A 60363-nucleotide genomic window follows, 5' to 3' on the forward strand; every position below is an offset into this window, starting at 1 on the left:
AAGCTTTTAAAGAGGAAAAAAAGAAAAACATTCAAAGAACTCAAAGAATTAGAGGAAAACAGAACCAAAGAGATGAAGGAATGGAAGAAGGAATTTAAAATGGAAATGGAAACAATAAAGAAAGCACTAAAAGAAACAACCCTAGAGGTAGAAAACCTAAAAAACAAGAGGAGTCACATATGCAAGCATCTCCAACAGACTATAAGAGATGAAAGAGAGAATCTCAGGGGCTGAAGACAACATTGAAAAGATAGACAAAACAGTCAGAAAAGATGTAAAAACCAAAAAGCTCCTAACCCAAAATGTCCAGGAGATGCAGGACACAATGAGAAAACCAAACCTAAGGATAATAAAAATAGAAGAGTGTGAAAAAAATTTACTAAGAGGCACAGTAAATATCTTCAACAAACTCATAGAAGAAAAATTCCCTACCCTTAAGAATGAGATGACCATGAGCATAAAACAAGCCTACCAAACTCCAAATTGGTTTGACCACAAAAGGAATTCCTCCCAACACATAATAGTCAAAACTCTAAGTGCCCAAAGCAAAGAAAGAATACTAAAGGCAGTAAGGGAAAAAGGTCATGTAACATACCAAGGCAGACCAATCAGATTCACACCCAATTTCTCAGCAGAGACTATGAAAGGTGAAAGATTCTGGATAGACGTCAGGCAGACCCTAAGATCCTCACCAATGGACAGATCAGGAAAACAGAAACTAAACAAGGACACTGCAAAACTAGCAGAGACTTTGAACCAACTAGAATTAATAGATATATACAGAACATACTATCCTAAAGTAAAAGAATACACCTTCTTCTCACCACCCCATGGCACCTTCTCAAAAATTGACCACATAATTGGACACAGAACGAGCCTTCATCGATATAAGAAGATTGAAATACTCCCATGCATCCTCTCAGATCACCATGGTCTATGGCCGGTCTTTAACAACAACAAAGACAACAAAATGCCCACATACACATGGAAACTAAACAACACTCTGTTAAAGGATAGCAGGGTCAAAGAAGAAATAAAGAAAGAAATTAAGGATTTTCTAGAATTCAACGAAAACGAAAACACAACATACACAAACCTATGGGATGCAATGAAAGCAGTATTGAGAGGAAAACTCATTGCCCTAAGTGCTTCCAAGAAGAAACTGGAGAGAGCTCACATCAGCAACCTGACAGCACAGCTAAAAGCACTAGAACAAAAGAAAGCAGATATACCCAAAAAGAGTAGACGGCAAGAAATAATCAAAATTAGGGCAGAAATAGACCAAATAGAAACAAAAAAAACCATTGAAAAAATCAACAAAACAAAGAGTTGGTTCTTTGAGAAAATCAACAAGATTGATAAACCACTAGCCAGACTAACTAAAGGGCAAAGAGAAAGTATCCAAATTAACAAAATCAGAAAGGAAAGTGGTGACATAACAACTGAAACTAAGGAAATTCAAGAAATCATCAGATCCTACTACAAAAACTTATACTCCACAAAATTGGAAAATCTGGAGGAAATGGACGAATTCCTAGACAGATACAAGGTCCCAAAGTTGAACCAGGACCAAGTAAACCATCTAAATAACCCTATAACACCTAAAGAAATAGAAGAAGTCATCAAAAGACCTCCCAACCAAAAAAAGCCCAGGTCCAGACGGGTTCAGTGCAGAATTTTATCAGACATTTATTGGGGATATAACACCAATATTCGCCAAGCTATTCCAAAAGATAGAATCAGATGGAATATTACCCAACTCATTTTTTGAGGCTACAATAACCCTCGTACCTAAGCCACACAAAGACCCTACAAGGAAAGAGAACTTCAGACCAATCTCACTTATGAACATTGATGCAAAAATACTCAACAAAATCCTTGCAAACCGAATCCAAGAACACAACAAAACCATCATTCATCATGACCAAGTAGGCTTCATCCCTGGGATGCAGGGATGGTTTAACATAAGGAAATCCATCAATGTAATCCACCATATAAACAAACTCAAAGACCAAAATCACATGGTCATCTCACTAGATGCTGAGAAAGCATTCGACAAAATCCAAAACCCCTTCATGCTAAAAGTCCTGGAAAGAACAGGAATCCAAGGTCCATATTTAAACATAATAAAAGCAATATACAGCAAACCAACAGCCAACATCAAACTTAATGGCGAGAAACTTGAAGCAATCCCACTAAAATCAGGGACTCGACAAGGCTGCCCACTCTCTCCCTACCTATTCAACATAGTACTGGAAGTCCTGGCTGGAGCAATTAGACAGCAAAAGGAGATCAAGGGGATACAAATCGGAAAGGAAGAGATAAAAACATCACTCTTTGCCGATGACATGATAGTGTACTTGAGTGACCCCAAAAATTCCACCAGAGAACTCCTACAGTGGATAAACAAGTTCAGCAAAGTGGCCGGATACAAAATTAACTCAAACAAATCAGTAGCCTTCCTATACTCAAAGGACAAACATGTGGAGAAAGAAATTAGGGAAAAGGTACCCTTCACAATAGTTACAAAAACTATGAAATACCTTGGTGTGACTCTAACTAAGGAAGTAAAGGACCTGTATGACAAGAACTTCAAACCTCTAAAGAAGGAAATTGAGGAGGATCTCAGAAAATGGAAAGATCTCCCATGCTCATGGATTGGAAAGATCAACATCTTAAAAATGACCATCCTACCAAAAGCAATCTACAGATTCAATGCAATCCCCATCAAAATTCCAACCCAGTTCTTCATGGAATTGGAAAGATCAATGTGCAATTTCATATGGAATAACAAAAGACCTAGAATAGCGAAATCCATCCTCAACAACAAAAAAACATCTGCGGGAATCACTATCCCTGACCTCAAGCTATATTACAAGGCAATTGTGCTGAAAACTGCATGGTACTGGTACAGAAATAGGCAAGTGGATCAATGGAATAGAATAGAAGATCCAGAAATGAGCCCTCATGTATATGGTCACCTGATTTTTGACAAAGGAGCAGTAAACATTCAATGGAAAAAGGACAGCCTATTCAACAAATGGTGCTGGTCCAACTGGCACTCAACATGCAAAAGAATGAAAATAGACCCGTTCTTATCTCCTTGTACAAAGCTCAAGTGTAAGTGGATTAAAGATCTCCACATTAAACCAGATACACTGGAACTATTAGATGAGAAAGTAGGGAAAACCTTAGAACACATAGGCACAGGAGAAAATTTCCTAAACAAAACACCAATGGCTCAAGCTCTAAGGTCAAAGATTAACAAATGGGACTTAATGAGATTGCAAAGTTTCTGTAAGGCTAAGGACATCGTCAAGAAAACAAAACGGCAACCAACAGAATGGGAAAAGATCTTTACCAACACCACATCAGATAGAGGCCTAATATCTAAGGTGTACAAGGAACTCAAAAAGCTCGACACCAGAGAATCAAATAACCCTATTAAAAAATGGGGTACAGAGCTAAACAAATCATTTTCAGTTGAGGAACACCGAATGGCCGAGAAACATCTGAGGAAGTGCTCGACATCCTTAGCCATCAGGGAAATGCAAATCAAAACAACCCTAAGATTCCACCTCACACCAGTCAGATTGGCCAAGATCCAAAACTCAGATGACAGCAGATGCTGGTGAGGCTGCGGAGAAATAGGAACACTTCTTCACTGTTGGTGGGGTTGCAAGCTAATACAACCACTCTGGAAATCTGTCTGGCGATACCTCAGAAAATTGGATATAGTACTACCTGAAGACCCAGCTATTCCACTTCTGGGCATATACTCCAGAGACACTTTAATACACAACAAAGATATATGCACCACAATGTTCATAGCGGCTCTATTTATAATAGCCAGAAGCTGGAAGGAACCCAGATGTCCTTCAGAAGACGAATGGATACAAAAATTGTGGTACATATACACAATGGAATACTACTCAGCCACCAGAAACAATGACTTAACCAAATTCTTAAGAAAATGGCTGCATCTAGAGAAGATCATCCTGAGTGAGATAACCCAGTCACAAAAGAACAGACATAATATGCACTCACTGATAGTGGGATGCTAATCCCAGAGACTTGCACTCCCCCAGAAACAACTCACAGACTGTATGAAGTCCAAGAAATAAAGAAAACAAAAACTATACATATATTCACAAAACAAGAGGACTTTGACTATTTCCATGTTGCGTTTTGTTTTGCATGTACTTTACGCTTATTGCAACTAGTACGTTTTCAATGCATACTGTCAAGCCCTTGAAAAAAATCAAGTACTGACTAAAAAACATATTCACATGGTTTTATGTAAAATTTATTTTAATGTCTGAAAAAGCTGTACTGACAAAAATGTATAATTTTAAGCAAAAAATGTTTAAAATCTTTAAAAAAATAATAAGCTGTTAGTCTTTTGTGTAGATGGAAATATCTCAAGAAACACTTCTTGTTATGATTAATAATTTGAGTCTTATTTGTAACAGATAAGAGACCAATGTATTTTCCATGTATTTTCATGTTAAAAAAAAAATAAATCTTGTTTTGAAGACAAAAAAAAAAAATATTTCCCTGATTAAATAGTACAACTTCCTTATTACACACAGACAAAAATTGGAAGCCTGTAACCACTAAATCTGCCACCTCACCCTGTCAGTTTGCAAGAGTAGCAACTTATCCTCTTGTTTTGTTGAATGAGTCTTTCACTCCTAGGCTCCAAATCACATTCTAACATTGAAGAACTCTCGAGTGTGGTTAACTATGTTACTTCACACTGTCGAGGCAGCAGTTGCTCAAGATGCAGCTTTATAAGTGACCAGACAAGAACAGTGTTTGGCAAGAGATGCTGTGAGCTTTAGGGCATTTGCCAGAGAAGCAGAGGAAGGTGGGAGAGTTTGTCTTGGAAAATAAGATCATGCTTCAATTGAAGACACTTCCATTTCTGCTCTTCATCCACACACAGCTTGCCAAGGCCTTTCCAGTGCCTCCTGAAGACCTGGAAGAGAAAAATATAAAAACTGCTGAGGTAAATGAGCTGTCGATCACAGGTGATTTGCTGATGGCCACAGAATTTAGAAGGTAGTTTTTGTTTTCTTTTTTAGTCCAGGAGGCCAGAAAGAGATTCTCTGAATGGCTTTGTTGAGGCTCAGCATCACCTTCTAGGGCTTTGAAGACTCCAAGGGGGCAAGAACTGTCTCTGGAAAATGCAGCTGTGGAAGCAGCTGGGAGCTTTAAAGCTAGAAACATGACTGTCAGGCCAGGTGCAGCTGGGGTCCTCCCAGAGAGAATTTATTTATAAAATGAACTTAGTTCCTTGCCTAATGTTTTTCTCTTCCAGTAAGCCTGTCACCCAGTTGTTCCACGCTGTATAGATAAGTACTAGACTGATAGAATACTTGCTGGTATCCCAACACTAAAAATATGGTGGGGGCTTCAGGGAGGTCCATTTATGTCCTGCCAACTGCTTCCTGTAAGGAAATTTTCTGCAACCAAAAATACTATCATATATAGAAGATAGAATGAAAATAGACTGTTAGATTTTGGAAGCATCACAAAGGCAAAGCTGATCACATCTCTCTTGTTTTGTAGGATAAAAAAGGCCAGGGTTTTTATGCAAGAGAATGTGATCACAATTTTTTGTTCATAATTTTCTTTATAGTTAAATTTCCAGAAAGCATCATTCTTGCTCTTCTTCTCCTGGCCATTTTTGTCACTGGCACAGAAGCCTTTAAGTTCATACTGAGAGAGGGCTGGGTTTACTCTGCAGACACTGCTCTTCTAAGCCTCACAATAACTGTGAGGAAAAGCTTGTTTTTTCCATGTTGGAGACAAAGGTCAGTGCTGTTATTTGCCCAAAGACATCACATCCCAAAGTGCAAGCTCTGCTCTCTGTAGCCACATACAGTGCACAGTATGCACACATAGGTTATGGGTGGCAAGGTAAAGAGACATTACCATTGGTTGACATGTCAACACTTGTGAATGAGACTGGCTTCCCAGATCTTACCTTGGTGAATGAAATGCTGCTGCTGCCCCAAACATTTTAAATGATGTTCTCATTTGAGAGCCACTGCAGTAAGCCAGAACCTGAACTGTCACTTTCCCCTTGGTTCTTGGTGCCTCCATTTTTCTGTGAGGGTGATTAAACCCTCTCTCCATTTAATAAACAATGGTCTTTCAGGAGAGAAGTCCTCATTTTTACATTACTTCATCGAATATAAAAACAATAGTAACCAAAAACCAGTGCTAATTAAATGATGATGATGACGATAATGTCACACTGATAACTGTATAGAAGCAGCTTGTGTGTAACTTGGATTCATTCCCACCCTGTTGAAAGACTTCTATTTTTATGCAAAAATTCATTACATTTCACTAAATGCAGAGAATGTTCTACAGGCATTGTTCTTTTAAAAACCAATCTACAAAGTATTTTAATTAAATGCATTTATTTCATGAGTATGGGAGGGAATTGCTTGTTACAGTGCTCATGTGGTGGTCAGAAAACAACTTATAAGAGTCAGCTTTCCCCTTCTACCATATGGGTGGTGAGGATCAATCTTGGCCTGCCAGGTTTGACCCACTGAGCGAACACACTATCCCAACCCACAATTTCTGTTATTGTCCCTTGTCTGTTAGGTCCTGGTTTACACTCTGTGGCAATTTAGAAAGAATTGCAAAATGTCCAGAGCAATTTCACATCAAGTGCCCTAATGTGTTTGTTTTATCAGAATTATCTACGAAAATTCTACCACTTACCAAGCAATCAATTTCGATCTTCAAGGAATGCCACAGTGATCACAGAGAAGCTTAAGGAGATGCAGCACTTTTTCGGCTTGGCCGAGACAGGGAAGCCAGATGCAGCTACCATGGAGATAATGAAAAGGCCTCGCTGTGGAGTGCCTGACTCTGGTGATTTCATGCTAACTCCAGGAAGCCCCAAGTGGACACACACTAACCTGACCTACAGGTGACATTCCTAGACTCTGGAGGTTCATCTACCCAGCTAATGACTGACAGTCTGTGAGACTTCAGAAATGGTTGCAGAACTAGGAAGACACTATAGGCAATGTACAAACACCCTGCCCTTTCTGAATGGGAATGAGTGGAGTGTGAGCTGGAGGCTGAGAAAGCAGAGAGCCCTGATTTCAACTCTAAAACTTACCATGTTGTTTCTCTTCAGTGATCTAAAATGACCATGGTGACACGAGACTGTCTCTTCTAGTCACTCACCTTTAAGTCCAAAATAAGTTTAATCATTGCTAAAGAGAATCTAGCCCTCTTCTGTATATCTTTGTAACAGGAGTGATAGCGTTCAGTTTCTGTGTAGTCTAAAGTTTAACCTGCCAACTCGCTTCCAGGATATTTAATTTCTTCAGCTACTTATGAGGGAGACCTTACTGTATCATCATCTTATGAACAGGGACTCTGAGGCTTAAAGACAAGTAGTTACTTGTCCAGACTCCAGTCTGTCTCCAGCCCTGAGATGTGCACCCCTCCTGATACTCTTTCAAAGTAGTGGTGCATTCCATATGTGACTTACTCCAAAATGGTGTATGTAGTTCAAAGGGGTTGCTAATAATAGCAAACTATTCTTGCTCCTTCTCACTTTCAAAGGATGACAAACTATATCTCACAGCTGTCAATGGCAGAAGTGAAAACAGAAATTGAGAAAGCTTTTCAAATCTGGAGTATGGTATCACCCCTGACCTTCACTGAGACCCTACAGGGAGAAGCAGACATCAACATTGCTTTTGTCTCCAGAGGTAGGTTCAAAACAAATTTGCTTTTTCTACTTAACCTGAGACATTAGGCAAAGGTTTAACCACAAGCCATCTCATTTCAGATCATGGTGACAATTCTCCATTTGATGGACCCAATGGAATTCTTGCCCACGCCTATCAACCAGGCCTGGGTATTGGAGGAGATGTTCATTTTGATTCAGAAGAAACATGGACTCGAAATAATAACAGTAAGTGGGTCACTGTTAGCTTCACATGAAGTTTCTAAATTCATCTTTCCCACCATAGAGTCAGCATGTGTATTTACAAATACACATACACTCATATTACTGTAGAACTTAAACTCACAAATCTTTTATACCTTTTGCTACTTACAGATAAATCACCTTAAGAGTTTTTTATTTTTGTTTTGTTGTTGTTGTTGTTTTAATCAAAATCTAATGCTGGCCTTATTTTTCACTGCAGTGCCTAAATCTATGTGCACTGTGATGGGAGAAAAGAAATGAAGTAACTGGTGAACTTCCTTAGCTGTTTAGGGTGCTGGAAAGACCGGAGTTAAAGTCCTTTTTGATGCATCTTCACATGGCAGCCTCAAGTCAGACCATTCACATTCCAATATATTTTCACTCAAGATTAACTTCCTAACACAAGATTTCTGATAGAAGCACTTACATTTTATCAGGCAGGAAAGTGAACACTGAAAACTACACCCAAACCCTGCCTGGGTTCCAGTTGCTCAAACAAGGTTGGGTTGAGAAAGGCCACGTTCATTTAGTTACATCTAGTCTTTGTCAACGTGTACTCTCCATTGCCAGGTTGAGGCAGAGACTACTTAGCTCCTAAAGCATGAAGTTTTCTGACCCCAGTCTCTTAGTCTCACTAGCCCTAAGTTTAATGTTTGACAAGGCCTGTTCTTCACATCTTTTGAGAAATTGAAGTACTGGGGTTCATTTGAAAAGGTAGCCTATTCAAAGAGCATACACATTCTTGATTCAAGTAGCCTAACTTCTGAGGGCCCTTTTCTCAGCAATGTGTATCTGTGCAATAAGACACCTTGCAGGAGCTTCCTGACAGGAAGAGCTGGGTTGCCTGAGGAGATGAGAGGTTCTGTGTTCAATCAGCCTTATGTCTGAGCTGCTGCACTGAGAATCAGGCTCTTCTCTGACTCTTCCATGGAGACTCTGCCAATGAGTGTGAGGTCAGTCAGGATGTGAGAGCACAAGAGAAACAGGATTCTTTTATCCTGAGATCCATAGCTCTGCCACCATTTCACCAAGTTGCCACATTCATAAAATGGAGTTGGAATAAAGACAGACTTTATAAGTCTCTGAAATATGATAAAAAGCTTGTGTCTTCTACCTTGATGCCTCCTAATCACTGTCCTTTAGATGCCTGAAGATAAAAGGAAAAAAACAAATATATGATTTTTTTCCTGTGGAAGTTTTGGCCTCTAGATCATATCCTTTGAGATCATATTTTTACCACCTGTGGAGCCAGATAGAGCATTCACCATCTATTCTTGCATTTCAGATTACAACCTGTTTCTTGTGGCTGCTCATGAATTTGGACATTCCTTGGGTCTCTCTCACTCCACTGACCCTGGTGCCTTGATGTACCCAAACTATGCTTACAGAGAACCCAGCACCTTTTCACTACCTCAAGATGATATCAATGGCATTCAGACAATCTATGGTAAGGTCACATAGACAACATGGTAGAGCGTAATAGGACTTGAGAATTGGCCTCATCAAGTCCAGCATGCAAGTATCTCTCCTTTGGAGTCTCTGGGTTTTATCTGGAAAGGAAGCTCAAATAAATTTCTTGAAGTTGCCGGTAATAACTATGGTGTTGGCAAAAGAGGGGCTGAGCCTCTGATGTGATTTTGCTACATCTTGGTGTTTAATTTATTAGAGATCTACTTCTGCCCTAAAGTAGAGTTTAGAGTATAGGCCTCTGGGCTTGTATCTGTAATATTAGCATTCAGGAGTCTGAAGTTGGAGAACCAGGAATCTAAGTGTGCTTAAATTATGTGGCGAGAGTTGGTCTCAAGGAAAGAAGGAGGGAAAGAAAGTAGAGATGGAGAAAATAAAAGGAGAAAGGAAGGAAGGAAAAAAGAAAGGAAAGAAGAGAGAGATAGAAGGAAAGAGAGAAGGAAGGAAGGAAGGAAAGGAAGAAAAGGAAGGAAGGAAGGAAGGAAGGAAGGAAGGAAGGAAGGAAGGAGAGGAGAGGAGAGGAGAAAAGCACAGAAAGACTTGGGAAAATGTACACAGGTTTTTTCCTACCGTTATCTCTAAATGGTGGGGCATTCCTCCTCCATTTTCATGCTTTCCAATTTCGTGTTTTCTGAAAAAACATGGTTATCCCTTTTCATAGAACAACTCTCCTTCCAGAATCATGTGAAAGAATCTACAAAAAAATACTTTACATAGATTCCTAAGCAGGCATGTTTAAGGCCTGTCAAAAATGTTCAGTGAAGTATAATTTGTGGTGGAGGAAGGTGGAGGACCAACAGGAGTTCTGACTCCTCCCTCTTGTCCTCCTGCTACTTTAAAGTACTGACAGAAGCCCAGTGAGGAGAAAGAGCTTTCTCCTCTTGGGGTGGGGTTGCTCTATAAATCAAGAGTATGAGGTATCATGTTAGGGAATCTCCTCACAGTAAAATTGCTAAGAATAAGGAACCTCACTCAAATCCCCAACTCCCCAACATATGCCAGCAACCACTTTCTTTGCTGGCCAATGTTTCCAGTTCTGTTGATGCTCTAGCATTTCTAAATTACAAGTACAATCCTTTGTTTCATGATAATATAATGCATAAAAATATAAATTATTGTGTATTTATTTAATATTTTGAGACATTTTTTCACTCTGTTTCCAGACTAGTTTCAAATCTACAATCCTCCTGTCTCAGTGTTCACAGTGCTGGGATTTCAAAGCCTGTGCTGCTATGTCCAGCTAAAATGTCAATTTTTATTTTTAAAACTGAGTAAGATTTATGCTATAGGATATAAGACTATTATGAGATCTATCATTGCATTTGGATGTTGTTAAGGAACAAGGAAGTGGATTCTCGGTGACCAAAAGGCAGAAAGGGGAATCAGGAGAAAGAAGGATGGCTTAGAAGTTAAAAAGAAGCATCAGATTCAGATGCATTTCCAGCTTAAGTAGACATCATCATTACTCCTGTGAATAGACCAAGCCTTTAAAAGTATCATATTTACAGAGTCTACTGTGTCTTGTGGAGTTGGCTAGTGACTTTTTGTTCATGAAAAGACCCTCTGCCTTCCTACAGCATCATGGCACTTCTGCTTACTAAATCATTTCAATTCCCAGGACCTTCAAACAACCCCATCCAACCTACTGGACCAAGCACACCCACAGCCTGTGACCCCCACCTGAGATTTGATGCTGTCACCACACTCCGTGGGGAGATCTACTTCTTTACAGACAAGTATAAAAATGAGCTGTCCTGCCTTTGTACAAGTCTGTTAGTCGGACCTTAAAACTGGCTTCTAATGAAACAGCTTTCCTTTTGACTCAACACACAGGCATATTTTTGGAATTCTTAGTGTTTTCTGGTTGTCATGAAACATCAGGAGAGTGGGGGGACTAAAGCATCAAACATCCACAAGCATCCCTGCTATGGTTAAAGTCTTTCAGCATTAGAACTATTAATCGCTGAAAGACCCTAATCGAGTTAGGTTTGTCGGGGTAAGAAGAGGGTGTGATGCCAACTGGGATCTAAACTGTCAAGGACTCATCAGATGAATACCACTACCAAAACTTTGGTCCTACAGGAATCATGCATGTTACACATTTATGTATTGCAGAAACCATGCAAGGGTCATTTCGAGCCAAGAATCACAGAAAGTAACAGCTCTGTCTGTTCCTGTCCATGTCCTTCTCCATCTCCCCACTTCCCTCTGTATATCTGTCTCTGTACATGTCCTTGTGTTCCTTTAGGTATTTCTGGAGACGACATCCTCAGCTGAGAACAGTTGACCTCAATTTCATATCTCTGTTCTGGCCATTCATACCCAATGGCCTTCAGGCTGCTTATGAAGATTTTGATAGAGACCTAGTTTTCCTATTTAAAGGTAACGTCCTATTGTCTCCTTCTCCTTCTGTTCTTCCTAATGGTCAGGACAGGGAATGTCTTTGTTCCACAGCACTTTCAGAATGGACTAGCCAGGAAGAGCATGCTGCTAGCCAGCCCTAAGTCCCACCATGGTCACCAACAACTGAGTAAATTTGCACAAGGTGACCCTTCATTTAGATCTTAATATTGTCCTAAGCAAATGCAACTGCATGAGACAGTCTTCAATATTTCTCTGCCCTCATCCTAGATATGATCTTGTAAGATACCACAAGGCTGTAATTTAGTTTCTGTATAGAAGTCACATCAGTGAAGACCTCTAGTTTGGAAACCATGAACATTAGGCTATAACATTTAATGTTTTTCAGATTCAGAGAAGAACTATTAGGACTACGACTGCATCCAGAGCTCCACTATGATGCCCTTGTCTTTCTCAGATTATCTACTCCATTCTCATTACTTTGGGATAACAAAGTGCTGTATATTATATTGTAAAAAATGCAGAACTTTGTTAAGGATTTTCTCTGAATTGTTTGCAGGCAGACAGTACTGGGCTATTAGTGGCTATGACCTGCAACAAGGTTACCCCAGAGATATATCCAACTATGGATTCCCAAGGAGTGTCCAAACCATTGATGCAGCTGTTTCCTATAGTGGGAAGACATATTTCTTTGTAAACAACCAATGCTGGAGGTGATGTGAATAAGGTTTTTCCATTAAAACTGAAATATGTGTTTTTCTGCTCTATGTACAAAATGTCAACATAGACATCTACATGTTTTGACAGCTTAGTGAGAATTCAGTCTTTATCAGAGGCTAATGTTGCCACCAGTTTTTAATTTCTTGATTTTTTTATCACATAAGATGCTTACACAAATGTGCTGAGGATTCTATATCATGAGCTGTTTCACACTCTCATAATGCTCTTGGGCAAAATATGGAGAAGTAAGTTGATTGTTACTATGAGTTCACTTATGATATTCCCAAATGAGTATTTTCCATATCATTTACAGAATTTGGTACACAAAAGAAACTTATTAAAATATGAAAGCAAGAGAAGAATTATCTGTAGGGAGTAAGAAGACAGGTGGGTGGACTAAAAGGGAGGAAAGGGGAAACATGAATATAAATAAACAATGTATCTATGTGGGAAAGTGTCATAATGAAGCTCATTACATGCCAAGAAAAATATTAATAAATGCATTTATTTTCATTATATACACATGTACACAATATACATAATTATGCTTATTTTACTAGTTAAGCAAATTATTTAGAAAATATAGGCTCTAGTTCTGGGAAATAACCCCTTCATTAACAATGAGAATGCTGTTTTAGAATCAATAGCATTTCTATGTTTCTAAACAAAATACCCTTAGGTAGAGCATTCCTAAGCTCAGCCAATAGGACACAGTGAAGACTCAGTGTGAACATGTGTAAGAGAGTACTTTATGACTTATACAAATTTTTTTAAAATGCCATATTGTATTTTGTTTTTAAACCATGTGATATTTTGTTCTCTTTAGATATGACAATCAAAGAAAATCCATGGACCCAGATTTCCCCAAAAGTATAGCAAGCATGTTCCCAGGAGTAAACTGCAGAATTGATGCAGTTGTCCTACAGGATTGTAAGTGGGGGAAAAAATTGTTTAAAATTTTAAAATAGTAGATTTCCTTTTCTATAGCACATTTGGTTTGTTTGGTGAGATCTTGGTGAGAGCTGAGATCTATGTGTTAACTTAAATACATGACTTTTTCTTACAGCCTTCTTTGTCTTCTTCAATGGACCACAATATTTTGCATTCAGTCTTGTCAGTCACAGAGTCACTAGAGTTGCAAGAAGCAACTTATGGCTTAACTGTTCATAGAGCTGAACGAAGTCGAATGTCCTCCCATCCACCCTATGAATACAAAAGGGAAGCTTGGTCTGTATACTCATCACACGTGTCCTGCTCAGACAGACTTGGCTCAATCATAACTAATGCTGCAGCCCTTCACAAAGAACCAGTGTTTGCAATCTTCCATTTCAGGCCACGGCTGACTTCTGCACATTCCGTCCCTGGTTAGTGACCACACCACAGAGAGAGTAAGCCATTAGTCACCTTAATCTTCACTATTTCATTAGCTGCTCTTATGCCTTCTAAAGTTCCTGTTTTATTACTTGCTTATCTAGCTTCAAACATTCCTATATCTCTTCAAACAGAAAATCCAGCATCGAATTTGTATTATGCATGAGGATTATAAACACATAGAGATTATCTGTACAGAAAATTTGCTGTTATTTCCTCCCTTGGAAAAATATAAAAATGTATGTATTGTGGGTTGAATTATACCCTTCCACGTGCTGTGGGGGTAGAGGATGTACAGTGAAATTTTAACCCCAGCTGTTTATCTGGAACCAGAGTCTTTGAAGATATAATGAATTATACATAAATGACAAGATAATGTTAAACAGGATTAGGATGAGCACTAAGCCCTTATGTATGTTCTTATATAAGGGAACAAGGGATGTGATGTCACTCAGAGATAAAGAGTTGACGAGCATGTTTTACTCTGGGGAGTGTTGGGGAGAATATGCAGAGACACAGGCATAGGAGAGTGCAAGCGAAGAGAACCAGAGACTGTAGAGACCATCGCTAGGGCTATTTGCCAATAACTTCCCAACCAGAGGCAGGTGGAGAAGATTCCAGAACTGAGAAACTTGCTGATGTGGGTTTTCTGGCTTTTGTGAAAAAATAAAGTTGTTATTCTACTCTACTGAATTTGTATTCTTTGTTAGAGAAGCAGCAGAAAGATGACACAGTATATCCCTTAAAACCACTGGGTGGTGTTGCTGCGAAGAAGAGTACTTAACTAGCATGTGTGAGGTCCTGGATAGTGGAATTAAAAAAAAAAAAAAAAAAAACTCAACAGTAACCAAAATAAAAAATGCCACCGTGAAGTTCAGGATGCATTGGTACCTCGTCCCAAGTACTTATGTAGTAGCTTTGTCTGGTCTCAGTGGAAAAGGATGAGCCTACTGCTGTACAGACCTGATGCCCAGAGTAGGGGGGAGACACCTGGGTGGGGATGCTCTCTCAGAGGCAAATGGAAGGGAGACAAGGAGAGGGCAACATTTGACATGTAAATAAATAAAATAATAATTTAAAAAAGGAAACAGGAAAGAAAAGAAACAAACACAAAGTCAAGTCAAAGGTCCTCTGTGGACCCTGAGGCACTTCCCAGCACAGTACCAGGAGAGGCCACCTCCTCGCTGCCCTCCTGGATCTCTCCTTTGAGATTTCAAACTGGTGAGTGCAGAAAACCAGAGCTACCTATCTCACTGTCAGTCACAATTAACCTCAAATGACACATTTCTAAAACTTCCTGCTATGACAGTTTTTAAATGCAAGACACTTCTGTGAGCTGCTCTTGTGAAGTTGCTTTACATTTTGAGGTAAGAGCTTAGTTCCTGCTGTTTTGTTCACCATACTTCAGAGCCACGGGCATTGTCTAACTATCACATGTATGTAAGCATAAAGGGCATTGTCTAACTATCAAATGTATGTAAGCACAGACACAATAAGCCAAACTTAGATTTCAAGGAACAATATTTCTCTACTTTTTTTTAGCTTATTCAAAAGTAATGCCTAAGTAAAGACCCTGATGCAATTATTTTGAGAGGGCAGCATGATTCCAGGTGCACTCTCTGCAGGAAGGAGAAGCAGGGAGAGCAGATAGTGCTAAGTGAATGTCAACAAGGCTTCTGCTATGGAGATCTGGCTTGTGCTTCCACCTATTGAGAACCCCACAGGCCACTCTACAATGGAGGTGGGAAAATTCTTCGCCATTTCTCAGGCCCTAATGGGAGATAATTATTTCTGGGGTGTTTAATTCCTAAACTTCTAAGCCATAACTCCCTGCCATCTCAAGCACAGACATTCATGGTTTCTCACAAGTAAGCAAATTGCATAAATCAGAGGTGTGCTGAGGGGAGTAGCGTAAGGCGTCAAAAAAATGTGTTCTACCAGACATGCATCTAGGAGATGGGATGTAGGGACCTGAGGGGTTCTGCTCCGGAGAAACTTAGCCAGCTAGGAAAAGCAAGTCTACAGATGCTGAGCCTGCAGAATCCTCAGTGTGGCTGCCCCAACATTCTCTGCTTCTTTTGCAAGCCAGTTTCAGTGTTGTCATTGTACATAACCAAGACTTTACAGCCTTCCTGCATACAGGTGTGGCATGTACCTAAATCTCACCCAAAATTTGTAAGCTAACTATTGGATGAGGTTCCTCAAAGGATATTAAGAACTGTATTTCTCTTCCTTCCTTGTTTTATGCTGCCTGCAATGTAGGTGCAATGGCTATCTCTTGAGAAACTACATAGCCCCAGATGATATGAGGTGATTGATTCTAGAAGCTACAGACCAAACCTCAGCTGCCCTTGCATAACAAAAACGTCCATGTTAGTTTTATTAACTATCTGCTATTGTGCATTTTCCTGTTGTGTTCAATGAAATCTCATCACAACCCATAGAACCCTGGGACACACCCTGCCTCTTGTAAGGAAGGTCTTCAGTTCCCCAGACTCCTCCTTGGGTATTAACAGCTTCCAGATGCATTTCTTTTCCAGAAGTTCCAAACAGATTACACAACACAGAGTCATCAAACATTTGAGAGTTGGCAATGTGATAAACAGAGATCAAACAAGAAAATCTGAGAAACCAGAGAGAATTCTGGTAGAAAAGAAAAACAGTCCATATAAGAATTGTTTAACATACGGAGGAGAGAGGAGTTATAAACTGCTCAGGATATAAAAAACAAATCATTTCTAAAATAATGATTAACATCATCACCTTAAAATAAACATTACAAAAAGCATTCAAATAAACAATACTATAATGAGCAATAATAACAAACAAATACTCAGATTTAACTAGCCAGTTCTCATAAGAATTAAAGATATAATTTATAATAGCCAGAAGCTGGAAGGAACCCAGATGTCCTTCAGAAGACGAATGGATACAAAAATTGTGGTACATATACACAATGGAATACTACTCAGCCACCAGAAACAATGACTTAACCAAATTCTTAAGAAAATGGCTGCATCTAGAGAAGATCATCCTGAGTGAGATAACCCAGTCACAAAAGAACAGACATAATATGCACTCACTGATAGTGGGATGCTAACCCCAGAGGCTTGCACTCCCCCAGAAACAACTCACAGACTGTATGAAGTCCAAGAAATAAAGAAAACAAAAAATATACATATATTCACAAAACAAGAAGACTTTGACTATTTCCATGTTGCGTTTTGTTTTGCATGTACTTTACGCTTATTGCAACTAGTACGTTTTCAATGCATACTGTCAAGCCCTTGAAAAAAATCAAGTACTGACTAAAAAACATATTCACATAGTTTTATGTAAAATTTATTTTAATGTCTGAAAAAACAGTACTGACAAAAATGTATAATTTTAAGCAAAAAATGTTTAAAATCTTTACATTTATCTTTGTTTTGCAAAATAAAGTCGTTTAAAAAAAGAATTAAAGATATAGAGGTTAGGAGGTTGTTCAGTGGGTAGAACACTTGCCATTGGAGGCTAGAACTTAAGTTAGGATCTCCAGAACTGATAGAGATATCAGTATAGTATATACTGATATACTATAGTATCGCAGTACAGTACTTATTTAACCTAAACTAATACTGATTCCATCATGTCTTTCCATCACACTCCCAAGATATGCTAGTGTTTCCTGCCAAATAAAATTATTTCAAATTTGTAACAGCATATGTTTGAAGACTACCAGTTTTGAGAAGAGTAGAATAATTTGGGGGCTTGCTATTGTGAGCTCTGTTTATGCTAGATAAACAATCACCAACTCTGGTTGCAAAATCCAAGTTTATTTAAGGGGAAAACGAAATCATGAGACACTTTGTGGCAAGTGTGCTTTGCTGTTATTAATTAAGTGATTACTTCATGCCACATCTCACTGTCAGCTTTCTAAGTGTCATGCAAGCAGAAACAAGCTTTAACTGAATAGACAGGAATGAAGCCTCTTCTGCCTCTGATGGTTAATTTTATAACACTTTCCTCTGCATTTTCTCCAGACAGAAAGGACAAAAATGAGGAGAAGAATCACCTGGCTCAGGTAGGATCTCAATGCATGCTAACAGCAACAAGCAATAAAACATGCCTTTTACAACTTCTTTCAGGACCTTCCAAGACAACACATTCCTGCAGAGTCCCAGGGTTTCTCAGAAGAATCAGATCCTTTCCATGTGTCTAATTTTAAGGTTAAATAGAGTAAGTTTGCAAAATAGATAAACATCTCTGATGTCTCCTGGAATTTCAAGAGCATATCAAGATGGAAGGAACAGTACAAATATGTAAACCTTCTCTGCACCTAACAAGCCAAGTGGCTGCCCTTAGTTATTGTATGGGTATGTGGTTTGGCTAATTCTAGTCACTCATAAAACAACTGATCCCTGAGATCAAAGAGGAGAAGGGGGAACTCCTTCCTTTGCCCTCGGCATCTTGCCTTTCTCATCCCCTTTCAATTTATTTCCTTCTTATCCTTCCTGCTGCCAAAGGAGACTTCAGGCGACTTTGCTTTATTTGAGGAAATTTGCTCTCCTGTAGCCTGTTTCCTTGTTTTTCCTGTCAGGTGTATCTCAACCAGTATTACTCGATTGAAATAGAAGGGAGTCATCTTGTCCAAAACAAGAACAGGAATCTCTTGGATGGAAAACTTCGAGAAATGCAGGAATTTTTTGGATTGACAGTGACTGGAAAACTGGATTCAGACACTTTTGAGATTATGAAGATGCTCAGACACTCTTGAGATCATAAAGATGCCCAAGTGTGGGGTGCCGGATGTGGGGCAATATGGCTACACACTCCCTGGGTGGAGAAAATTCAACCTTACTTACAGGTACTGTTTCTGCCAACTTACATGACTTACATGAACTAACCCAAATAATTAATCTCCAAAAAGCAACCACAATGATGGCTTATCTAACTGACACATCCGAAGTACATAGCACTTTGTGAGTTCTGTGTCCCACCCACACATTAGACCTATGCTGTGGGCAGCATTACAGCTGCCGTCTCAACCACAAAGAAACTAAATTGAAAGGCTAGTGCCTGTAGCTAGGGCTGAAGAGGAAACTGTCTCCAGAAGATAGGTTCCAATCTCTAGGCTTTTTTTCTCCCATGTGAGCTCAAGACACTGCCATCTGCTACATTGCCCTGGAGGCATAATGAGGTGTGTAGAAAGTTGGGAAGGGTGTGAGTGTTGGTAAGGGTGAAAGTGTGCATGTGTGCAGCCAAGCATGCATGCATGTGTAGGAAGGTGTTTGAGATGTGTGCATGTACGTGTGCATGTACGTGTGCATGTAGTGTGCATGTGCGTGTGTTTTAGAGCTACCAAATCTCATATCTTAGGTGGGTTCCAGTATAATGATATATACTCAGTTATTTATGGATAAGAATCTACTAGAGATTTAATGAAAAAAAGTAAGCTAAGGGGTTAAGGAAATGACTCATCAGTTAAGAAATTTTGCTGAGGACCCAAGTTTGATTACCAGTACACACATGACAGCTTGAAACCTTATGACACTCCAGTTCAGAAGAAATGCATGCTCTCTTCTGACTTCTGCAGGTCCCCACAGACATGTAGTTTATATACAAATACTCAGAGGCACAGACATTGGTGGAAACTAACTAGACATAAGCCTGAGAGTGAGCCAACAAGTAGTGTTCTTCCACCGTGCCTCAGTCCTTACTAATGAACTGTGAGCTGGAAGTGTAAACCAAACAAACCCTTTCCTCTTGTAAGTTGCATTTGTCTGAAGTGTTATTGCAGCATCAGAAAGGAAATTCCAAGTTGGGATAGGTAAAACTGTCTCATTTAAATAAAGCTGGAGAACAGCACAAAGCTACAAGTCACTACAGTCGGTGACTAAATAACTACCATAGCCACAGTTCCTGTGATGTTGTCTTTTTTTTTTTCAGAATAATGAACTACACTCCTGATATGACACGAGCTGATGTGGATGAGGCTACTCAGAAAGCTCTACAAGTTTGGAGCAAGGTCACTCCACTGATGTTCACCAGGATATCCAAGGGGGTCGCAGATGTAATGAGAGGTTTCAGGACAGGAGGTAAGGCTTGCAGTGAGGAAGTGGGGGAAGTGACTTCTAAGATCACAGGAAGCTGACCTCTCTCCCCTTCAACTGTTTCTCAGTACATGGCTGGTGTCCTCATCACTTTGATGGTCCTCTGGGAGTACTCGGCCATGCCTTTCCTCCTGGTCTGGGTCTAGGTGGTGACACCCACTTTGATGAAGATGAAACATGGACAGCCAAGGATGGGAAAGGTGAGACTAGTTTTCACTGTAAGAAAATTGTATAAATCTAAAAACAGTCATCTGTACAGTTATCTGCCTTTCACATCCAAATTCCCCAATTTCTCACATAGTATTCTATATCATCAGATCACACTACCAGGGTGACTTACAACCATTAACAATGGTTGTGTTCCCATAGTCTTCATCTGGAGTTCTCACATGTTAGTAATCCTGGTTTAAGAACAGTGTTTTCCATTTGCTCATGCACTACTTAACACAGTTAACACAGCGCTACTAATTTCCACAGTCCTGCTGGTCCACGATGTACACAAAGCTGTGCAACGTGTGTTATGTGAACCCCAGAGATTTGCTCAAAAGTTCCATCCTTGCAGCCTCTGCAATCCTGTGTGTTTCTTTAACCCCCACATTCAGTTGAAGGCTGCACACTGAATCAATGGCTGTAGTCATCCAGAGCTAGAACACTGGGTTAAAGCCTGGAGTTAAGGAATATTTTGTGGGTTTATCTCCCATAAAGATCAATTTGAAAGCATAGAATTTCTCAACTAACCACCTCCCCCAATCTGCAAATTATTAGACCCTAGTTCTTATATTTGATCTAGTCCTTTAAGGCAACTAAGTTGATGTTATTTCTTTGATGGACGTAACAGCATTGAACATGTTTGTGTGTGTGTGTGTGTGTGTGTGTGTGTGTGAGTATGTGTGTGTGTGTGTGTGTGAGTGTGTGTGTGTGTGTGTGAGTGTGTGTGTGTGTGTGAGTGTGTGTGTGTGTGTGAGAGTGTGTGTGTGTGTGTGTGTGTGTGTGTGTGTGTGTGTGTGTGTGTGTGATGTATATATTTTGCTTGCATGTATGCCTGTGTACCACATGTATGCTTGATGATTTCAGAGGCCAGAAGAGCACAGCAGATCCCCTGGAATAAGAGTTTGCAAGTCCTAGGAATTTAACTCATATCCTCTGGAACATCAGCTGGTGCCCATAAGTGTTTAACCAATCTCTCCAGCTTCAGTGAACTGTTACTTTTTAAACAAAACACCCAACTTTCACTATAGTAATGCTGTGTTTATTAAGCAGAGAGAAGACTCAGTAACCCTTGTCTCTCACTACCCTTTGCTCCTGTCACTAATTCAACAATTTGGGGAGGAGATCTGGCCTCCATGATCCCAGGGCACTATATAGGTCACGGCCTTCCTTATCCCAGGAAGTATATAGGTCATGGCCTTCCTATGGGCAGCACACAACGCTGCAGATCATTCCTGACTCCATGAGTCCAAACACTCTGCTTGCGTGTCAGTTTTAGTTTCTATAGACACACCCTGATCACTCTATCCACTGGAGCACAAGAAGCTCTTTTTCTCCCAAGTACTACTGAGACAGATCTAGAGGTCAGTGCTGGCTAAGCCTCAGGCAACAGTGGGAATCTGAGATGAGCTGTGACCAATGCCACGTGAGTTAGCATTACGGACTGGGGTGAAGGAGAAACACTGCACTCAAATCTGAGAGGTGGGGTGAACACTTCTCTGTGTATCATCCACTGAGGGATAAGCACCATTTTCTTGGTTTCCATCATGGTACAAAGCCTGCATGTGTGTGCTCAATCAATTGTAAAAAGTAGCCTAAGCACTTGCCAGAATCAGGATTGGCAAGCTTTTTTTTAACATGATTCTCTTTCATATCCAGAAGCAGAAATGGAAGATTTCTCCATCTGACTATCCTTAGCCAATTAGTGTTAACTGCTCCTCCGTGCATTGCTTCAAGCCCTCTACTGAAAAGGGTGTGTGAGATGAACTCTTTAAGAGGACAGAGTTGTAATCTAAGTTTATCAAGGCTGGGTTTTCCAAGAAATAAGATCAATATAGCCTTAAAATAAGCTCTGCATAGGTGAGCAGTTCAAAAATAGTTTCCATCTGTCCCTGTTGATGTCTGTCCATTGTATTATACAGCTTTGGAGTGGAAGAGAGCTGTAGAGAGCATACCCTGACTGAGCAATAAAAATGAATCCACTGAGCTGGAGATACATCTCAGCTGAAAGAGTATTTTCTGGTGTGCATAAGGTTCAATCTCCAGTATGGAATGAACTGGGTGTGATAGTGATGCCTGTAATCCCAGCACCTGGGAAGTCAATGCTGAAGGATCAGGAGGTGAAGATAATCCTTGGTTATACAGTGGATTGGAGGCCAAAGAGAGTGTACTGGCTGGTTTTATGTCAACTTCACACAAGCTGGAGTTATCACAGAGAAAGGAGCCTCAGTAGAGGAAATGCCTCCATGAGATCCAGCTGTAAGGCATTTTCTCAACCAGTGATCAAGGGGGGAGGGCCCAGCCCATTGTGGGTGGTGCCATCCCTGGGCTGGTAGACCTGGGTTCTATAGTAAAGAAAGCTGAGCAAGCCAGGGAAAGCAAGCCAGTAAGTAACATCTCTCCATGGCCTCTGCATCAGCTCCTGCTTCTTGACCTGCTTGAAGGTCTTGACTTACTTTGGTGATAAACACCATGTGAAAGTATAAGCTGAATAAACCCTTTCCTCCCCAACTTGCTTCTCTGTGCAAGAATAGAAACCCTGACTAAGATACAGAGATACATGAGGCCCTGTCTCAACAGGAAAACATAAAAGGGATGGAAGTCTTAAGACAGGTATAAAAAAGAACTTAGTGCACATAAGAGATGAAGGTGTTATGAAGTGGCTGGCCCAGGGTAAATGAGAGAAAACTCAAGGCTGGGAAGAAAGGTCAGAGGGCTGTGTGACGGCACTTATTTCTGAGTGTGTAGTCTCAAGCCATCTCCCTCCTGGGTTAAATTTCTTCACCAACACACAGTCATGTTTTCTGCTTTTATCAAGGATTCAATTTGTTTATCGTGGCTGCTCATGAATTTGGTCACTCTCTGGGGCTCTCCCATTCCAATGATCAAACAGCCTTGATGTTCCCCAATTATGTCTCCCTGGATCCTAACAAATACCCACTTTCTCAGGATGATATTGATGGGATCCAGTCCATCTACGGTGAGTAGCATTGTGGAGCTGCATGTATGGTAACTAAACAGAAAGCTTCTCAGAGAGGAAACTGAGAGGGTTGATTCCTGAAATATTGTTGTGAAGCAAACATGTACTTAGGTAAGACGCTGGTGAGGACATAGTTCCTGTACCTTCTGAATAATCTTTTCTTTTCTCACTAAAGGAAGTCCACCTAAAGTACCCACCAAACCAAACAGAAACACTGAATCCCATGTGTGTGACCCCAACTTGACTTTTGATGCTATCACTACCTTCCACAGGGAAGTCATGTTCTTTAAAAGCAGGTAAACCTATTCCCTTGCCACCCAACTTGTTATGAAGATTTTGTTTAAAGGAACTCGGAATAAACAGGGGCTCCTGGTCTCTGTGAGAGCATGTGCCATTCACATTTTTAAATGCACATGCAATATAAATGTTTTACTAGAACCACACATCTCATATTTGCTTGGCAAATTAGTTTTAAATATTTAAAGCAAATATATCTGGGTAGTACTGGTGCATGCCTTTATTTCCCAAACTTGGGACCCAGAGGCAGGCAGATCTCTGAGTCTGAGGACAGCCTGGTCTATGGGGTAAATCCCAAGACAGCCAGGGCTACACAGAGAAATCCTGTCTCAAAAAACAAAACAAAACAAAACCTTACAGCAGATTTAAATTACCAGAGAGTATGATATAAAGTCTATTTTCAATAACTTTTTGATCAAATGAACACTAATCTGAAAAGTGTTTTAAAGTCAATTTATAGCAGATTTCAGGAGCCTAGTGTTAAACTTTGGGGAATTTTTCACATCAGTTCACATCTTGTTGAAACTATCTATGTTGGAAGTATTTATACCCTGGAAATCCTCCATATACTAAAATTTAGAATTTCTACCCACCTAAAAAGGCAGATTCTGGGCATGTATCAGTACATCAGCAAGAAACTCTTCCTCAAGAAGGCATCCAAGTACAACCTGCAACCTCCACACATAGGCACACACGTGCATTCACATGTGTGCCTCCACATATGTGAACATGTATGTACCACACACCACAAACCTAAAACTGAAACCTGTTGGTGGACGCAGAAGCTATGAAGGGTTTTGTGTTTGACACAGGGACTTATGGAGGATCTACTCAGATATGACTGGTGCTGAGTTTGAGTTTGTTGATTCCTTCTGGCCATCCCTGCCAGCTGATCTTCAGGCTGCCTGTGAAAGCCCCAGAGATGAAGTCTTTGTTTTTAAAGGTAAATTTGTCAGTCACATTTCCTCTTCCTCCTCTTTTCTAAAAAGACAATGAGTATTTCTGTAAAATACAGTCTTAATCATGCATTTTGGGACAGGGTTTCTCCCCTAATTTAGGTTCCCCCTCATAAGTGACAATCAGATAGGTTTCTTTCTATGGTTGTGACAATTTCTATCATCCAAAATTCACTAAACTTTTGTAATGAAAAACTATAAAAGCTGAGAGCTGGTCAGCAGTCAAGAGAACTGGCTACTCTTTCTGAGGACCTGGGTTTTCCCAGCACCCACATGGAGGTTAACAATAGTGCTAGGGAATTTGATGCTCTCTTTTAGCCTTCATGGACACCAGTCACATACATAATATACAAACACACATGTAGACAAAATATCCATTCACAAAAATAAATCATTTTTTAAAACTATACAAGTCCATTCTTTTTTTCAAACAACCTATCTCACTTTTATGTTCCCTTTTATAGGAGTGTTACACTTAGCAAATAAAAATAAATAGGGCAAGAAAAGAAGCACAATTGAGGCATGAGGTTACTGGACTAAGTGCTGAGAGAAACTGAGTTTCCAATTATTTTCAAACTTCACAAGTCATCTCTTTCTCCCTGTAAGACACAGAGCAGAAGATATCTGATGATAGACCTTTCTCTCTCTAGATGAGCATTTCTGGGTGATAAGGGGGGATTCTGTCTTAACTGATTACCCCAAATCCATCCACACACTCGGGTTTCCAAGACAAGTGAAGAAAATTGATGCAGCCATCTGTGATCATAATACAAGGAAAACCTTCTTTTTTGTTGGCATCTGGTGCTGGAGGTAACTCTGTTGTTTGATTAGAGAGAAATATATCCATGACAGCATTACCCCAATATAGACAAAACAAAACAAATCTACAAACTCAGAGTGAACTGTGTTAAAGGCAATATCCAGTATATGACACTTATCAAACTAAGATGTTTGAATGAATCTAATAAACTCTGTCCAGCTTAAATAAAAACAATAAAAATAATAAGAATATTGATACCGACCAAATTGTCAATGGCAGAAGCATAGCCAGTCAGAATCTAGAAGAGGTACAAGGTGAGCTTCCACTTGATTTAACAGTTCTTCAGGAAGTACTCTGACAGATACTGTGGCCCTTTTCCTTGGAGATGGTAAGTAGAGGCTGGGGGGGTGGTTCAGTCAATAAACCATGTATCTTACAATTGTAAGAACATAAATTCATTCCCAGAAATACGTCAAAAGTTGGATGCAGTGGCATCTGAGCACACACACACACACACACACACACACACACACACACACACACACACGGTAACATGATCTCTACCATGGCCCTATTTATCATTTGCCCAATTAGATGTTTTTCTCTACCAGGCCTGCTCAGTTCCCATAATGACTCTAAACTGGGTAGTAGAGAGATTAAGCTCACCAAACAGATATCGAAAAGAAAAAAGTCTTTGAAATCTTTGCACACAGGTATGATGAGATTGCACAAGCAATGGACAAAGGATTCCCACAGAGGACAGTGAAGCACTTCCCAGGAATTGGCCTCCGTGTGGATGCTGTTTTCCAACGTAACGGTGAGTGCCAATGCCTCCACTATAATAAAAGACAGCACAAAGAGCTAGTATTTGATTTTAGCAGAGTGTTACCATTCTCAAGTACATAGACTGGTTGATAGACATTACCCCTGTAGACATTATCAAGCTGAGCCAAAAAGTTCGGAACTGAACTCTGAGATGCTATTTTACTCTATGCAGAAAGTACTAAAATTAATTTAAGTTATCCTGATCTAAGATCTAAAAGAGCCCCAAATATGTGAAAGAAAACTAAACTCACAAGATGAATGATTTCTAAACGTATACATAGACATATACATACATACATACATATATATTATATACATTCATAACTTATACATATATAGTTTAAGATAGCTAGCTTGGAGTTCATTTATGAAAAACTATGCTTCAAGTATTTTAGGCAGTGAGATTATGATGAGACCCAGGAAATTTTTAAAAATTGTTTAGCAATTGGTTTTTTGGTTGGTTGGTTGGTTGGTTGGTTGGTTGGTTGGTTGGTTGGTGGTTGGTTGATTGGGGTTTGCTTAGTTTAAAGTTCTTAGCTATACTGTGAGTTGAGCTGAGAGTTCTTCTTGTACTATGCAAATGTTCTGTCACTGTGCTATATCCCTCAGCCCAGAATCTTAGGCAACTTAATACACAATGTCCAGATACAAGATTTTCAAACACAATGGCCTGGGCCATCAAATAACTCATAGTCTAAAACAATTGTTTAAGGACCATTGAGAGGGTTTAGTGGGTAAAGGTCTCAGCAGTACATGCTAATGACCAAAATTTACATGGAGATGGAGATAAACCAAATCCACAAAGTTGTTCTCTAACCACCACACACATACCATGGCATGGCACGCATGCACACACACACACACACATAATGATAATTTTTAAAAACATTTGAATGCTGAATTAATTATCTCCATGATCTCTAAACAGAATTCAAAAAACCTGAAATAGATACATATGTTACACATCTATAGAAATAAGGGTAGTGAATTCAAGGACAAACTCAAATGGCTCTTCTTTCCCCCTCATTGTGATACCTTGTTGAAATCGAACATGAGAGCCAAGGACTTCCTACCGCACTCAGAGACCTTTTGATACTTGTGTTGGCTTTTTCCTAAGTGATTCCCATGGAGTGCGTTGAAAGCAAACTACAGTATCTACAGTATCATTTTTCTTCACAGTGATATTGATTCTATGATCATAAAATCATGATGCAGGGGAAAAGTTTGTGTTGTACAAGATAACTCACCACACCTCTTTCCTTCTAGGCTTCTTCTATTTTTTCTATGGGTCGAGGCAATTTGAGTATGACATCAAGGTGAAAAATATCATCCAAGTTACGAAAACTAACACTTATTTCCTGTGTAGTGAACCCTTAAACTCATCATTCAATGTCAGTGTCAAAGGAAAAGTACATTCAGTTGGTACAGTGATATTACATCATAAAAGTATAAGCTTGCTTATTTTCAGTACTGTTCATGTGCTGACAAAAATATAGTTAACAATAAATGCTACAAATAAATCAAAACAAATCTTTTAACCTGAACTCTGCCTCAAAAAGACTCAAGAGTGGTAAAGATGACTGAAGGGTTAAGAGCACTGGCTGCTCTTTCGGAGGACCCAGGGTTTTTTCTCAGCGCCCACAGGGTAGTCCACAACTGTCTATAACTCCAAGCCCAGGGAAATATGATGCCCTCTCTGGCTTCTGAGGGCACTGCACACACATAGTACACAGATATTCATTCATGCAAGCAAGCAGCTATATGCTTAAAATGAAATGAAAATAAGTAAAATAGTTAAGTCACATTTTTAAACAGCAAATTCTTAATTCTACTATTTTTCAGCTGGGTAACCAGTTACCAACCAGTTAGAGTATCTGATTCTTCTAACAGTAGGGTTTTATATAAGAAAAAAATCTCTCACTTATTTTAAGTCTAATTAATGCTTTGCAAACATGAAAAAGTAAAACATGTCTTAAAACTAAACACTAAAGCCAAGTTTTAATCCAATCATTAGGACTGCATTGTATTTGGTCCTCTGGAGCCCAGTTAAGAAGCCCAGTAAACTGCATCCCTCATCCCATAAGCACTTTGGACTCATTAATTAAATAAGCCATTTCACCTCCCAGAAGTAGGCTGAAGAGCCTAGGTAAGATAGAAAGTATGTTACACTTAAAGCAAGTGTCTAACAATTAAGGGACTAGAATAGGAAAGAGATGTTCCTTCTAGATGTCCAAACGTTGCCCAATGTATTTAATTATTCTTATATAATAATAAATTGAGCTTTGTGCACATGATCTCATATATAAGAAATACATATGCTCAAGACATGTGGGCATCACCTGAACCTGCAGATAAAAAGTTCATTTCCCTTGGTCCTACAAAGCATGACTGAGTTAGTGAGCTCATGCAATCAGGCTGTATTCTCCTGTCCTCGAGGTAAAATACTTAGTTCTGAGTACATTTTCTCATCCAGAAGTTAGGAGATTATCAGCCAAAGTTGTTTCTGTTGGGCTGATATACTGAGAATGTATCAAATAAAAAAAAATAGGTATAGAGAACTCAACACGTTCTTTGTCCCATGTGAGCAGGTATGAAAAGAAGCCTGAAGAAGACTGTGCTGACAGTAGTTGTTTTCTCAGAAGATCTGAGCAAGTCAAACAAATCAAAAATTAATTAATAAAGGACATATTTAAATTTTCTCTACCTTGAAAGCAAAGAGAGAAACTTATTGTAACCTTTCCACTGTTTAGCATGAGTAAACTCTTCAGATACTGGCTGTGGATAGAAGGCACTGGGGAAAAACCTAAGCACTATATTTAGCATGCTAGTCAAAACGTCTTAAACTTTAGTTCTCTGTCTACTTATCACACAATGATCTATCCAAAGTTATAGAGAAACAAGAATCAACTTGCTACTGATTCAAATGACTCTGAGTCTAACCTATACAAAATGAATTTTTAAAAAAACACTACAAACAAGATACAACAATGAGCCTTCACATGTGAGGACAGCTCACAGAGCAAAGTGTCCTATTTGGCCTCAATTTGTGATTCTCTTAGGGTTTATGGCTTCCTTATCCAGAAAGCCAGATTTGATTTAAACCTTCTGATCTGCTCATTTTTGGCTCACTTTTTTCTGCTTACAATATTAAATTTAATCAATAAAGTAGGGAGTGCATTTATTTTCAGAATTGTCTTGCACTTTTCATTTCTGGCCAAAACAAGACCACATATCTATACCTACAATCACAATCATCAGAAACTCAAATACACAATCATCAAAACCAAGACAATATATGTCTCCACCAGAGCACAGTAGCCTACTACAGCCCTGAGAACCATGATATAGTCAAAGCAAAAGGCAAAAACTTCAAAATAGCTAGTATATGTCCAAGGACCTTAAAATCATATATAAATAAAGACCTTAATGAGTTCTGTAAAAACACAAACAAATAGTGGAATAAAAAAACAGAAAAAAATAATGACAGAAAGTAGAAATAGGTCACTTAAAAAATGATGTAAAACTAGAAATGAAAGATTTGAAAAATCAAACAAAAACCTCAGAGATAAGCCTCAGCAACAGAGGAGAGACTCTTGGGTAATGAAAACAATGTAGGAAAAATTGGATACTTCAGTTAAATATAAAATACATCCAGGCACAAAACATCCAGGAGATATGGGGCACTACGAAAATACCAAAAATATGATAATGGGAATAGAGGACGGAAAAGAAACCTAGATCAAAGGAACAGAAAATATGTTTGATAAAATCACAGAAAAAAATCTCCATAACCTAAATTAAGAGATAATGACCAGAGTACAAGAAGTTTATGAACATACTAAACCAGAAAGAAAGTTCCCTGACCACATAAGAATCAAAATGCTAAATGTACAGAGCAAAGAAAGAATATTAAGAGTTTAAGTGAGAAAGACCGAACAACATATAAAGGCAGACCTGTTAGAACTGCACCTGACTTCTTAGTGGAAACTCTAAAAGCCAGAAGGCCTGGAGAGATATTCTATAATCTCTAAGACCATAGATGCCAGTCTAGAATCCTATACCCAGAAAAACTTTGAATCACAATTAATGAAGAAAAAAAACCACTCCAGAATAAAAACAGTTTAATCAGTGCCTAATCTATCTATGACTTCATCTCTACAAAAGGAGCTAATAGAAAAACTTCAACCCAATCATGTTGACCATATCCTAGAAACCAAAAAAATATAAGTTGTTTGAGACCAGCAAATCAAATGGTTGGGAAGCCCACACCATTATAAGAAAATAAAAGGAATCAATAGATACTGCTCCTTGATGACTCTCAATATCAACACCTTCAATTCCTCAGTAAAAAGACACAGACTAGCATACTGCATTCAAACAAATCTATCCTCCTGCTGCCTCCAAGAAACATACATTAACATCAAAGATAGACAGCACCTCATGGTAAAAGGATGGAAAAAGATATTCCAAGCAAATTAACCCAAGAAGCAAGCTGGTATACCCATTTTAATAGATGAAAAAATAGACTTCTGACCATAGCTAATCAGAAGAGATAGGGAAGGATACTTCATACTCATCAAAAGAAAACTCCACTAAGGACATTTCAATTCTTAACATCTATGCACCAAGCATAAGAGCACCCAAGTTCATAAAGGAGACTCTACTACAACTTAAATCAGATACTGACCTCACACACTGATAGTAGAAGACTTCAATACCAGACTCTCACTAATAGGCAGGTATAATGCTGGTCTAACTGATGCTATAAGCCAAATGGACCTAAAAGATAGGTCCCTGGAATAACAGGAGACCCCACTCACCAAGCTTCTTTCTACAAAAACAAAAAACAAAACAAAACACCTAACTATTATATGAGAAAGTAGGGAAAACCTTAGAACACATAGGCACAGGGGAAAATTTCCTGAACAGAACACCAATGGCTCATGCTTTAAGGTCAAAGATTGACAAATGGGACTTAATGAGATTGCACAGTTTCTGTAAGGCTAAGGACATTGTCATGAAAACAAAACGACAGCCAACAGAATGGGAAAAGATCTTTACCAACTCCACATCAGATAGAGGCCTAATATCCAAGGTATACAAAGAACTCAAAAACCTAGACACCAGAGAATCAAACAACCCTATTAAAAAATGGTGTACAGAGCTAAATAAAAAGTTCTCAATTGAGGAATATCAAATGGCTGAAAAGCATCTAAGGAAGTGCTCAACATCCTTAGCCATCAGGGAAATGCAAATCAAAACAACCCTGAGATTCCACCTCACACCAGTCAGATTGGCCAAGATCCAAAACTCAGATGACAGCAGATGCTGGCAAGAATGCGGAGAAAGAGGAACACTTCTCCACTGTTGGTGGGTTGTAAACTGGTACAACCTGTCTGGAAATCAGTCTGGCGATTCCTCAGAAAACTGGACATAGTACTACCTTAAGATCCAGTTATTCCACTTCTGGGCATATACCCCAGAGACAGGCCAATATACAACAAAGACACATGCACCACAATGTTCATAGCAGCCCTATTTATAATAACCAGAAGCTGGAAAGAACCCAGATGTCCTTCAGTAGATGAATGGATACAAAAATTATGGTGCATTTACACAATGGAGTATTACTCAGCTATCAGAAACAATGACTTAACGGAATTCTTAAAAAAAAAAAAATGGATGCATCTAGAGAATATCATCCTGAGTGAGATAACACAGTCACAAAAGAACAGACATAATATGCAGTCACTGATAATGGGATACTAACCCCAAAACACTCTGAATACCCCATAAACATCTCACAGACTGTGTGAAGTTCAAGAAAAAAAAAAAACAGAAAAGAAAAAAACATTATGTTCAATCCTTACACACCAAGAAAAATTTGACTAATTATGGGTTACATCCTGTTTTACATGTACTTTATGCTCATTGTAACTAGTAAGACCTTAATGCACACTATCAAACCTTTGCAAAAAAAAAAAAAAAAAAAAAAAGCCAAGCACTGACAAAAATGTATTCATATACTTTTATGCAAAAATGTTTAAAATTTGTACATTTATCTTTGTTTTTAAAATAAAGTTGTTCAAAAAAAAACTGACTTTTTTGTTTGCTGGTGGACTTGCAGCGCAACCCAGCAGGCTCTGTTGCAATGTCTTCTAGGCTCTTTTGCAACATGTTTCACAGTGTTCTGATTTCACTGTTGCTATGGTTTCTTTTCTCAATGTGTGTAAAGAAAAGAGAAATATACTGCATTTCCAATTAAGCAATCCTCTAATGTTGCAAAGGACAAGCAGTGGCAACCCAGATGATGCTGACCCTGACACCAAGGTCCACTCATGAAGACATTCCTGCAGAAGGCAATCAACAAAGAGGTTCTGAAGAACCCACGAGCTATGGAACTCAGCTCTCCAACCGTGACAAGCCAGTGTTACCTACAGTCAATACAGCTATGCTTGCCCACATTCACAGAGCCTCACAGGACCCACAATTAGCTTTTCCTTATAGAAGTAAATGGGAGGGTTGCTCACCCCTGCCCAAGAGTTCAGTTGTACAGCCTCTTATGCCAGTGTTTTCAGCAGCTGCACCTGGCTTCTGGGGTCACAGAGTATACAGGGGATGGAAAGATAAGAACGGGAGCAGGAACACTAACACCATCCAAGGCTCTTCTTCATCCATGCTCTGGCAGAACTTCTTAGTGATGCCTCTGTTTGTAGTCATCCATACTCTTCTAAATAATTCCTCACCCACACCCCTGTAAGTCTTAAGCTGGTTTGCAATGCTGACATGAATGGAGTTCTTTAATGGTTCTCAGCCTGTGAGTCATGACCTATTGGGGCCTAGCATATCAGATATTTAAATTATGGTTCATAACAATAGCAAAACTATAGTTATAAAGTTGCAACAAACTAATTTTATGGTTAGGGGTCACTACAACGTGAGGAACAGTATTAAAGGGTCCCAGCATTAAGAAGGTTGAGAACCACTGCTTTAGTCTAACATTAACTCTCCCTGGAGTGAACAAACAGTTCTCCACACCTCAGAAACAGTAAAACAGCACTACAGAAGCTTCACCCTGCTCTCACAGAGCAAATGACTGAGAGCTGTGCTATGGGTTTCTGAGCGGAACCACACTGTGGAAATATTAAACTGTGCTTTTTACATTGTATTTCACTAACTTCTTTGCATGTCTGTGATCTTGTGTGGTTTTTAACCTTTCAAAGAAAGGAAGAAAACACAGAAGTTCTTCATCCACCTGGTGACAGAGAAAAAAACTAAGCTGTATGTTCACCAATGGCAAAGATGAGGCTTGTCTTTGCATTCTTTGTTTGCTGGGACATCTTCTCTTGACCACAAATCCTTCCTATATGACAATCTCTGCCTTCAATTTATACTTTTCTTTCTGTTGCAGGTTATTTGTTTTAGCTTCTATTGCACACTCACATGTGCGCGCACGCTCACACACACACACACACACACACACACACACACACACACACACACACCTTATAGGAGATGTATCTTTGGCTTCTCTATAGTTAGAACAGTATCTGTCCTAGTTATCTCTGAGAAAAAAGCCTCCATTGAGAATTGGCCTGCAAGCATGTCTGTGAGACATTGCTCAGATTACTCCACTGTGCATGGCACCACCCTTAGGCAGGTCATTAAGAACAAAGCTAGCTGAGCTTGTGAGTGAGCCAGCAAGCCATGTTCCTTCACCATTTGCTTCAATGTCCTGCTTTCCCCTGAATTCCCTCGATGACTTGGAAGTGTTAGCCAAATAAACCCTCCCTTCCCCAACTTGCTTCTTGTCAGGGTGTTTACTGCAACACGTGTTGAAGTGAAACAAAGAAGTAAATCATGGCTTGCATGTGTCTTCAATATCCCTTGTGTTTGTTCAGATAAGCACAAGCCTACACAGTATAAATGATGGTTGAGAACTTTAAGGTAATAAACAACTGCTTTATGTAGTCTAAAAAAGAGGATACTGTGTTGTCCCGCGCAACCGTCTCGCCTGCAAGAACGACGCGGCACACGAAATAGGATTCTTCTGCGGTATAGCTTTAATGTTCTCGAGAGGCAGAGCATAAGCTTACATCAAGTAGAAGCGAAGACCCCAAACTATCTAGCCCGTCCCCTTATATAGGAATCAGTCCTTGCCTTGGACGTGGAGCCCCCTGATTGGTTGAAACTCATCAGGTCATATGACGCCACGGGAGAGGCAGAGCTCAAGGAGTGGAAAGTTACCCAGCGCGTGCACACATGACTTGTTTACTGCTAACTCCAGCCAGATGTCAGAGCCATCTTGTAATGGAGAATGTGCAGGCAGCGCCCCACACTGTGTACATATAAATTTTAATACCTAAGGCATAACTGCCTCACAGGGTACTCTAAGGATTATGAAACATCGAAAGCTGGAAGTTGGTACCAGACAGCAGAGCCTGGCTGTGCAGGCTTCCTGTTTCATGTGGAAGCTGAAGTCTAGTGCTGCCGTCTAGCGGTCCTAGGAAGAACCAAGACTCTCCCTCCCTGACTGCTGTTGAGCCAGCTAAAGTGGTTGACCCTAGAAAGTGCAGGGATTGACCTGGGGTTGCCTAGCCCTCTTCTTAATCCACAGTTTAGAAGCTGGTGGCTTTCACCTCACTAAGGTGAATAGGGTGCATCTTTCCAAATTTAACTGTTTTAAAGTTGAGATTCTGAATCACCAATGCAGCAAGAATCAACAGAAAAGAAGGACTTAATTGTTTTGCAATTAAGTCGAAATCTTGGGAGGGTGGGGTCTGACAGATGTCTAGTAAATTCCCGAGCACTGTTTGCCCCCTAACTCCTTTTCTCTGCTCAATTCTGAAATGGCTGTGAGTGTGTGTGTGTGTGTGTGTGTGTGTGTGTGTGTGTATGTGTGTGTGTCCAAGTTACCTAGAGAGTTGTTTTAAATAAGCACAGCTGTCCACATGACGACAGTTTCTGATTCTCATGCAGTAAGGCTTGCTTCAAAGCCAGACAACATATGCATCTATAAACCCAATACAAAACTTCTTTTTCTACACACACACACACACACACACACACACACACGCACACACATGCACACACATATGTATGTATGTATATCCTTTATTTCCATATTTATATCTCCATATATATGTATAGGCATATATACTTGTATATATACATACACATACATGTGTATATATGTATGTGTATATACTCTTTAAGAGAAGCAACTTACATCATTGGCAATGATGTAAAAAACAAAGTTTTTAGGGGCTCTGAGACTTTTCCAAAACACACCATTCTTAGGATTTGAGGCCCTAAAGACACATAAATGGCTGAAGTCAGACTCAGAGACTTTCCAGTTATCCCAAGACTATGAGATCCTGCCTGTGCCTGAAAAATAAAAACAATGGCCCAGAGTAATTCTCAGAAAAACCACAGAATATACTGACTGATAGCCACTTGACCCACTAGATAGGGTCCTGACGAATGTCATAATTAGCTAATGTTCTAATCACCCAATTCTGAGAAACAAAACAAGGACAAAACCCCTCAAAGTTTTGAAATATATAAACAAGGTTCTGAAAATGTTAAAACAAAGTTTCAGTGGACAGGTCAAGCAATACTGACCAAGCTGAGTTAAGACAAAACAAAAATGACTGCTTTAAGAACAGCTCTCCATCCTCCCCCACCCTGTACTGAATTCCAAAGAAAACTACAAATTGTCAACAACCTTACTGCCAAAGTCTCTCCCCCCTTTCCTCCCCTGTTCCGCTTGAGCAACCCCATGTACATGGAATTATAAACCTCTTGTTATTACAGAGGTCTATCGTCTAATTGTGTTCTGTGGGTCAAGCTCCTGAGCTAAGACTCCTCGGGTCTTACAACAGCAAAATGCCCTTGAACAAGATATTAGGACCCCAGCTTTTCTATCCCCTTCTCCCCATCCCCTCTCTCTCTTATTTTCCTCCCCAGCTGCCATGATGTGAGCAGATTTACAGCTGCAGGCTCTCTCCTTATTACACATCTAAAAGCCATGGACCATGGCCTCTGGAACTTAAAGCCAGAATATGCCTTACCACTCCCTTAGTTGAGTTTCTTCCCCCCATTGTTATTACTGCTATTGCTGTTGTTTGGAAACAGAGTCTCACCATGAAGCCTTGGCTAGCCCTAAACTTAAAATTCTCCTCACTCAGTCTTTCAAGTGCTAACCTTGTAAGCTTGTATCAACTGACAAATTGACTTTCTAAGGTCACAGTGAAGAGCCCTAAGTTCTGAGTGTTGTTGGCTTGGAGGTCAGACTTTGCAAACACTCTGATTGGTGCCATTTTATTCCATCAATTTTGTCCCCTTTGTCCCTGACTCCATTGTAGCTACTATGGTAAAGCTCAGAGAAGACAGAGGAGAAGCAATAGCTGAGTCAGCTGCTCTTGGCTCTGACTCTGGATGGGGAGGCCCCAGTCCTTTGGCTGTTTTTGGATATCATTCCATAAATTTTACTTCAGAATCTAGATGAAGGTAACCAGTTTATACCCATTTAGTCTCCTATGCGAAGTTCTCTGGCTTTCTGCCATGTATTTATGAAGTTGAAGCCTGCTTCACATTCACTTTGCTCCTTTACAAATAGCACCCGAACCCCACAGACAACAGTTGTTAGGGGTCCAGTTTTGGATGTGCCGAGACTATGGAGCCCTGGATGAATGAGCAAAGAGCACTGTGAAGTATCCTGCTCAGAAAGGGCCATTGGCTACCGGGCCCTTAGATTTGGGCTCTGGCTGAAGTTTGTGAGTCCTCATTAAATCAGTTTGATACATATCTTGGAAAAAAAGTTTATTACAATAGTCCAAGGATAGGGAGCATCTTCTCACCACAGTGCCTAGGGTTGGCTAGCTGGAAGTGCGACAGCACGCACCTGTTAGTGAGACAATTCCAAGTTTATGCTTCTTACAGAAGGGCTGTCATTGATCTATTTCTCTGTTTCAGATTTGGGGTCTGGTGAAGGATGACATTGTTAGTTTCTTGTTGTGTGACCAAACACCTGAACAAGTAACCTTCAGGGAGAGGGGGAAATGAGCTTATTTCCAGAACCTGAGTGGGATCAGGGGCTCTAAAAGGATGGTCCTCCTTAGATCATCCAGACTACACTTGGAGTAATAAGATCTGAACTGGGATTAGGTTACTGCACTAAAATAGCAAAAGAAGACCTGTGAAAGCATCTTAAACTTTTTTTTCCTGCCTGAGTCACAAACCCCATAGATCATCATGTAAAAGGATAACTTGGTAAAATAAAACTTAAATTTTTACATGGAAAGCAAACCTATAAAGACAAAACATTAAGGAAACTTCTTACGGAAAAAGATTTTTCTTTCCTTAATGTTGAAAAGGTCTTTTAAGATCAGCACGAGGATGACCGCAGGCCAATAAAATCAGTGGTCACATGACAGAAGCCTGTTTTTCATGACCAGTAGAAAGGGCCAGTTTCATTCAGAGTTCAAGAATCAAGATAAAAAGCACGACGATTCTTTTAATTCTCAAAGAACTTCTCATGGCTTTAGAGGTTTGGGGGTTTTGATTTTTAGTGCTAAGGAAATGAGCACAGGTCACTGGGTATATAAAGTGTACACTCTACAACTCAGCCATGCCCCAACAACTCATTTGTTTTTACTGAAGAGGAGAACAGGAGAAAGGTTAAAGGCATTTCCTGCTCTGTTAACATAGATATGAAGTGTGGTGATGTAGTTGGTGGACAATTAAAAGAAATGTGCCTTTTGCTTCACTTCCTGTTCATCCCAGAAACTTATGCTGCAGATACACTTGAGCACATATGCACAAATTGGCTACTATGGATAATCACAAGGCTTGGTGCAAGCACCTTTACCTGTGGGCTATTTCTGCACTGTAACTTTTATCGAGAGCTTGAGGACAATTGTGCTGCAGTTTAAAAGAAAACCCACCTAGGGATGTGAGTTTTCATCTCCATGAAGGAGCAGGAAATGCTCCTTTGAGTCTGCCATGGAGGTTCAGCAAACAGGTACCCAGAAAGCAACCAAGAACAGGCATTTCAAAGAGGGGAATTGGGGGGAAAGTGCTCAGGCTTAGGCCAGTGCTGAGTGAGGTAAGGGATGGAGAAAGAAAAGGGGGAAGGTGAAGAAGGGAGGAGAAAAGAGAGAGGGCAGAAAAAGTTAAGCTTTTGTGAGTCAGATCTTTGTGAGTAGGCTTTGTGGTAGGTTTACAAAGGCAACTTAGGGTAGAGGATTTATTTGGGATTAAAGACTCTATGGTAGCAGGAGTTTGAGGCAGCGAATCACATTGCAGATGAAGCCAGGAAACAGAGAGGGATGTGTGCTGGTCTTCAGAACAGGTGTTTCAGCACTGTGCTGTAATTGGCCTGAAACCAAGTCTGCAGTAGGGTGATGCACACATGTAGGCTGGGTCTTCCCATTTCAATTACCCAGTCTAGAAACCCTGTTCCAGACATGCCTCATGGCTCATCTGATACCCTGTTGTGTTGACAATCATTATTAACCTACATATCCTTATATATCTATAGAGAGTCTTAAAGAACAGACTAAAAGGGACAATGGTGGTCCCTGGAGGGCAGGAGGGGTGTGTAGACCTAGAGCAGAGGACATTTCTAAAGATTGAAGAGGTCTGAACTAATAACGGCAGAGAGAAAAGACATGAACAAAGACATGAACCAAACTAGAACAATGTAGAGTGTATGCCATTATACTGATAATTAACACTCAATAGAAGCCACTTGTTGCCACTGTCTTCTTCCTCATAGATTTCTATATACTTGTGAAAAAAAAAAGGTTTAAGGTAATAGTGAACTGATATTACATTCTCTTTCTGCTGAAAACAAGCTCACAAAATAGTTTAGATACGTTACAACCTCACCAAATTTGAGGAAATAATATGTACTGGCTGGTTTTGTGTCAACTTAACACAAGCTGGAGTTATCACAGAGAAAGGAGCCTCAGTTGAGGAAATGCCTCCATGAGATCCAGCTGTAAGGCATTTTCTCAACTAGTGATCAAGGGGGGAGGGCCCAGCCCATTGTGGGTGGTGCCATCCCTGGGCTGGTAGACCTGGGTTCTATAAGAAAGCAAGCTGAGCAAACCAGGGGAAGCAAGCCAGTAAGTAACATCCCTCCATGGCCTCTGCATCAGCTCCTGCTTCCTGACCTGCTTGAGTTCCAGTCCTGACTTCCTTTGGTGATGAACAGCTATGTGGAAGTGTAAGCTGAATAAACCCTTCCCTCCCCAACTTTCTTCTTGGTCATGATGTTTGTGCAGGAATAGAAACCCTAAGACAGAATACATAGTAGAGATGTCTTAGATCACCTGTAAATTGCTAAGAGGTTTTGGCCAGCACACATTACTACCAGAAAGGTGAGGTGTCACATACCAATGTAAGAGAGGGAAAGAGGAGAAAACTAGGAAGAACACTCAGTCAAGCAACAAAATGCAAAACTTTATGAGACATGGTACGGGATGACTCTACCCTTTCATTCCCTAACCATGACAGATGTGTGTCTCCTAGCTAAAGCATTTCTTCATGTGAAGATCTAATTGTGAGAAAATTCTGGGCAGATAGAGATCACTGCTCCAGCCAGATGGTACCTGGGCTCTGCTGATCTCAGAGTGTTAAATCAGTACCCAAGAGGGATTCCTTTCTGTCTTCCCATAAAGTCCTATGGAAACAGTTCCAGTCCTAGGCATGCAAGGGAGGGAAGCAAGGGAGAAGGAAAGAGGAGTAGATAGAGGAGGAGAGAGGGACTGAAGAAAATCTTTCCTTGTATGTTATTGTGGGGCCTACCATTGTTCTGTTGTTGTTAGCCTACCATGCCTTTTGGGTTTCTCGACACCGTCTCTTCACGAGGGAAACAGTATAGATATGCACAGGTATAAGGCTCTGTAGAGAACGCAGACAGCATGGAGGGTGGCTTATATGGGAGCCTCAACACTAAAAAAGATGTATGAACTTGTCAAAATAATACAGAAGGGAGTATTAAGTAAGAAAAATAAATTCAAGTAAATTTAACACTTCTTAGAGAGTTTTAAACAATGGGATAGGCTAAATAGAAAAGTACTGATAAATCCAGAGGCAGACATGGTGGCACAGGTTTACAACCTGTTGGCAGTAGAGGAAGAATAATTTCAGCAACGTTGGAACAGTGTGAAAGGAGCAAATATCCAGAGCCAGAGAGATGGTCCAAAGCCAAGAGCAGGTGCTGGTCTTGCAGAGGATCTGAGTTCATGTCCCAGTGTCCACACGGGGCATCTCAAAGTGTCTGTTTATGGAGATAAGATGCCTTCTTCCAGCCTCCAAGAACACCAGCATTCATGTGCAAGACCAGCATTTGGACACATATTTACACATGATTAAAATTAAAGTACATTTTTAACAATGTATTTATGTATGAGTACATAGTTGCTGTCTTCAGACACACCAGAAGAGGGCATCAGATCCCATTACAGATGGTTGTGAGCCACCATGTAGTTGCTGGGAATTAAACTCAGGACCTCTGAAAAGACAGTCAGTGCTCCTAACCATTGGTCCATCTCTCAAGCTCCTAAAGTACATTTTTAAAAAGAACAAATATTCAAATTATTAGAGTCCATGTAGATATGGGAGCCAAAAAGGTAGAAAGCTGCTAATTCAAATAGCAGAAACTTCCTGAGTGTAAATAGTTACAAATGTTCAAAGTTAACTATTCAAACTTAGCTTTTTTTAAAGATAGATTTATTTATTTATTTGACAACACTGTGGCTATCTTCAGACACACCAGAAAAGGGCATTGGACACTCTTACAGATGGTTATAAGCCACTATGTGCTTGCTGGGAATTGAACTCAGGACCTCTGAAACCACAGAGCCCATCTCTCTAGCTCAATTCAAATTCAGTTTAAACAAGTCCATCCAAAAGCATTTATAATAAAGCTCTCCACGTTTCGTTATAAGGTTATCAAGCCATCTTACTGTAGCCAAAACTCCACAGGCCAGAGTGAATGCTGGGAGATAGCTGCACTGAGGAACCTTAAGCTGAGAGCGACTTTCTTTCTCGGTGTAGTTCCTCACTGCGCCACTAGATGACACTCACACCCCGGGCATTTGAGCTAAAGGCGGGAAATTAAAATCTCCAAGCCAGAGCTTCCCCAAGCATTCAGGAATCCTGCAAAGGTTGTTTACTTAGTAACTCGGAAATTCGGAAATCCTTCATGCCAGCCATTCAAGGCTGTGGTGTAAGGGATTGTTCAGAAGAACAATAGGAACTTTTTCTTCAAATGGTCCTATCTTCCTGAACTTTTTTTCCCCTAGGTGATTGCATAACTAAGTCTTCTATGCCTTCAGCTACCTGCCTCAGGATGTAAGTTCAGGAAATCTGAGTCCACCTTCCCTACTCATCCTGTACGCCTACCTCAGGAACTACTCACATTGGTTGCTTTCCGTAACGGTTTGTGAAAATTTCTAGTTGGACTTAAAAGTTAGGGTGGTCTAAGCCTTTGGGGATTCTGGAGGCTTGCACCTGAGGTCCGTTATTATGCTCACTTTATGCTTACACAATTACCTTATTTTCTGTCTTACTTTCCTCGCTGGTAAATGGAACTGGGGTTAGCATCTGCAGAGTGTCCCACAGAATCCTACACTGAAACCAAAAGCAATCAGTAAAGCAACTCAAAGGCCGACAGACCAAGTGCCAAATAGGGCATCCATGTGAGAAGGTGGGAAACAGGAACCTTCTGTCGGAACCAGACACAATAAGGTCCTGGCACGTAGACACTATTTGGTGTGATAACCATACATTACCCTGCGGTCAGCACTTAGGCAGGTCGGCAGCCGCAGGATCCTCTAAGTGTGTGCCAGGCTCCTGCACAAGCATGTTTTCCTGTTCCGACACGTACTTAGGGCAGATGGAGGGTTGTGGTAAGAGAGCTTTTATGCACGCTTGCTTGGATCAAGTTGTGGTGCCCCTATAAACAAGATTTTCATTTGGCCCATTTGAAGAATTGCTTTTAATTTATTATAACTACTGACTCTTCTTCTGAGGCTCGTTTGTTCTTCCCACCGTTAAAAAGAAAGGGGTTTCTAGAACAATTGGGCTTTCTCCAAAAACACTAAAAGGAGTATCATGGGACCTTCCTCCATGGGCTAGATCAGCCCTAAATAAACCTAATGAGCCACACAGAAGAAAGAGCCCAGAGCTACCCTGAGAGGCAGCTGGTTTAGGCTAAGAGTATGCCCTGTGATTGCAGAGGACCTGAGTTCAGTTCTTAGCACCCATGTTGGAAAGCTTCCAACTACCTGTAATTCTAGCTTCTCTTCTGGGCTCTGAGCTCACATGTGCACACATACTCCTCGACACCAAACACACACACAGAGAGAGAGAGAGAGAGAGAGAGAGAGAGAGAGAGAGAGTTTGAAATAAAATTAGTCTTCTTCAAAGTAAAATAAGTCCCTGCTTATGAAATGTGACTTTGACTGACCTCCAAAAGGCATAGAATTGAGATGGTTCCAACCACTAACTGAGAAGAATAACTCCCTGTTCCTATGTGCCTGAACGCTGGGGGCTTGGGATGCCAGACAGAGGCAGACACATGGGGCATTTCAATGAGCTCCAGCAAAAAGGAAATAAAAACAAAAAAACTGGCTATTAAGTGTAATGAGCCTCCTTGATCAACACCAGCTCACTTTTGCCCATGGCTGATTGAAGGACATTTTGTGTGACTACAACCGGGAAGAAACTCTGGATACTTGCATCTTGCTTCGAGAGGGTTGGCCCAATGTGCCTTCCTGCTTGCTGAATTTTCTCTCTTTTTGGCTGCAGTGGATAGTCGTCATTCATCCTCATGAGGAACTGTGGCATCTACATCAGGTGTGAGAATCTTCTGTGCTATTTTATGGACAATAATCTACAATAGCCATTCTCAGCTTTGAGTGAATACATTCATTAAATACAGAAAAAGCAACAGGTAAAATAATAAAAAGTGAGCAGCAGACAACAAAGCATCATCAAACCAGCAAAGCAGGCTGCAGGATCCCCCACTGAGAGAGCAAATAAAAGGGAACACTATCTACAGGAGCTGTTGGTATCCCCCAGGAGTCAGCTGGAGAGCCCAGCTGAGAGAGGATGGGGAGAAAAGCATTCAGATGAGACTTACAGCAAAAGAACAAGAACAAAGCAAAAATCAAGGTGTTCAGAACACCCACACCAAACGCACACAAAGAGCTCCCACAGAAACTGGCTTCGAAGTAGAGACAGTTGAGTTTCTGACAGAGCTTTCTTTCAAGGAAAGTTTTCAATTTCTTTCAAAATTCCAGAATTCCATTCCCACTGTGACGTTTTATGTGCCCTGGGATAAACAGAAGAAATTTCTAGAAAATGGGGTGATTAGTCACCCACTTGGTCTCAAGGCCATGGTATTTTAATCCTTTAAATTGTTTTACAGCTGTTTGTTTAATTGTGTGAGTGTACCACTATACAGTCCACAGGATGGTCCACAGCTCTTCAGGCTTTGCCGCGAACACCTTTATGCTGAGTTGTTTCACTAGTTCTGAGCACATGCGCTCTGCTTTCAGGGTTCTACTTTATTGTACATCTATTTGATATAACACTAAAGGCTGGTAGTAAAATGCCTTTAATCCCAGTACAAGGGAGTCAGGGACAGATGGATCTCTGAGTTCAAGGCCAGCCTGGTCTTCAGAGTGAGTTCCAGGACAAGCAGAACTACACAAAGAAGCCCTGTCTTGAAATATCAAAAATAAAAAAAAAAAATAAACAAAATTTGTCACATGCTCCATGGCATCCATCTCCATTTCAAAAAGCCTGGCTTTGGAGAGATCGTTACGATTACAAACCAGGGAAAGTACAAAGGAAGAAACGACCGTGGTAATGAAAAACCCTGTTCCCCATTCCAAGACAGCTACTTCTGACATTCAGGTGCCTGTCTTTAAAATGAAATCCTTACTTTGAGAAAAAATAAGACAAGTGTAGTATATTGTGATAGGTTCTACATGCAGAAAAGTCAGGAAGAGGAAGAGAATTGAAATTTACAGTTTCAATAGAAGTAAGGAGCTGAGCCCTAACTTTAACTAGAAGGCCTGGAGTGAGAGAGACGGAAAATGAGATATAATAACCATGTTTCCATGTTAAAATATACCTTTCAAGCAAAGATTCAAGTGTCTTAAAGATAGAATGGCAAAGATGCCATCCAGAAGGCTGAAGAAAGGCTGTCTGCATACTTGTTCATCTTGGTTCCCAGTTAATATTAGGTTAGGAATCCATATACCCTTTACTTATATTCCAAGAGTATCAGCAAAATAGGTGCTGGAAATTTATGTTCCAGTTATATATACACACAGAATCTTCACAGAGATACTGAACAGTTTCATAAGAAAAATAATTCTTCTTCCATCGATACCAAACTCCACTAACAGAGTTAGGTAGGTTACATGGACTACAAAAAAAAACAAAAAAAAAAAGGTGAATATTACACACACACATACATACACACACAAACACACACACACACACACAGAGAGAGAGAGAGAGAGAGAGAGAGAGAGAGAGAGAGATGGAGGGAGAGAGAGAGAACAAGAGACAGACAGATAGAAACAGAGAAAAACAGACTGACAAACACAAATATACAATATACACAGACATATGAACACACATGTGCACACAGACACACACAGACACACATATATACTTACAAACACACACACACACACACACACCTCTAGAAGAGTTAGAACTACGAGGACTAGACATTTCTGAAAAAGCTACCAAGAAAGAAACAAAAGCACCAGCCCAACCAAAAGATCTTTTCTCTACAACATGTCCCACCTGCAAAACCCTTTGTAATGTGTTAGTGGAGTTTGGTATCAATGGGAGCTCAGTTGTGTTTCTCACGAGACTGTTCTGCATCTATGAAAAGCCTCTGTGTAAATAAATGGAGCACAGATGCCCAGCACCTGTTTGGAATATATGCCCTTGGAATATAATGGTATGGAATAGAAGAGCAATGGAGGCACAAATTTTGTGGGAGTCACCAACAAATGTCTGACTTAAGGCCTGCTCCATAAGGTGCAACCCATGTCTGACTCTGCTTGAGTGACCAAAACCCAGGAACTAGATGGCCCAGAGACCTAGGATAAAACTAAATATTACTGATCTTAAAAGAAAAAAGTAACAATAAAATGACTACTAATGCTATACTCACAGTGTATATACACTATATCCTCATAGATCAGTGCTTTGCTCAGTCATCATCAGAAAGGCCTTCTCCTGCAGATGGGAACACACAGAGACCAAGGTGAAGACCACATTATGAGGTGGAGGGAGAGACCATGGGACACACAGTTCTAAATGGGGTGTTTCCGTCAAATCTCTTTGCCCAGTGCTCAGGGAGACAATGAGGGTGAGGAACATTAGGAAAAGAAAGCTCTAAAGCAACTGGGCAAATCAGTTTAGTATGTTAGCTGGTCTCCTGAGTGTGTGAATGATTCTAGTACCCGCTGTCTCTGATTCTAGTACCCGCTGTTGACTTTTTCCTTTTCTGTTGGCTTGATTTGCCCAATTCTGACGTGATTGTTTTTATTTTATTTTGTTATATTTGTTTTGCTGTCATCTCCTTAGAAACCTGTTCTTTTCTAATAAGAGACAAAAAGAGAGTAGATCCAGATGAGAAAGGATGTGGGAAGGAACCAGAAAGAGTAGCGAGAGGGGCTGGGAAGCTGTCTTCAGATTATATGGTATGAGAAAAGAACCTATTCTTAATAAAAAGGGAAAAAAAACACAAAAAGAACTTCCTGCCAAACAACATCCCACAAGGTACTAAACTATTGAAATCTCACTGGAAGTGAGAAACACTGAAACAGCACCAAGCTTGGGCAACAGCAATAAACTGAGAACTTGTCCTGTAAGAAATCCAAAATTCAGTTCAAGTTCTACCACATAGCAGCTGGTAGTGAACAGCTTGTCCCATCTTCAATCTAATTGCCTTTCAATAAAGTGGCTAATGAAGTTCCTCTTGAAAGGTTAAAGTCTGTTCTTTGAGTACCTGCATACTTAATAAATGGTAAACAGAGTGTTGCTCTGCTGTTAAAGGAAGATTGTGAAAGTACATTGCAGTGTGTACTTATCAAGACAGGACTAAGCCATGAGTTCTTGCAACTCAACTGCTGATCCCTGGAAAAACCTGTCCCTACAGAGATGCCCTTTAGTGCTCCACAGTGACACTAAGGGACCTACTGTATGCCCCAGCTCAACTCCTTTCACCCTAAAATGACTCCTTCCCTGAATTATGCTTCATAGAATGTAGTTTAGGACCCCTTGTTGTTTTGTCTGACAGGATGTCTGCCAGCAAGTTAATTTGTTAGTAGTTAATTCTTTTTTGTTTCAGTTTTATTATGTGTGAGGTTTTATTCTGTTTTGTAGTACTTTGAATGATTGATTCAGTGTCTCAACTATAACCCAGCCTCTTCTTACACAGTGTTGGGTCTCTGTTTCTTCTTGATTCAGACACTAGTTATGACCCATTCAAAGCACACAGGTCACATGGGGATAGGCTGTGGTCTATGCTGAGAATGGGGAATCACCTGATTTCCTACAGAAAGTCTAGTGGGTTCCAGAACACAAAAGGACAGGAGTATGACACCCTGGAAGGCCAGTCTCTTCACTTTTAGATAGTACTTATTCTTAAGCAGTCCAAGAATCAGAAAACCTTGAGCCCTGCCCCCCATCTCCCTGCCTCCATGCCCCTGTCTCTATGAACCCACCTCTTGTGACCCTATCTCTATGCCCCTACCTCCACACCACTGCCCCCATGTGCTTCCTTCACTAGCCCCACTCTGACAGTAGAATCTTGGCTCATAATTGACATTGTAAGAATGATAAAAGCAGAGGGTTTTTCATCTCACTGTGTCACACTGTTAATAATTGTTATTGTTCAGATTTGGCCATTCTCTCTAGTTCAGGCCACTATCTTCTCTATTGGCCTATCTCTACAGTTACCTACGAGAATCCCAGAACCTTCAATTCTTACATCAGGTTAAAATACCATCTCCTAAAATAGTAGCAATAATGTCACACACTTTTCTAAAGAATCTAAGTACTTCTTCTCTTTATCAAGCTTCTTAAAACAAGTTGGGAAGAAAAAGAGACAGACAGGTATTGAATGGGACCAGAATTATACACATGTATGAAATTACCAAAGAATAAATTTAAAAAATAAAACAAAAAAAATTAAGACATACATTGTTCTTACTGTTTCCATCTCCACCCAGAGCTAGCGCCGCCCCACTGCCATTGGAACCTACAACCAGCACAAACACAGCTGATCACTCAGGAGCACTCTCACTCCTAAGCTCACAGGCTCACAGGCCCACAGGAGGGACAAGCTCCTGTAATAGACAACAAGACCAACTAATATCACAGATAACAAGATGGCAAGAGGCAAGCACAGAAACCTAAGAAACAGAAACCAAGACAACCTGGCAAAATTAGAACCAAGTTATTCCACCACAGCAAGAACTGAATATCTCAACACAGGAGGAAAACAAGATTTTGACTTAAAATCATACCTCATGATGATGATAGAGGGCTTCAAGAAGCACATGAATAACTCTCTTAAAGAAATACAGAACACAGTGAACAGGAAAAAGCACTTAAAAAGGAAACATAAAAATCACGTTAAGAGCTATAGGAAAACACAAGCAAACAGGTAAATAAATTGAACAAAACCATCCAGAATCTAAAAAAAAAAAGAAACAGAAACAATAAAGAAATCACAAAAAGAAACAACTCTGGAGATAGAAAACCTAGGAAAGAGATCAGAAGTCATAGATGTAAGCATCACCAACAGAATACAAGGTATAGAAGATAGACCAAAGGCACAGGCCCTTTGACACTTGGAATAGCAGAGATCCGGGGACACAGACCTGGTGAGATTGTGCTGTGAGTAACCAAAGCACAGAGAGGGCTATGCAGAGCTCATGGAAAAGGTGCCACCATGGCCCACAGTAAAGGCCAGGCCTCTGGAAGAGGGACTCGGGATCCGCCCGAAAAGCCCGTGCTTGTGGACTGAATGAACAGGCCCACAGTAAGGCACAGGCCTTTGTCAGTGAGAACTTGAGTCTGCCTGGAAAGGCAGTGCTTGAAGTTCAGCTCTACAAGCCCTTATACACCTGGACCAGAGGGGAGCTTGACACATAGGCCCAGGGAGAGCACACCAGGAGTTCTCAGAGAGCAGAGAGTACTGTGATATCTGGAAAAGGGTCCGTTTTCGCCTTGAGAACGAGTTCCTGCCAGGAGTACTCAGGATCTGTGGGCAGAGGGTTGAGCTCCCAGAACAGCCTCATAAGATCTCCCACACCTGAGCCCACAAAGACAGAGCTGAGCCACTGCTGACAGAACTCACTGCCTGCCCACTAAAGGCCAAACACTCAGAAGCAATTTTCATTCTGAGTCCACTGGCTCTCAGATCCACAGGAGAGACAGATGCCAGTCACTGACAACAAGACCATGTATAATCACAGATAACAAGATGGCAAGAGGAAAATGAAAGAGCCTAAGTAACAGAAACCAAACAGCCTGGAAACATCAGAACGCAGCTATCCCACCACATCAAGCAGTAGATTGCCAAACACTCCAGAAAAAGAAGACTCAAACTTGAAATCATACCTCACAATGATGATGGAGATCTTCGAGAAGCACATGAATAAACTCCCTTAAACAAGCACAGGAGGACACACATAAACAAATAGAAGCTTTTAAAGAGGAAACAAAAAACTCTCGCAAAAAAAAAAAAAAAAGGAAAACACAACCAAACAGATGAAAGAATTGAAAATGGAAATAGAAACAATTAAAAAAAAAAAAGGGACAACTCTGGAGATGGAAAACCTAAAAAAGAAATCAGGAATCACAGATGCTGATCACCAACAGACTACAAGAAATGGAAGAGAAAATCTCAGAAGCTGAAGACAACATAGAAAAGTAGGCAAAACAGTCAGAGAAGATGCAAAAGCCATAAAGCTCCTAACCCAAAACATACAGGAGATCCAGGACACAATGAGAAGACCAAACCTAAGGATAATAGGAATAGAAGAGGGCAAGGAATATCAACTAAAAGGCGCAGTAAATATCTTCAACAAAATTGTAGAAGAAAACTTCCCTACCCTTAAGAAGGAGATGACCATGAACACAAAAGAAGCCTATAGAACCCCAAACAAATTGGCCCAGAAAAGAAACTCATCCCAACACATAATGATCAAAACAACAAAGAATACTGAAAGCAGTAAGGGGAAAAGGATATGTAACATATAAAGGCAGACCAATCAGAATTACACCCAACTTCTTAACAGAGACTATGAAAGCTAGAAGATCCTGGACAGCCATCATACAGTCACTAAGAGAAAACAAATGTCAGCCCAGTTTACTATATCCAACAAAACTCTCAATCACCATAGATGGAAAGACCAAGATATTCCAGGACAAAACTAAATTTATACATAATCTGAACACAAATCCAGCCCTGCAAAGAATAACTGATGGAAAACCCAACAGAAAGAAAGAAACTACATCCTAGAAATAACAAGAAAATAACTAAGCAAGAAAACCAAAAGAAGAAAGACACACAGACATAATTCTACCTCTAAAAGCAAAAATAGCAGGAAACAGCAATCACTATTCCTTAATATCTGTTAACATAAATGGACTCAATTCCACAAGAAAGAGACATAGACTATCAGACTGGATACATAAACAGAATCCAGAATTTTGGTGCATACAAGAAACTCATCTCAGTGACAAACACTATCTCAGAGTAAAAGATTGGGAACAAAAAACTTCCAAGAAAATGGCTCCAAGAAAAAAGGTGAAGTAGCCATTCTAATATCGAATAAAGTAGATTTTTAACCAAATGTTATCAAAACAGATAAGGAAGGATACTTTTTACTCATTACAGGGAAAATTTATCAGGATGAATTCTCAATCCTGAACATATATGTTCCAAATACAAGAGCACCCATATTCATAAAAGAAACCTTACTAAAGCTCAAAACATACATTGCACAACACACAATAATAGTGCCAGACTTCAACACTCCACTCTCCTCAACGGACACATCATGGGACCAGAAAATGAACAAGGAAACACTGAAACTAGCAGAGGTTATGAACTAATTGGAATTAACAGACATTTACAGAACATTTCATCCTAAAACAAAAGAATAAACCTTCTTCTCACCACCTCTCGGCATCTTCTCCAAAATTGACCATATAGTTGGACATAAAACAAGCCTCAATAGATATAAGAAGATTGAAATACTCCCATGCATCCTTTCAGATCACCATGGTCTAATGCCAGTCTTTAATAACAACAAAGACAACAGAAAGTTCATATAAACATTTAAGCTGAACAATGCTCTACTCCATGATAGCATCATCAAAGAAGAAATAAAGAAAGAAATTAAAGCTTTTCTAGAATTTAATGAAAATGAAAACACAACATACCCAAACCTATGGGATGCAATGAAAGCAGTACTAAAAGGAAAACACATATCTCTGAGTGCCTCCAAAAAGAAACTGTAGAGAGCATACACTGGCAACTTGACAGCACAGTTGAAAGCTCTAGAACAAAAAGAAACATATAAACCAAGAGGAGTAGACTGCAAGAAATTACCTCAGAGCAAAAATTAACCAAATAGAAACAAAATGAACCATTCCAAAAAATCAACAAAACCAAGAGTTGGTTCTTTGAGAAAATTAAAAAGATTGATAAACCCTTAGACAGACTAACTAGAGGGCAAAGAGAGAGTATCCAAATTAACAAAATCAGAAATGAAAGTGGAGACATAACAACTGAAACTGAAGAAATTCAATAAATCATGAGATCCTACTACAAAAGAAAATATTCAACAAAATTGGAAAATCTGGAGGAAATGGTGAATTCCTAGACAGATACCAGATATCAAAGTTAAACCAGGACCAAATAAAACATCTAAATAATCCCACAACACCTAAAGAAATAGAAGCAGTCATCAAAAGCTTCCCAACCAAAAAAATCCCAGGACCAGATAGGTTTCAGTGTAGAATTCTATCAGACATTTACAGACGACCTAATCCCAATACTCTCCAAAATATTCCACAAAATAGAGTCAGATGGAACACTACCCAACTCATTCTTCAAAGCCACAATAATTCTCAATCCTAAACAACACAAAGACCCTACAAGGAAAGGCAACTTCAGACCAATCTCCCTTATAAACCTTGATGCAAAAATATTCAACCAAATTCTTGCAAACTGAATCCAAGAACAAATCAAAACTATCATTCACCATGGTCATGTAGGCTTCATCCCAGGAAGGTAGGAATGGTTTAATATACAAAACCCCATCAATGTGTTCCACCATATAAACACATTCAAGGAAAAAGACCACATGGTCATCTCACTAGACGCTGAGAACGCATTAGACAAAATTCAACACCATTTCATGTTAAAAGTCTTGGAAAGAGCAGGCATACAAGGTCCATGCCTAACATAATAAAAGCAATATACAGCAAACAATAGCCCACATCAAACTAAACTATGAGAAACTTGAAGCAATCCCCCTAAAGTCAGGGACTAGACAAGGCTGAGCACTCGCTCCCTACCTATTCAACATAGTACTGGAAGTCCTGGCCAGAGCAATTAGACAGCAAAAGGAAATCAAAGGGATACAAATAAAAAAGGAAGAATTAAAAATATCTCTATTTGTAGATGACATGATAGTATACTTAAGTGACCCCAAAAATTCCACCAGAGAACTTCTACAGCTGATAAACAACTTCAGCAAAGTGGCTGGATACAAAATCAACTCAAACCAATCAGTAGTCTTCCTCTACTCAAAGGACAAATATGCTGAGAAAGAAATTAGAGAAAAGATACCCTTCACAATAGTCACAAACAATATGAAATATTTTGGTGTGACTCTATCTAAGAAGTGAAAGACCTGTATAACAAGAACTTTACATCTCTGAAGAAGGAAATTTAAGAAGATCTCAGAAGATGGAAAGATCACTCATGCTCATTGATTGGAAGGATCAACATTGTAAAAATGGACATCTTACCAAAAGCAAGCTACAGATTCAATGCAATCTTCATCAAAATTCCAACTCAATTCTTCATAAAGTTAGAAATAGCAATTTGCAAATTCATCTGGAATAACAAAAAACCTAGAATATCAAAATCTATTCTCAACAACAAGAAAACATCTGTGGAAATCACCATCCCTGACCTCATGCTATATTACAAGGCAATTGTGTTAAAAACTGCATGGTACTGGTACAGAGATAGGCAGGTAGATCAATGGAACAAAATAGAAGATCCAAAAATGAACTCTCATACATACGGTCACTTGATCTTTGACAAAGGAGCTGAAAACATTCAATGGAAAAAGAACAGCCTCTTCAACAAATGGTGTTGGTTCAACTGGCACTTAGCATACAGAACAATAAAAATAGACTCTTTCTTATCTCTTTGTACAAAGCTTGAGTGCAAGTGGATCAAAGATCTCCACATTAAACCAGGTACACTGAAACTATTAGAAATGAAAGTAGGGAAAACCTTAGAACACATAGGTACAGGGAAAATATTCCTGAACAGAACACCAGTGGCTGTGCTCTAAGGTCAAAGATTGACAAATGGGACTTAATGAGTTTGCACAGTTTCTGTAAGGCCAAGGACACTGTCAAGAAAACAAAATGGCAGCCAACAGAGTGGGAAATGAAATTTACCAATCCCACATCTGATAGAGGTCTAATATCCAATATATACAAAGAACTCAAGAAGTTAGACTCCAGAGAATCAAACAATCCTATTAAGAAATGGGGTACAGAGCTAAACAAAAAATTCTCAGTTGAGGAATATCAAATGGCTGAGAAGCCTCTAAGGAAGTGCTGGACATCATTAGCCATCAGGGAAACACAAATCAAAACCACCCTGAGATTCCACCTCACACCAGTCAGAATGGCTAAGGTCAAAAACTCGAATGACAACAGATGCTGGAGAGGATTCGGAGAAAGAGGAACACTCTTCCACTGTTGGTGGGGTTGTAAGCTGGTACAACCACTCTGGAAATCAGTCTGGCAGTTCCTCAGAAAATTGGACATAGTCCTACCTGAAGACCCAGTTATTCCACTTCTGGGCATATACCCCAGAAATGCTTGAACATACAGTAAGGACACATGCTCAACCATGTTCATAGCAGCCCTATTTATAATATCCAGAAGCTGGAAAGAATCTAGATGTCCTTCAGTAGATGAATGGGTACAAAAATTATGGTACATATGCACAATGGAGTACTACTCGGCTATTAGAAACAATGATTTTATGAAATTCCTAGGAAAATGGATGTATCTAAAGAATATCATCCTGAGTGAGGTAACCCAATCACCAAAAAACAGACATTATATGCAGTCACTGATTATTGAATACTAGCCCCAGAAAGCTCTGAATACCCTAAAAACAACTCACAGGCCATATGAAGCTTAAAAAAAAGGCCAAAAAGTGAAAGCCACAGTCCTTAGGGGGGGAGTGTATAGCATTGTCTCAAAGTGTGATACACCTAGACCTTAATTCATTAATAATTCAAGAGCTAAGAATATAGCCTTGTGGCTATTTTTGGTATTTAAAAATCATTATGCTTTATCTATGCACACCAGGATAACTGACTATTTCCATGTTACAGTCCGTTCTACATGTTCTTTATGCTTATGGTAACTAGTAAGATTCCAATGCACACTATCAAGCCTTTTAAAAAATTAAGTACTGACAAAAATATATTCATATAGTTTTATGCTAAAATTCTTTTAAAAATCTGGACATGTATCTCTCTTTTTTAAATAAAGTTGTAAGAAAAAAAAGAGGTAGAAGAGAGAACTTCACATGCAGAAGATACCATAGAAAATATTGACATAGTAAAAGAAAATGCAAAAAGCAAAAAACTCCTAACCCAAAACATTCAGAAAATTCAGGACACAGTAAGAAGACCAAAACTAAGGATATAGGTATAGAAGAGATAAAAAAAATTCCCAACTTAAAGTCCCAGTAAATATCTTCAACAAAATTATGGAAGAAAACTTCTATAACCTAAAGAAAGAGCTATCCAGGAACATACAAGAAGCCTACATAATTACAAATAGATTGAAACAGAAAAGAAACTCCCCCAACACATAATAGTCAAAACACCAAATGCACAAAACAAAAAAAAAATTAAAAGCAGTAAAGAAAAAGGGTCAAATAACATATAAAGGCAGACAAATCAGAATTTTGCCAAACTTCTCAACAGAGACAATAAAAGCTAGAAGATCTTGGACAGACATCATACAGACCCTAAGAGAACACAAATGCCATCCCAGGCTACTATACCCAGTAAAACTCTCAATGACCATAAATAGATAAACCACAATATTCTAGAACAAATGCAAATTTACACAATATTTTTTCACAAATCCAGCTCTACAAATAATAATAGATAGAAAACCTCACCACAAAGAGGGAAACTTCACCTTAGGAAAATCAAGAAACTAATCTTGCAACAAACACCAAAGAAGAAAAGCACACCAGCATAATTCTACCTCTAACAACAAAAATAACAATCACTTTTTCTTAATATCTCTTAACATCAATGGACTCAATTCCCAATAAAAAGACATAGACTAACACTTTGGATAGGTAAAGCAGACCCAGCATTTTGCTGCATGCAGGAAACCCATCTCAGGGTCAAAGACAAACACTACTGCAGAATAATAGGCTGAGAAAAAATTGTCCAAGCAGACAAGCATGGAAACAAGAAAAACTAAGAAAAAAATTCTAACCAAGAAACAAACTGGAATCGCTATTCTAATAATGAATAAAATAGATTTTCAACCCAAAGTTATCAAAAATGCATGAAAAAAATCTATCAATATGAACTCTCAATTCTGAACATCTATGCTCCAAATGCAAGGGCACCCACATTCATAAAAGAAACTTTACAAAAGCTCAAAGCACATATTGTACCACACACAATAATAGTAGGAGACTTCAACACTCCACTCTCATCAATGGACAGATCATGGAAGCAGAAACTGAACAGAGACACATCAAAACTAACAGAAGTTATGAATCAAATGGATTTAACAAACATCAATAGAACATTTCAACATAAAACAAAAAATATACCTTTTTTTTCAGCAACTCATGGTACCTTCTCCAAAACTGACAATAAAATTGGTCACAAAAAAAGTCCTCAACAGATATAAGAAGATCGAAATGATCCCATGCATCCTATCAGATCACCATGGATTTAGGCTGGTCATCAATAACAACAAAAACAACAAAGAAGAAATAAAGAAAGAAATCAAATACTTTTCAAATTTTAATGAAAATAAAGGCACAACATACCAAAACTTATGGGATACAATGAAAGCAGTGCTAAGAGGAAAACTCATAGCTCTGAGCACCTCCAAATAGAAACTGGAGAGATCATACAATAAGAGCTTGACAGCACACCTGAAAGCTCTAGAACAAAAAGAAGCAGATACACCAAAAAGAAGTAGATGGCAGGAAATAATCGAACTCAGAGCTGAAATCAAACAAATATAAGCAAAAAAATTCTATACAAAGAATTAACAAAACCAAGAGCTGGTTGTTTAAGAAAATCAACAAGATCGATAAACCCTTAGCCAGACTAAGGAGAGGGCATAGGAACAGTATCCAAATAAACAAAATTAGAAATGAAAGGGAGGCATAAGAACAGAAACTGAGGAAATTCAAGAAATCATCAGATCCTACTACAAAAGCCTATACTCAACAAAACTGGAAAACCTGGATGAAATGGATAAATTTCTAGACAGATACTAGGTACCAAAGTTAAATCAGGATCAGATAAACCACTAAAATCAGAGATTAGACAAGGCTACCCACTCTCTTCTTACCTATTCAATTTAGTACTGGAAGTACTAGCCAGAGCAAACAGACAGCAAAAAAAAAAAAAAAAAAAAAAAAAAAAACAGGTCAAAGGGATACAAATTGGAAAGGAAGAAGTCAAAATATCACAATATGCAGATGATATGATAGTATACTTAAGTGACCACAAAATTTCCACCAGAGAAGTTCTACAGCTGATAAACAATTTCAGCAAAGTGGCTGGACATAAAATTATTTCAAAGAAATCAGAAGCCTTTCTCTACTCGAAGGTCAAACAGACTGAGAAAAAAAATAGAGAACTGACAATGTTTATAGTAGTCACAAAGAATATTAAATATCTTGGTGTAACCATAACCAAGCAAGTAAAAGATCTATATGACGATATTTCAAGTCTCTGAAGAAGAAAATTTAAGATCTCAGAACATGGAAAGAACTCCCATGTTCATGGATTGGAAGAATCAACATAGTAAAAATGGCTACCTTGCCTAATACAAACAATCTACAAATTCAATGCAAGCCCCATCAAAATTCCAACTCAATTCTTCATAGAGTTTGAAAGAGCAATTTACAACTTCATTTGGAATAATAAAAAACCCAGGATAGCAAAAGCCATTCTCAACAATAAAAAAAACAAAAAACAAAAAACAAAAAAACTTCTGGGGGAATAACCATCCGTGGCCTCAAGCTGTATTATAGATCAATTGTGATTAAAAACTGAATGTTACTAATTGGTTGGTACAGAGACAGGCAGATAGATCAATGAAATAAAACTGAAGACTCAGAAATGAACTCACACATTTATGGTCACTTGATCTTTGATAAAGCATCTAAAAGCATTCATTGTAAAAAAAAAAAAAAAAAAAAAAGACAGCCTCGAGCTGGAGAGACAGCTCAGTGATTAAAAGCACTGACTGACTGCTCTTCTAGAAGTTTTGAGTTCAATTCCCAGCAACCACATGGTGGCTTACAACCATATGTAATATCTGATGCCTTCTTCTGGTGTGTCTGAAGACAGCTACAGCATACTTGTATATAATAAACAAATCTTTTTCAAAAAGAACAGCTTCTTCAACAAATGGTGTTGGTTCAACTGGCAGTCAGCATGCAGAAAAATGCAAATTAATCCATTCTCATCTACTTGTACAAAGCTCAAGTCCAAGTGGATCAAAGACCTACCTCCACATAAAACCAGTTACACTGAAACTATTAGAAGAGAAAATGGGGAGGATCTTAGAACACATAGGCACAGGGGAAATTTTCCTGAACAGAACACCAGTGGAATATGCTCTAAAGACAAGAATGGACAAATGGGACCTCATGAAATTGCAAAGCTTCTGTAAGGCAAAGAACACTGATAAAAAGATAAAATACTAACCAACAGATTGGGAAAGGATCTTTACCAATCCTACATCTGATAGAGGGCTAGTATCCAATATATACAAAGAATTCAAGAAGTTTGACTCTAGAGAATTAAATAACCCTATTTATTTAATTAAAAATGGGGTACAAGTGATAGCAAATGCTTGCAAGAACATGGAGAAAGAGGAACACTCCTCCATTGTTGGTGGGATTGTAAACTGGTACAACTACTCTGGAAATCAGTCTGCTGGTTCCTCAGAAAACTAGACACAGTACTACCTGAGTACCCAGTTATACTACTCCTGGGCATATACCCAAAAGAAGCTCCAACATCTAACAAGGACACATGCTCAACTATGTTCATAGCAGCCTTGTTTATAATAGCCAGAAAGTTGAAAGAACCCAGATGTTCTTCAAGAGAGGAATGGATACAGAAATTGTGGTAAATTTACACAATGGAGTACTTACTACTCAGCTACCAAAAACAATGACTTTATGAAATTCCTAGGCAACTGGATCAAACTTGAACCTATCATCCTGAGTGAGGTAACTCATGACTGGTTGGGAGTGGAAGCACCTTCATGGAAACTAGGGGATGGGGAGTGGGATGGAAAAGGAGGAAAGGGGATAACATTTGAAATATAAATACAGAGAATATCCAATATAACAATAAAAAAGACACACATTATTGACGTGACTATACTTAGAGTCACCTAGGAGAAACACCTCTGGGCATGGCTGTGGGAGAGCTTCCAGAGAAGTATAAAAAAGGAAGGAAGGCCTACTCTTCACCTGTGCATGGGTAGACTATGGTTCTAGACTGCAAGCAAGCTGAACCAAAGTGTTCACCTTTTTTTTCTACTTGACTGGATGTGGTATGGTTATATCTCCTATTCCTGATACCATTCCTTCCTTGACACAAGAACTGTTCCAGGACCATGCCTTCAGACCCCAAGTCTAAATAAACCTTTCTCCCCTTAAGTTGTCTTTTTCAGGGATTTTGTTACAGCAACAAAAAAAGTAGCTGACACACAAACCCTGCTCCTTCCTCCTTCAGTCATCCTGCCCTGTGCTTAGCCAGCTCAGACAGGTACCAGTGTGGCCACACACCAACACAGTCTCTCCACCCTAAGGTCTTTTCATATACTTTTCTGTCCTGGTAGCCTTGCTTTCCTGTATCCTCTCCTCTTCTGTGCCAGATATAGGGTGCCACATAATAGTTCTCTCTACTGAAAACCTGCCCTGCCTTGCTTCCTGTTCCCTGAGCCCTCCTATGGTTCTTATGTCATCATGTTTATCAACATCCTTGTCATGACAGGCTAGGAAGCCCTCACCAAGTGATCAGAATTGGGAAAACTCATATATCTTGACCTGACCAAGGAGAGCCTGTGAGACAGTCTCTATATGCACTACTCTAACACCAGAATCCTTCAGCCCCCTAGAGTCACAAAAGAACTGCCACAAGCAGGACAAAATGGCTGAGATAGAAATCCTAGAAATACAAAAAAAAAGGAAGAGAAGAATTTCAGAACAAGTCTGGTGGCCATGCTCACAACAGTGACAAACACAGCTTGCTCAGCCACTGTGGCACCTGGTGGGCTCCAGGCGCCCAGCAATCCATAAATGCTACAATCTGCACTAGCCTTACATTTTTTAGAACACTATAATCAGTTCTGGGTCTAACCTTAGATGATAGGTGCTGGCCTGCACAGAGGACTAAGAAAAGAAAACAAAATTTAGGTTATGTTTTGGGGAAATGCTCACTATGGTGAAGGGAATAAGAAGTAGAGTAATTACTCTTCAGGTTACTATTCAAGCATGTATGAACATGTAATGAAGACACATCTCGCTCTCTGCTAGGGAGTAAAACATTACTTGCTAATATTCTAGTCAAGAATGAGACCCACCCATTTCCTACAAGTACATGCTCAAATGAAGGGACAAGCATGTTCAGTGTGTGCTACACAAGCATGTGTACCTGGAAGAAGCCAGGCCTGGTGCCATAAACCTGACATCCCAGCCCTGGAGAGAGCTGAGAACAGGACTCACTAACTAGACAGCCTAGTTCAACCCAGAGTCCCAGAAAGATCATGCCTCCAAAAAAGCAAGGTAGACCAGCAGGATGTGATGGCACACCCCTTTCATCTCAAGCACCCTGAAAACAAAGGCAGTTGATGGACTGTGAGTTGAGCCAGCCGGTCTGCACAACAAGGTTCAGGCTAGCCAAAACTACACAGTGAACACGTCTCAAAAAAGAAGGGTGGTCTGCAAACATTAATTAGTGCTCGGCCTGTTACCACGTTGTGATAGATGCAAGAAACTATTTTTCTTAAACAACAACAAAATCAAGGTGAATAGTTCCTAAGAAATGATGCCTGATACTGCAGCTTCCATGAAGTGTATCTATACATGTGCATGTTCAAAACTACTAACATACTTTTACACAACATACACATCTCTGAATCATTCTGCCTAATACAAAAGTAAGCAGTTAAAATTGATGTTTTTAAAAGAGAAAAAATAATATCAGAGAGAAAAAAAATCTCAATAGGAACAGAAAAGGGAGACACACCACATTGTTGAGCCATGACCACAACCGGGCTTATTACTGTTCTTTATAGAAGAATGTTTGGATCTGATGTGTCCTTCCTTACTTGGGTATTTTAAAAGAAAACTACAGGGTAAGCAGGTGTTTGCAAAAGCTTCAACTCTCATCTCCTTAGCCACTATGACTGGCGGCATTTGAACCCTTTCAGCCCTGATGCTATGCCATTTGCTGGACTGGAGAGCATGGTTAACCTTGCAGAGCTATAATAGAAGCAGCCTCACATGTAATTACCGTCTCTAAAATCGCCTGCTTCGCCACTTTTGCTGATGTGGCTTGTATATTTCACCTAAACAGCTGGAAGCTTCAAATTAGCATTTTCAAAAAAAAAAAAAAAACATGGCTTTTGGGGGGAAGGGGCAGTAAATACTTCTCATTGCAAAATGTGTTTTCATTTCCAGGTCAATGTCTTTACACTCCTGTCATGTTTTTGCTAGAAAAAAT

The 60363-nt window shown here is 39.6% G+C and overlaps 2 protein-coding genes across 2 annotated transcripts; both read left to right on the top strand.

Moving 5' to 3' along the window:
* Positions 1-4900: 4900 nt before the first annotated feature.
* MMP8 (matrix metallopeptidase 8) lies at positions 4901-13690 on the top strand (the record flags this gene model as incomplete). The annotated part of the gene is made up of 10 exons (XM_080929771.1): positions 4901-5011; positions 6717-6955; positions 7603-7751; positions 7832-7957; positions 9258-9419; positions 11058-11175; positions 11688-11821; positions 12360-12513; positions 13347-13450; positions 13587-13690. 10 exons carry the CDS (start codon positions 4901-4903, stop codon positions 13688-13690), a joined length of 1401 nt encoding a protein of 466 aa, XP_080785897.1.
* A 4162-nt stretch (positions 13691-17852) lies between these two features.
* MMP27 (matrix metallopeptidase 27) lies at positions 17853-34506 on the top strand (the record flags this gene model as incomplete). The annotated part of the gene is given in 12 exon segments (XM_080930132.1): positions 17853-17954; positions 18471-18638; positions 18640-18737; positions 19820-19968; positions 20052-20183; positions 23009-23170; positions 23346-23466; positions 24280-24410; positions 25074-25233; positions 25897-26000; positions 27275-27417; positions 34393-34506. Coding segments are annotated over 12 exon segments (1584 nt in total).
* Positions 34507-60363: the final 25857 nt, after the last annotated feature.

Source organism: Micromys minutus, assembly GCF_963924665.1.
Source record: "Micromys minutus genome assembly, chromosome: 16".
Classification (NCBI taxonomy): Eukaryota; Metazoa; Chordata; class Mammalia; order Rodentia; family Muridae; genus Micromys; species Micromys minutus.